Genomic DNA, 72,089 nt, shown 5'->3' on the forward strand with positions numbered 1-72,089 from the left:
GTTTTATATGGCCACATGTGTGTCTGCCACAAAAATCTAGGGCAGTAGCTGCTCAATAAAGTTTCACTTAATTTAACTGAAAAAAAAAAATAAGGCTATATGAGCCCATCATGCTGGCCAAGCAGGGGCAGGAGGAAGTCCTGAGGCAGTGTGCCTTCCTGGCCCCCAGCTCCCAGCATCTCTTCTCCCCAACCACCCCCCTGTACTGGTTCCCAGGGACCACCCATTTTTCACATTTTAAAAAATGCAAAAAGTTTTAGTAAAATATTTAACCAGGACACCATGTAAAGTAAAGATCAGGAGTGTGGGTTTTGTTATCGAACCAATTGGGTTTGACTACCATCTCCCCATCCTATCTGGTAAAGCTACTCAACCTCTGCATGCTGCAGTTTCCATATTTGCACTAGGGAGACATAGGACAAAGAAAGGACTTTTCTTTCCATCTTAGGTTCATGGCGGAGGCCCCTGTAACACAAGACAGATTAACACGAGAAAGGCATACAGATTTGTTTAATATAAGTTGTATGTGACCAGGAGCCTTCAGAAACGAAGACCCAAAGAAATAAGGAAACCGTACCTGTGTATGTTAAGGCTAAGTTTGATGAAGAAGCACATAGCCGTGGAGAAGTGTGATTGGTCAAAGAGGGCATGGGCTACAACTCATAAATCGGGGGAAACTTAGCAGGACCTGCGTGTTCAGATTCTTCTCTGTGTCCCCACTTCTTCAGACAGAGGAGGCACCTCTCACATGAGGGTTTTAGGACCTGCTTCGGAAGAAGGTGGGAAAGTTCTTTCTAGGTTTTATGGTCTGCTTCCAGGGAAAAGGGCATGGGGGTGGTAATTGAGAGTGACCTTCCTGCTTCTGCTGTTTTCTTAAGTGCCAAGGTGGCATATTTTGGGGTCGTGTGTCCTGAATCCCATCATGGACAATTACAGCACCACGTGGACAGGGATCTGTGAGGATAAAATGACATCATACATGTAAAGGAGTTAATGGCGCCCAGCGCACAGCAAGCTCTCAGCCAATGCCCCAGTGATCATTCACCTATGATGACAGTCACAATGGCCAGAGCTCACAGTGAGCAAAGGCTCTGCCTTACTCGACCCACGCAAAGACCGCATCTCCGTTTTGCCAGTGAAGAAACTGAGGCTCAGAGAAATTAGCCTGGGGTCACTAGAACAGGTGGGAGTCAAACTTTCATCATCTGGGTCTAGAAATCCTGTTCTTTCCATTACAGGTGCTGACTGCCAACCCTCACCATGTTACCTTTCCCAAGGGATTTGCAGGCCGGAGGTCCCATGTTCATGAATTATGGATGTCTAATTGCAGAATCTTAAAATGCCATCTATGAGGAAAGGTGGAAGTGGGCAGTGGCAGACAGTGAGCTGGAGAAGAGGGGAGAGTCTATATATATATGTATATATATATATATATATATGTATATATGTGTGTGTGTGTATATATATATTTTAAGAGATAGGGTCTCACTCTGTTGCCCAGGCTGGAGTGCAGTGGCCTGATCATAGCTCAATATAACCTTGAATTTCTGGACTCAAGAGATTATCCTGTCTCAGCCTCTATTCCGAGTAGCTAGAACTATAGGAGTATGCCATCAAGCCCGGCTAATTTAAAAAAAAAAAAATTTGTAGAGATACGGTCTCACTATGTTTCCTAGGCTGTTCTTAAACTCTTGGCCTTGAGTGATCCTCCTGCCTCGGGCTTCCAAAGTGCTGGGATTACAGGTGTGAGCCAACATGCCTTGTTTTTAAAATATATTTAATTTTACTTTTTTAAATTGACACACAATAATCATCCATGTTTATGGGGTATACAGTGATGTTTCAGTACACACAATGTATAGTGATCAGATCAGGGTAATTAGCATATCCATCATCTCAAACATTTATCATTTCTTTCTGTTAGGAACATTCAATCTCCTCCTTCCAGCTATTTGAAGCTATGCAGGATACTGTTGTTAACTATAGTCATCCTACAGGGGTATAGAACACTAGAACTTATTCGTCCTATCTGGCTGTAATTTTGTATTCATTAACAAATCTCTCCCTATGCCCCCCAGCCTCTAGTATCCTCTGTTCTACTTTTTACTTCTTCAACTTTTTTCAGTTTCTGTGCTAAAGAATAGCAAGGAGGGAAAGAGAAAAATTTTACTGCTTTTGAAATATGACACAGAGGTACAATCTCTTTTTGTTCTAACCTGGTTCAGAAGGTTGAAGTCTTAAGCAGGAAAAGGGGGTGCTGAGGAGCTGGGACGCAAGGCCTGCAGGGTTCTAGTTAAAGAACTGTTGCCCTTGGATCTTTGGGATTTGGAGAAGCTTCAGACGGTCCAGGGAGGAGCTTACGAGGTGACTCGAAGCTGGAAAGAGCATCTACAGAGAAGACTGAGGAGCTGCCAGAATGCTGAAACCTGAAGGCTGATGCAGGCAGAATCTTCAGCTGCAGAAAGCCCTGGCCAAACGCAAGAGGAAATGGGTTTAAATGATTGCAACAGGGAATCCAGTTAGACTTGGGCACCGAGACTTCCTGGGCTAGCATTGACTCTAGGCAAAGTTGGATTCGGGGGCTCAAAAGATGTTACCATGTCTCAGTCCATTTCCATCTCTGCTCTGCCTTCCAGAGCTTCATTTTCTGGTTCCCCAGCTGCTGTCCAGCAAGGCCAGGACAAAATCTTCCCTGCAGCTAGCAGTCCTGGTGACAGCAGAAGAGCACCCCTGAACGTATCCTCAAGGTTTGGTCATAAGACCAGAGCCGCGTTAGGTACACGCAGGAGGATAGCATCCAATGTGGGTAGTTAAACTGACGCAGTCCTTGGAAGGACTGGGGGAGCAAAGACCAGGAGGGTAGCTGCTAACCACCAGGAAATCTGGAATGTCAGAATCTCAAGGAAGCTGCCCCGAGTGGTGTCAGGTGCCTGTAATGCCCAAGTGAATGATCCACAGAAGGATGCCTGCAAGCCTGCACGTCTCCATGTAGCTGGAGAAAACACGGCTTGTCCTTCTCTTCCACCTTTCACGTCGTGTATAAGCACCTTTCCTTGGCGGACTCTTGCAGGGACCTGGCTGGCCAGGCAGTCTGGGAAAGATAATTTCCTGGGTTTCTGCCCTATGTACCAGGGAAGAGCTGAAAAGGGTGGAGACAACACTGAATATCAGCACATAGCCCCTCTCTCAACAGTTCTCTTGTGAAGTGTTGATTGTGGTCCATTGGCTCTGCCTGGATTAGGTGACTGTCCTTGAACAAAACACTGGGTCAGGACAGACATGCTCTAGAGGTTCACCTGAGTCACAAGACCCCCTGAAGCTGGGAGCTGAGTCAATTTCACCCAAAGCATGTGGACTGAGGATAGGGAAAGATGTCTCTAGAAAGAAAATTTGGGATACTGTTACTAAAAGAAGGAGGAACTGACACTCAGGAGTCAGAAAAACATTCATTACGATTTCTATCTTGGACAGACAACTCGAAAGTGGACTTCAGAGCCAAATGGATACTAGTTCAAATGCCCGTGTGATTTGGGCAAACATCTTAAACTTCTTGGAGCTTAATTTCCTCCTGAGACTAACAAGATGATGCTATCTAGTTAATAGAATTAGTGTAAGATTCGTAATAAATGCCTACATACTACCTGGTACATAATACATGCACAAACAGATTGGCATGTTTTCTTTCTCTCTTTCTCTTCTGTTTATTTATTGATAGATTCAATAAATATTAATTGGAAGCCTACTATGTCTGTCTGCACCGTGCTAGATGCTGGGATTCAAAGATGAATATGACACAGTTTCTGATCTGTACTAGCCCAGAGTCTGGGGCAACATAGTCATAAATAAATACAAAAAAAGAGCGTTAAGTGGAATAATGTGTTGTAACACAAAGTCTCTCTATCACATGTATAAATGCAATGAGACGCATGTTAAATGGCATGTCATTATATATTTAATACTTCCATTATATGCAAGTAGGGTTACCCTGAGGAAACCAGAATTTCCAGTTGTCATTGTTCTGCCTTCCTCCTCCTCCCTATCATGGACCAGAGCTGCCTCCAGGCAGCCATCTGGGTGGCTCAATTCACTGCTGCCCCTTCTTCTCCCTTCCCCACTGCCCACAGCTCATGCTCTGTACCACACATGAGAAATGCAGGGCTTGGGATTCCTGCAAATTGTACAACCATTCCCGAGATAAACCCAACTGGCTGTCCTGAACCGTCTGGTCACCCTTCTCTGCTTAGTTCCCTCTCCCTTGGTTTGGACTGTATGTGGCTCCTGGGGTCTGGTGGGGTATGGGGTCAGGGAGGTTGCTGGGCTTGATTCTTCCCTGCAAGAGACTTTTTAAAGCCTGTGAGGAGCGTATTCCAGGCTTTTATGCAACTTGGCCAATGAAGGGTTTAAACTCCCAAGGAAAAGGTTCCTGGAGGCCCTGGCTAGCCTGTGTCTTCACTTAACAATGGCAAAGCCTCTTCTCTGCAGTAACCTTTGCTCTAATTGCACCCTCGCCATCATTCAACTGGACTCAAAATTCTTTGCCTTGTAGGGAAATGACAAGAGACTGAAGGGCTGTGAAAGTTCAGCTCTTGGCTTTGTGGCTTTTTGCCGCAAATGCCACCCAGGCCCCTGCAGTAGGAGCAGGCAACCACGGCTCCAAAGTCTAAATGCCCCGATAGCAGACGTGCTGGGGGTCAGAGCTGTGGTACGGAGGAGAGGAAGGATGGAAGGGAGCTGGGGACCCCCGGAGGTTGTGGTTCCCGTGCCCAGCTGCTGCGAAGGTGGCATTGAGAAGGGCGTCAGAACTCAGTCAGTGTCCAGGCGGTGTCCAGGCGCTGGGCTACATCCCCCAAAGGTCTGCTGTGGGCAGGTCAGAGGGGGTCCTAAGGCAGGTCCGATAAGAGGAAGACAGTGGGGAGTGGGATGGAAGGTGCCGGCTGTCTCCTGAGTATTAGTCTGAAAGTGGCAAGGCAGGCGGGTGGTGGGGTCTCTGTCCCCTCATCCTGGGGAACAGGCCGAGCTGAGAGACATCACAGGGAGAACAGAATAGCCAGTCCCTACATGGACTTGGACTCCAAAGTGCGGCCTGCTCTGACCTTTGCTCAGGCCCTCAGGACCTCCTGCTGAGACAAGGGGACCCGTTCACAGACGGGGCTCCCGGCCTCCATTCTACCCTCGCTGCTGTCAGGGCAACCAAAGAATATAAGCAGAACCATTCACTTTCCCCCAAATCCTTCGACAACTCTCAAAGGCCCGCAGAGTAAGTTCAAGCTTTTGGGTATGGCTTTTTCAGGTCATCTAGGAAGGGACCTCAACCTACCTTTCAAGTCTCAGCTCTTGTGACATCCCTCCGCACACCTTGGGTTCAGTGGGTTCTGCCCACCTGCTGAACTCTCCCTTGCCCGAGGATGCAAGATGCCATCCGACAGGTCTGTCTGTGCTCTCCTGGCCTTCCCTGTATCTGATTATCTTCTCTTCTTTACCCACAGGCACTTTACCTACCCGTCAGGTGCCTCTGAGAAGCCATCCCTGACCTTGGGTGAGGATTTCTGGCTCCTCACACCTCCTGACTTGAACTCTAACTGGAGAAATACTCCCCACTATGAGATTGTAAGCTGTCTGAGGTCAAGAACTTTGGCCAGGCATGGTGGCTCACACTTGTAATCCTAGCACTCTTGGAGGCCGAGGTGGTAGGATTGCTTGAGGCCATGAGTTCAACACCAGCCTGAGCTAGAGCGAGACCCCTTTCTGCAAAAAGTAGAAAAAATTAGCTGGGTGCCTGTAGTCTCAGCTACTTGGGAGGCTGAGACAGGATGATTGCCTGAGCCCAGGACTTTGAGGTTGCAGTGAGCTATGATGACACCACTACACTCTAGCTGGGCAACAGAGCGAGTCACTGTTTCCAAGGCTTAGGACACCTTGGTGGGTTAGGAATGATAAGAATGTGAGGCTCAGAGTGCTTAAGTCTCTTGCCTGAGACCACACAGCTAGTAACTGGTAGAGCTAGGATCCGGACCCAGGTGTGCCTGATTCCAGAAGTCCACGTTCTCATCAGCTGCATCTTACAGTCTCAGAATGGGACAGGGCATCTGCAGCCCTGCCTGCTCCTTGGGAGGATAATTGTCACCCAGAGGTCAGTCCCAGGGCTCCAGATGGGCAGTTGGTTTGTGAGGGCTACTCTCTGCCTTTGGGGATCTGAGGGGGGAATGGTTGGGGGAGGGAGAGAGAGAGAGAGAGAGAGAGAGGAAGAGAGACAGAGAGGGAGAGAAGGGAGGATTTATTCTACTGATTATGCTGCCCATTCTGTTGGGGGCAGGCTGGGTGACAGAAACATGGCATGCCAATAAAGAGTGTCTTTATGGCCCGGCTGACTACAGGGGCTAGAGAGTCTCTAGCTGGAGATAAAGTCAGGAGAGATGGATTAGACCCTGTCAGGCTCTCGGGCAGCAGAGAAAGGATGCAGGCAGCAAGGGGCTCAGCTCAGCCCCCTGGTGCGTGAAGCTCAGGTGGGCCCCGAGGAGGTGGGGTGGGCAGTGGGGGGCTTGGGCTGCCATGGCTTCAGCTGCTCGCCCCACAGGAGGCGGCTGCTCCTCTGTGTGCCAATGCCTGCCGGGGTGTAAGCCTCTTGCTTGCCTCTTTCTAAGAATACTCTAATGTGGTACAAAGTGCATTCTAATCACCACATCTAATTACAAAAAAGAGAGTAAATCACCAAACAGAATTAGTTTTCAGGGTTTTAATTATCACCAGAAAGAGTAATTAATAGGCAAAACAGGAAATGACCAAGCCAAGCCAGTGCTATAGCCAGCAAAGCTGTACTTCTCAGTACGCTGAGCGAGAAGTGGGAGGGGCCATGCAGTGCCGAAGCTTGCAGAGCCCCCGTGGGCATTCAAAATTTCCTAGGGCTCCACACATTCTCAGAAGTTTGCATGCCTTTCAAACTTGGCTGGCAAAGTTTCTAGGTCATTCCTTCCAGGCCCCTTCCTTTCCCAGGCCTCGGGGCCAGAGTAAGGCAGCAGAATTAGAATAAATAGACAGACCGTCCTCCCCTTTCCTCTCCCCCAGTGTAACAGGCTCTGGGCCAGAAACTCTCAAACCAATTGATAATAACAAGCTCAAGTTTAATGCCATTGGCTGTCTGGTGAGACCTCCCTGGCTTTTCTTGTCTCTGCTCCTCGGCTTGTATTTCTTTATTTATTTATTCGTTTTAATAGTAGCATCGTATAAATAAAACACCATTACAAAAATGTCGCAGAAAGTTCAAAACTATTCATTATCCATTTCATACAGATTAAAATTGCCATCAAGGCTGTTTGGATTTGACTTGCGTTCCTTTCCTTCTAATGAGCCGGATAGAGAAGGCAAAAGATGCTAATTCATCCTCACATCTCTATCATATCTCGGCTTTTACTATATAAAGCATCAAGGTCGCATTCTGGGGAAATGTCTTTTTACCAAAGGTGCTATAATAATAATGAAGAAGCAATTTGTTTCAGCAAACTGCCTGCAGTAATGAGGCTTAATTATAACCATGTTATTAATACCGCTGCTTAAGGTAATTCACTTCTGAGCAGGGTGCAGAACAGTAAACTATAATTTAAACAAGAATCGAGACCTAATTTAAATCATCGGATCTACTGCAGAAAAAGGCAAACAGAACGACTATAATCTGCACGTGATTTAGAGCTTCCCCTCGGTGCCATTTCCGGGGCACCTAGGTGACTGTCAGAGGGGCTGGGACCCTGGATCTGGGTCTTGGTCCTCCCGCTCTTCCGGGAGGCTTTGTAGGTGATGCAGCTGCCGGCCCTGTGTCCAGGCACCTGCTACTTCTGACCCTCTTCCCCACGTAGGCAGGGAAGGTGGAGAGGCCGGGGGAAAGTTCTCCTTTCCTCAAGGATGCCTCTGATGTGCTTTTGAACCCATCTTACTTCTCTCCCCAAATTGCTACAAAAGCACGGGTTCTGTGACGGAAGGAAACTTGTTCTGCTCTCAGTGTCTACAGAAGACCACAATGCCAAGAACACACAACTGGCTGCCAGGTGTGAACTGGGTCCCCCATCCAGTGCTCTTGCAGCAATATCTGCATCATCTGGTGAGCTAAACCTCCCTAGGCTGCCCTAACATGGCACCTAGGACATCTAACCCAACAATCCCAAGACCTGGTTGTTCATCAGAGCTTCCTGGGATGCCTGGTGGAAAACATCATTTCTTGGGTCCTACCTCACCAGCTAGATGCTGACTTTGTTAGCTTGGCTTTGGGCCTGGGTATCTGTGTTTTTGTCAGGAACATGGCTATCCTGGTCTAAGGCACAAAGCCTGCAGTTCATTCACCTGTTCAGCAGCATTAGTACATTTAAAATATACAAAAAATTGTGTGTGTGTTTTCTTGACTACCTCTTCTGAGTTATGTTTACTCATTTGCCTATTCAACACCTGTAGGGCACCAGTTATGTGCAAACTAGTTTGTGCACATCGGCTCTCCCTATTCGACTATGCTTTAATCCCTACTGCTGCATTTTCAATGAATTTTCCTCTTCTTAATGCAGGACTGTATTCCATGTTGCTCTAAATAAAAAGAAACAGGAAAGTGAGAACAGACTTAAGTGTTTAGAAAATATCATAAAAGACCACGTCTAGCTCCATGTTTTATCTCAGTGCTCCACAGATGTTCGACACCACCGAGGTAAAGAGCTGTCCTTTCTAAGGGTCTTCATCAGTGTCGGATAACTGAGACTTAAGAATTCCTGGCAGTCAAGGCTAAGTTAATGAGGCAGTTATGAAGGCGCCATCACTGAGAATTTACAAAGGCAGGAGAGATTTCTGGAGTTAGAGCAATGAAGACACTGTTTCTAGCTCTGACTCCCCGATAAACCACAGGGACCTTTGCACCCCGTGAATGATCTTTGACTGGTTATCTAATTCCTGCCTGTCCATCCTCCATCCAGTCCCCACTCAGCCAGTCTCTTCCATTGTCCTAACTCATGCCAGGAAGCGAGGACGATACAGGGGTGGGGCTGGGGTAGACTCGAAGGTAGGGAGAGAATCCAGTAGCCTGAAACCCAGAGGTCACGAAGGAGAGGCTCACATCCCTTTAAAGACTGAGTTCTGCCTACAGAGTGTGGCGACTGTCATGTTCCCACCCTCACCTCCTTCAAGCCCCCCCCACACAGGCAGGTCCAAAGCAAAGCTAAAGGTGGAGCTGGTTGGATTCAACCCTGAATGTCCCCTCGGGGGGAATCCCTCTCCCCCAGCAGCCTTTCTGTTAAATTCTAGAGAACTTTTCCAAAAGATTCACTGTTTTGTGAAATACAAAGTGTGAAGGTGTGATTTAAAACGGCTCAAAGACAATAGAAATTCTCTTTTATTTTAAAGGAGATAAAGGCCTTACTTTGTCCTAAGGTCAGCCTCCTCCCCAAATCTCCCCCCCAACCCCCTGCTCTCGGCCTCCCCTGCCTAGGTGGGGAAGAAGGTCAGAAATAGCAGGTGCCTGGACACAGGGCCGGCAGCTGCATCACCTACAAAGCCTCCCAGAAGAGCGGGAGGACCAAGACCCAGATCCAGGCTCCCAGCCCCTCTGACAGTCACCTAGGTGCCCCGGAAATGGCACCGAGGGGAAGCTCTAAATCACATGCAGATTATAGTCGTTCTGTTTGCCTTTTTCTGCAGTAGATCCGATGATTTAAATTAGGTCTCGATTCTTGTTTAAATTATAGTTTACTGTTCTGCACCCTGCTCAGAAGTGAATTACCTTCATTTGGAGAGGAGGCCTGCCTCAGTTTACCTGCAGTATCACCCGCACACATTTCTCTGTCTCTGTCTCTCCTCAGAAAGCCTGCATTTCCATCCCTCCCTCGGCCTCCTCTGCTCTTTGTTTCTCTCTCACTTGTATTCTTTTCTAAGACATCTCTCCCCTCCTGGGTTTCCTCACTGGCGCAGGAGCTCTACAAAGCCAAATGACACCAAATGATGCCTCCAGCTGGTGGTAATGATTGGGCTCTGGCTGAACCGCAGTAACAAGGCACAGAGCCGCAAGGCAGAGCCCAGACAGAATTGCACTAGGAGGGATACTCGCTCGCTCTCTCTCTCACTCACACACACACACACACTGCACTCCACACATTTATATGCGTGTGCATGTGCATGCATATATAATGCACACGTACAAATTCACAAACACACAGACATGGGTGCTGGTTTGTGTGTGCAAAGACATACACCCGTGTAGATACAGACTCAGACATAGCTTCACGCAGCAACAACCCTCCCTTTCCTCTTAATTAACCCCTCCTTCCTTCTCAAAGTGCCAGGTTCACCCCACCAGTTATGGGGGCAGGTGTCGGGGGACGTAGTCCATTTCAATCCTGGAGACACCGTGAACCCGTCCAGATAAAAATGTCTGGAGAATAGCTGATGGCGATAGAGTGAGGGAGGAGGAGGAGGGCGTGGTGTCTGCAGCGTTCCCCTCGGGGTGGGGAGATTTCACATTCCCTTCCAGCACTCTTCCATTTCCTTGCAGCCTCCCGCAGACTGTTTCATCTCATATTGTGTGAGCTCCGAGGGGGTGTCCAATTTGAGGAACAATAGCTATAAAGTCATTTACGGTGCCCTGCTGTGGCACAGTGTCTGACCGACCTGGCTAAACACTACCCCAGCTCCATGGGCTTTGCATACAGCCACCCCCCAGTCCCCAGCCCCATGTCTCCGGAGTCCAGACTCTAACTAGTTCCTCAGAGCAGAGCTACCAGTCGTGACTCTGGGATTTCGGAGCAAGACCAGGGTGGGCTCAACCCGCACAAGGAACTGAGAGGACGAGGTGGCCCGTGGACGCCCTGAGGTGGATGTGAGAAGGTATCTAGAGAAACCCCTTGTCTTGGCTTGTGTGTGGAGGCTGACGGTCCTATAGAAATCTATGCCTGATTGCCAGGAACCCCAGGGCTGCATTTAAAAACCCTGGAAATTGGAATCCCTTTAAAAAAAAGTCATGCTGAACAGCATCACCTTCACAGATCAACTGGCCCATCACCTGGTCCTCGGATAAATTCTCCCCTCCTTCCTGGGAGGGTCTCTGCTCCTTGAAATTACCATTCAGCCTTCCTGGGTCACGACTGGGCTAAAAAAAAAAATCTCTTTCATCTTATACTTTTCAAAATACTTTCATATCCATTAGCCCATTAATTGATTCATTCATTGTACACATTTATTGAACACATGAGGCCCTTCAGATCTTTTTAGAGCAAGGCAGGATCTAGATAAATATATGCATACATATCGAACATCCACAAAGGGCAAGTGGCTCTGACGGGCACTGCGGGGTGTGAAGAGGGTTTCACAGAGACGAAGGAAGCACAGTCTGCCCAGAGAACCCCCCTCCTAACGCTGTGAAAGTCAGACGGCAAATCTATTGTGCCGATTTTGCAGCTGTGTAAACCGAGGGCCAGAGAGGTTAAATGACTCGCTTATGGTCACGAAATTAGTTAGTGCACCTCTTGATTCCAATCGGATATGTCCTCTCCATTTTTTTGAAATGTTGCTTTCCAGAAAGTTCTTCTTGTGGTCCGCTCTCCCCTTTTCTTTCTGTTTTCTTGGTCTCTCTGGAACAAGCTCTCTCAAAGGAGAAATAGTCACATCACAAATTTTTTTCTGGGTTCACATATATATTGCTTCAGGGACAAGAAGAAAAAAAAATTTTTTTTGTCTTCTCTGTTTCCATAAGAAGGTCAGCAAGACGGAGCAGTTGTTTGCATTTCATGTGCGGCCTCTCCAAGGACACCCAGGCTCTCCAGCAGCGGTGAGCGAGGAGGGCCAGCTGTGTGCACCGTCTATTGTACACGGCATTCAGCACAGCGCAGCGTCTTCCTCGAACACGGCCTTGCCTCACAGATGGAAAAGATGAAGGAGGGTCCCCCTCTCGGCCTTTCAGCCAGGAAGACTGGAGCTGGGAGAGGTTAAGGGACCTGCCTGAGGCCACGTCAGATGGCAGCAGAAGCTTGGCATTGTTGACCTCCCACAAGCTTTTAAGCTCTTACCTGGATTTGGGGCTTTGCCTGTCTCTGTTCTGAGGAGAGAGAGAGAGAGAGAGAGAATGAGGCAAGTTCAAGGTTGCAGGGGGAAGCACTGTAGCTGTTTTCTCTCTGTACATGTCATCTTGTCAAAAAATCTGAGACTCTTCAAGCCCCAGGCCCCTCACAAGTGAGGTCACAATGTCACTCTCCAGCAGCTGGATTAGGAATGATAATGGAGTTGTCTGGGCAGCTGAGTGGGGTGCTGGCCTCGGGTGCCCACGCCTGCCAGTCTGTGCCCAGGGTGGCAGGAGAGCTGCTCTGGGGCAGGCTGGGGACCTTGGGGCAGTCTGTCCCCTGCTTGCTCAGGTCCTAGGGATAGAATGGCCTGGTCTCCTGTTCTCTGGAGGGGCAAGTCCTTGGTTGCAGATAGGAAGAACTGGCTCAGGGTGGAGTAAACAAAAAGAAGAGATTTTTGGAGGGATGTCAGGGGCTGAGGAATACTCAGATACCAGGGTGGTCCAGGGAGCAGAAGTCGGGGAGACGAGCATTGCTTGGTAGCAGCAGCCTGGCCGGGGCATCACCCTACAGCTGCACAGGGCTGCCTCGGCTCTGCCAGCCACCCCCACGCCACCCCTACTGCACGCCTCTTCCCTGCACCCCACCTCCAGGGCCATGGGTCCTGGGGTGCCGCTCTCTGCCTTACCCACCCCAGAAGTAGAGGCCCGGGTGGGAGCGGGAGACTGGTTGGGCCCAGTCTGCATAGCAGGGGTGGGGGTGGCAGGGTTTGTTTCTGTCATTTTGTGGTAGGAGATTGGACAGGGAAAAGAAGACATATGTTCATCAGAGGGATGCTGAAGAATCTGGCACATCTTTTGTGGGGGAATTAATCAGAGTAACAAGACTGAGAGAGGCTTAATAATGCTTTTTAAATAACTGAGGTTTTTTTTCCTTTCAGAGTATGATGGACAGATGGCAAATAGAGACTGAAATGGGCTTAAATTACTGCAGGAGGGTGGAGATTAGATGTGCCAAGGGGCTTCCTGACAGTGTGTGTTGGGGGGGTTCTGGGTCCTGGGGGAGATGGCTTTGTAGGGTGATGGGCCTTCCCTGTGGGGACTAAAAGGGGTCTCACAAGCAACTGCTTTTCCTATTGCCTCTCTTTGGAGGCTTGGGAGGCTCCTAAATTCTAGGAGGGTCTGGGCAGAGTCCTTTCCTGGAGATATAGGGAGGGCAGGTGTTAGGTCCAGAGCCAAGAGAGAGACACACAAAGCCTCATGTGTAGCAAAAGGCTGTTTATTTTGAGCATCTGGGTGCAGATGAGGCTTCGTGTGTCTCTCTCGTGGCTCTGGACCTAACAGCGGGGTGATGGGTGGCAGGTGGGCAGAGGCTGAAGGCTGGGATTCTTTATGTCTGGGAGAATGAGAGAAGACACCACTGGGGGCTTCACTTTCGGCCCCAAGAAATGAGAATGGGAGGAAGCTCCCAATCTGGAAAGGTAGCACAGGTAGCATTTGCTAAGTCAGAAAAGGGAAGCACGGTCCAGTCTGGGGGATCCCATGGGAACCCCAGAGGGCTCCAAGCCATCTAGGAAAGAGGTGGCAGGCCTGAAAGCCCCACCCTGCCCAGAATAAGCCGACGCAGTGTCCTGTCCCTTTAAAGCACTTCCCACCTGGCACCACAGCCCTCGTGGGATGGGGCAGCCCAAGGGCTCTCCAAGGAGCCCAAGCCATAGACGATGCGCATCTCCCCTGAGCTCATCTCTTGTGCCCCGTGTTTAAAGCGAATTGAAACGGATATCTGATAAATGAATAAACCTGTAAATGGAATCAAAAACCTTATGAACCTGGAGGAGAAATAGGAGTCCCAGGTCTGTTAAGTCTAAATTGAATAAATCTGATCAACTCCCTGACAATTTCTGTCAAAGGCTCTTGAAGAGGAAGGAGAAGAGGGGAGCAGAGAGTGAGCAGGGGAGAGGGAACAGAGAGGGGAGGCGGGAACTGGCTCCGTGACTAAGTGACCACCAGCAGCCACCCCAGGAGAAGGCCCAGGCGGCCCCCAGCTTCACTCAGTTGGACTAATAAATAGGCGACAGTAGGTGGCCCTTGCAAGCCCAGCTGCTCCTCGGTGTCTGCCCAGAGGACACCTCCAGAGAACAATTAGAGATTTGCACACAATGGGGCCAAAGTCTCATTTTGGACCTTTCTGAAAGAGGAACCGAGGAAGAGCTATGGCAGCCTGAACCCAGCTCTTGGACCTAGATGAGCTTAGTTGCTGGGGAGGCGAGTCCATTAGGTTGGAGGCAGGTAGGGGAGGTAGAAAACTCACATCTGAATAAGCTCAAGGGCTGTCCGTTTGACCTCTACCACTTTCTGTTATGTTGGGCAAGTTACTTTCTGCAGTGATTTTCAAACATAGTCACATAACTTTTTAACACTCATTCCAATGAGGCACCGGAGGTGGTGGTGGTAGATCTATGTCCTCTCCTCTTGAATCTAGGTGGGTTTGTGACTCTTTTGACTGATACAGAATGGTGGCATTGATGCCGTGTGACTTTCAAGGCTAGGTCAGAAAAAAGTCATGCAATTTTTGCCTCATTTTCTTGGGCTGTTCTCTTTGGGGGAAACCATTTTCTTATGTAGGAAATCCAATCACCTCCGAGACCGCCATGCTGGAGATGTGATCCTGTTCCAGGCCACAGCCTCACTGGGCTCCCAGGTGGAGGAGTGAGCCCCATGGGCCGTCCAGCCCCGCCCAGCCTTCAGATGATAGCAACTCCAGCCTACCTGTGACTGAGACAGCCAAGCGACAGCCAAGCGACAGCTGCCCCACTGGGCCCCTCTCAAGTTTCCAACCTGCAAAATTACAAATACTATAAAACCGTTGTTTCATGCTGCTAAATTTTGGAATACTTTTTTAATCAAGACCACAGCACATCCCTTCTTGGGTCTCAATTTTCTTTTCGAAAATAAATGGTTAGACTAGGCAATTTTTAAAACTGTATTTCGAAAATGGTAAGTGGTAGATGAACTTGTTTTCAATTATTTTTATTATGGTAAAGTATACACAAAATATACATAACATAAAATTTATAATCTTAACAATTTTTAAGTGCACAGTTCAGTGGTATGAAATATACTCACAATGTTATGCAACACGTCACAATATCCACGTCTTAACTCTTCATCTTATAAAACTGAATCTCTGTAGCCATGAAACAATAACTCCCCTTCCCCCTGCTCCCAGCCCCGGCAACCACCACTCTGCTTTCTGTCTCTATAATTTTGACTTCTCTAGGTACCTCATATAAGTGGAATCACACAATATGTGTCTTTTTTCTCTTAGCATAATGTTCTTAAGGTTCCTTCGTGTTGTAGCGTGTGTCAGAATTTCCATTCTTTTTAAGGTTGGATAATATTTCATTGTATGTATATGTCACATTTTGCTTATCCATTCCTTTGTTGATGGACACTTGCTTTCCTCCCACCTTTTAACTGTTGTGAATGATGGTGCTGTGAACATGGGTATGCAAGCTGTAAGACCCTGCTTTCTTTCAATTCTTTTGGATATATACCCAGAATTGTATGGTAATTTTATCTTTAATTTTTGAGAAAGCAGCATACTGTTTTGCACAATGCTGTACCATTCTGCACACCTACCAACAGTGCACAAGCGTTCCAATTTCTCCACTTCCTCATCAACACTTGTTATACATATATATATATATATATATATTTTTTTTTTTTTTGGATAGTAGCCATGCTAGTGGGTAGGAGGTGGTAACTCACTGAAGTTTTGATTTACATTTCTCTAATGTTTTGAACATCTTTTCAAAATATGGTTTTTTAAGAGAGTGCAAATAGCCCAAAAGGATAAAAACAGAAATAAAACAATTTCCTTCCCTACTGTTGAGTTCTTCTCACCACTGAGAGGCAACTACCTTCAACAAATAATTGATCCTTCCAGAAATGCTTTATATGATCACAACATATATAATTATATCTTTATAAAATTACACATAGAATTATATTTAACTTTTTATAATTTTATTTTTCACTTACTGATACAGATTGGAAATGTTTCCATACCAACATACATAAGTTCACCTTGTTTTTTAATGGCTGCTGCATAGTATTCCACGGCATGGCTGTATCAACATGGATTTCCCCAGTCACCATAGACAAATGTTTAAGTTGTTCCTAGGTTGATTGGTTGGTTGCTTTTTTGTTATCGTAATACCTCATTGACCATTTTTGTACATTTATTTATGCCTTCTTGTACAAGTGTATTTGTAGGCCAAATTCCTAGAATTAGAATACCTGGATCAAAGGATATATGCATTTAAAATTTTGATAGTTACTGCCACAGTTGTCTTTTAAAGAGGTGGCACACATTTGTACCCCCACAATGAGAGGGCTAGTGTCCTTCTACCTTCAGGATCTTTTAAGTTTTATAAATCTGCTAGAAAAAAAATGGTGTCCTGTTTTTAAGTTTTCATTTCTTTGTGTGGTTGAGCATTTTTTTATACATGCATTGATGATTTTTAATTCCTTTTTCTTCTTTGAATAGTTAATTGATATCCTTTGCCAATTCTATAGGGTTGTTCATTTTTTATTTTTTAAAATTGGTTTAAGAGCTTTTTTTATTTTAAGTAATGCACTTTTTACTATATGTTATATGTTACAAATATGTTTCCTGTTAAACTTGTTATCTTTTGACATTCTTAAAGATCTCTTTATGTATAGACAATTTTACATCTTATGACATTAAATTTATCAATCTTTTAAGAAGATAGCTTTGTAGTTTTGTCATGCTTTCAAAGATCTTCTGTACTCCAGGGTTATAAAATAAAGTCATGAAATAAATTATCATATTTTCTTCCAGGGTATCATATTTTACGTTAAAATAATTGATCTATTTGGATTTTATTTTTGGTATAAGGGGTGAGATAAGGATCCAATTTTACCTTTTACAAATGGTGAGACAAGTGCTATCCAAAAGAAATATAATGTGAGCCACATATGTAATTTAAAATTTTCTACTAGCCACATTAAAAAAGTAGAAAGAAACAGAAGTAATTATAATATATTGTTTAATCTGCCATATCCAAAATATCATTCCGATATGTAACCTGTACACAAATTATTGAGTTTTTTTTTTTTACCTTTTTTCATGCCAAGTCTTTAAAATCCAGCGTATATTTTGGACTGCATTTCAAGTGCACAATAGTCACACACGGCTAGTGGTTACCACACTGGACAGCACAGAGTTAAACAATTACCCCAATATCATTTATTAGGTCAGACTTTCCTCCCATTGATTTAAAATGCCTCCTCTGTCACAGGCTAAATTATGTTTTGCATTTAGGCCCATTTCTGGTTTCTATTATTTTCCGTTGGACTGTCTCTCCCTTCCCTCACCAGTAATGGGCTGTTTTAATTATGACAGTTTTAAACTAGTTTTAATACTTTGTAGAGTAGGTTCTCCCTCTTGTCCTTTTTGTTTAGAGTTTCTGTGGCTCTTCTAGTTTAGTTCTTTCTCTAGGTAGACATTAATATCTAATATTAGATATTATCTAATACTATAATATAGACACTACTCCACACTGCAGTATGGTACGTGATACTATAATATGGATACTAATATTTAGTATTAGGCATTAATATCTAATATTATATTATTTCAAATAGCAAACAACCTGTATTATTGGTATTGATAGGGATTGCAATGGATTGAGGACCCAGGTGATACCTAAGGGCCCTTCTACTCCAAATCTCAGTGGCTCCGCTTTGTTGCCCACAGGAAGAGAATGGTGCTGGTGACAGTCCCATCCTGTGTGACCAGTGTGGTGGGCTGGCCCATTTATGCTGTGCATGGGCCATGTGTCCCCACCAATTGTGTGACCTCCTGGCGGGTAGTGGATCCCACATGGATGGTGTAAGATGTGTCAATACGAGTGGATTAATAAAATGTGGTATATGTAGACCACCGAGTACTACTCAACCACAAGAAACAATGGTGATGAAGCACCTCTTATATTATCCTGGATAGAGCTAGAGCCCATCCTTCAAAGTGAGGTATCACAAGGATGAAAAAACAAGCACCACATGTAATCGCCATCAAACTGGTAGTAACGGATCAACACTAAGGTGCTCTTATGGAAGTAATATTCATCGGGTGCCGGATGGGTGGGAGGGGGTGGGGGGTGGGTAAACTCACAACTATTGGGTGCGGAGCGCACTGTATGGGGGAAGGGCACACTTGTAGCTCTGGCTTGGGTGAGGAATGGGCATTATATGTAACCAAAATGTTTGTACCCCCATAATATTCTGAAATTTAAATAAATAAAAGTATAAAAATGAAAAAAAAAAAAAGAGATGTGTGTTTAGGGAATACCTAGCAGCAATAGTTCAGAAAGTCCAACACTAGAATCATGTAGGAGGCTGGCTGGGAGGAGGGACTCAGCTTGCTCCCTGGGAATTGTTGTGTTGGAAGATGGAAAAGAGGAGATCTGGGGAAGAAAGGAGGCGTGAGGAGTGGAGATGAAAGGAGAAGGAGTGGGAGGACAAGAAAAAGCAGAGAGAAGGGAAGGAAAGGGGAGAGAGGAAGAAAGAAAAGGAGAGAGAAGGAAAGGGGTGGGAACAGAGGTATAGGGTGCGGGGGAGGGTTTCCAACAGGGCAGTGGCTGGAAGAGACCAGGGCAGGGAAGACCCCGGGAAAGAGGAGAGAGAGCCCTGATGGAGAGGGGGAGGGAAGGCTCAGGAGAGCCTGGCCTGGGTGGCCTGGAGCACCCGGAGTGCTCAGCGCCAGGGCCTCTTGTCAAGGCAGCCTAGGGGCCATGGTGGGTGAGAGTCTCTCAACAAGGGAGGCAGGCAGGGCTCTGATCCCCAGGAGGCTGGGGTGCTGGGGGCAGTGCAGGTACAGGCCCGATTGTCAGAGCCATTGTGCCTGGGGACTTGGGCTGGGAGCCCAGAGCAAAGGCTGACAACACCCAACTTCCAGCAGTGCCTGTGGTTGGGGTACAGAGAGTCTTCTTTACCCATGAGACCCGACTGTCCTGGGTCAGGGAGAGGTAGGAGAGGGATGGGGAGGTCGTGCTCACGCTGAGAAATAAAAGGGGAGGAGACGTGGAAGGTGCTGGGCTCTGGAGGCATTCAAGGCCACTGTCTTGTAGGTTCAGGCATCCTTCAGGAGGAGGGGAAAGTCATCCCCCTCAAAGAACCCTCTAGACTTTCAGGGTCACCCTCCTACTATGATCCTCACAGTAAACTGGGAAGTAAGGAAGGCCAGAGGCCCAGAGGCATAATCCCACTTGTCCAGGGCCACCCACCGGGCCAGAGGTGGGGCCAGGACCTGAAACCCGGCCTCTCACAGCCTGGCTGAGTGCCCTTGCCAAGTATGTTCTTGCTCCCGCTCTGTCTGGAGAAGCTGAAAAAGCAATGTCAAGCATTGACTCTGGGCCACTGGATTTTCAAGGAGTCACAGGGTCACACTGAGCCGGAAACAAAAGGGAAAAAAAACCCACCTTCACAGCTTCCAGGAGATGTGCAGCCTGTCTCCCCAGACTGCTTGCTCCTCATCACAGCCGCGACAAAATGCTATTTTCCTTTCAGTGGTGTGCACAGGTGCCAATCCAAATGAATATTATTCACACACTTCTGTCCAAACACTGTGAAGTCTTCAAAGGTTGATTAAACCTCTGACATTGTTGCTTTATTTCTCCTGCACTCCCCACCAGGTGAAGACCTCCCTCCTGCGACCGCACCCCTCCTACTTCCCTGTCCTTCTGCACAGCCCCTCCACTGCTCCCCACCGGGAACCAGGTATCCTGGGAGAGGATGATGTCTAGTCTACTTGGGAGGGGAAGGGGGAACGGCAGGGAGCCTGGCTTGGACTTGGGTTCACTGAGGACCCAAGGAACAGGGCACAGTGAGGTCACCTGTGTGCGATGGGGGCTGGCGGTGGTGGGGGTCTTATGGGTGGGAGAAGTGAGGGATTTGACTTTGATTACCCAGCAAAAATCCATTTCCTGCCAGTAATGACTGGCTGGTGCATATTGGAAATCACAGCCTCCCTGCTCAACTCTCCCGCATCATTAGTCCCCAGTGGAGCGATGTCTCATTGGAAATCACACCTGGTGAAATGAAGCATGATGTGAAACTCTGCAGATCTGCTTTCCCTGGGTAGCCTGGCAGTAGCAGCTCACGGGTGCCCAGCACTGGCCAGGGTTCCCTTGATAACCCAAGCAATCAGTGATGCTGGATCATTCTTCAGGTTTCCTTAATGTTATCTGTCACCAGAGGTGGAGTGTGCACAAAATCCAAAAGCAGCTCTATACCACCTGCAGAGCCTTGTGCAGTCCCTGGTGCCCAAGCATGCACCACGATTAAGTTAGTGCAGGAGAATGACAACTCGGTAGACCCAGAGCCCCTTTGGTGGTCATAGGGTCTCTCTAAGTAGTTTTTGTCTTGCTCATCTCAGCATCCCTTTCCATTTCTTTTGGTAACGGCATCTCAAGTTTGCCTTGAAGGGCCACAGCTTTCTTCCCCCGGTCCAGAGGTTTGGGTGGGGATTCTCTCTGAGCCATCCACCCGGCGTTCAGGGGCGGGCCTCTGACCTAACACTGGCCAATCAGCATGTGATCCCAGGGATTGATCCCAGGATTAGCACGGAAAGCCAAGTGCAGTGCTGGGACGACTGATGGGAAAGTGGCGTGCTCCTAACCTGTGGCTGCTAAGTTGCTTAGTTGTAAGCCTGGGGCCACAGGTGGACAACCTTGCCACCACGCAAAGTGGCTAAGAAAGGGGAAAGAATAGTGGAGTACCACCACCCAATTTACAACAAATGCTTCACTGCAGTTCGGGAGGGGAAATGATGTACTTTTTAATAGACGGTACTGGGTTAATTGGATATTCATGTGGAAAAAAAAAATGAACCCTAACCTCCGCCTCACACCATTCACAAAAATTAATGCATGAAGGATCATAGATCTAAACATAAAGCTAAAACAATGAAGTTTCTAGAAGAAAACAAAGGAGAATATATTCATGGCTTTGGGGTGGCCTGAGTTTTCTTCATCAGGCTCTGCATGCATGTACACACATGCACAGACACAGGACTAAAGACATGACAGGTGTGAAATCAGGCTTTATTAAATTAAGAACTTCTACTCAGAAAAAGACTCCATGAAGAGAGAGAAGCAGCAAGGTACAGATTAGGACAAGATATTTTCAACTCATATCAGAAAAAGGACTGTAATATTCAGAATATACAAAGAACGTCTACAAATCAGGAACCAAAGGACACATAATGCAACTGACAAATGCGAGTGAGGGTGTCAACCGGGATAACTGCTTCAGAAAACCCTTTGGAAGTACCGCTCAGGCCAAACGTACACTCTATTTCTCAGCAGCTCTACTCTTGGATCTACCAAAAGACATGCACACTGCAGCTTTGTCCACAATAGCCGAAATTGGAAGCCACCTACGTGCCCATCAACAGTAGCTTGTGGTACATTCATAGAATAGAATACTACACAGAAATGAAAAGAACGGACTCTGTTACACACAAGGAGAATGCATTTCACAGTCACGGTCCCCATGGAGCACAGGCAGCCCACGAGGGTACCTGCCACCTTAGGATTCCACTTGTACGAAACCAGGGTAGGAAAGACCAAATAAGGGTAACGGAAGTCAGCATAGTGGCTAACCTGAAGGGCTTGCTGTCTACAGTGAGGCCAAGGGAAACCTTACGGGGTGCAGGGAATTCCACAGCTTGATCCGGGTGGTGATTTTGTGTGTAGAAATTCACTGAACTGTGCTCTTAAGATCTGTGCATTTTACTGAATGTAAATTAAACCCCGATTTAAAAAAAGATAGTGAATAGAGGGGAGGGACCGATTCTTGAGGATATTGTCTAAGCACCGCCATCCAGCCAAACCTGAAGATAGACACTCCTGGACCCCTTAAGAGCCAATTAATCTCAGTCCCCGTTTTTTGTGTGAGTCAGTTTGTGCTGGGTTTTCTCTCACTTGCTGGTGAAATCGTCCTCACCACTATCAGCTCCCTGCTTCTAGGCCAGAGTTTTCCTCCTTCAGCTCAAGCAGATGGTGGAAGTCCTACACTCCTTGGGACTCAAAGGAAGTGAGTTCCTCAGTCTTTTTCTGGTTCTATTAGCAGCAGGCCATCAGGCAGGAATCCAACATCTTTGTGCCTCAGTTTCTCCATTTGTAAAATGGAGCTGATAATAGCATCTTCCTCACACAATTGGTCGGATCCCCTCTTGTGGACACTCAGATACCTTCTATTCTGGTCTCTGATCCCCATTTGATTAATATTTTTAACTATGACTGCCATGGGGACGGACATTGTGTCTGCTTTGCTCATTCTGATAGCCCTAGTGTCAAGGCCACCTGTAGGATGTGTAGAGTCCTGGGCACTCTTTTTGGTAGAGCCTCTGTCTATATAAATAATTTCAGTCACCCAAATTCAGCATGTCAGCTCCCATCCTGGTGGCCATATTTCATGGGACCCCACCCCCCATGGAAGAAACACTGCCATGGCTAGAGGAAGCAGTCTGCTCACCAGTCCACACTCTTGTAAGAAATTCCATAGGCATCTGGTCAACTTTCTCTGTGTGTGTGTGTGTGTGTGTGTGTGTGTGTGTGCGTGCGCGCGCCTGGGGAGAAGCAGGCACAGGGCTTTTGTGGGGCTCAGGGTTCCCTCCTTGGTCACCACTGCCAGCTCCACACGACCAGGCACCAGAGAGGGGCTTAGAAAATTCCCAGGAAGGTGCTCCAAAGCACGAAGCCTTGGGTTGAGTGTCCCTTTCACCCAAGTCTAAGGTCAAGACTGCCTGCCCTGTATAGCATCTGGCACATCACAAGTATGCAATTCATGTTTGTTTGAAGAAATAGTGAATGAAAGGTTTCATGAGGATTATGTAGCACGTGGTAAGTGGTCACTAACGTGGGGTGGTTTTGTTATTATTCCTGGGAGGCAGGAATTCTCCTTGCTCCCATGCCCCCCAGTGCAAAGGAGTTGGGCACCAGGGTCTTGTGACCGTGGCTTGAGTGGGTCAGCTTCTCACAGGGTCAGGTTTGGGAACAGTCCCTATTGTGGGCCTGTCACAGAGGACAGATTCCCAAGGAGGAACAAAGGGGCCTGAAAATCTGGCCAGGGAGAAAAAGACCATTTTGGGGTTATTTAGCGCTTGTTAATTGGTCACCTCGTTAGCAGCCCATCTGCAGCCTGATTCCAGCAAGTGAGCGGGTAAAAGGGAGGGGGCTGCCCTGGCCAAGACCGGCTTCACGGATTCAATAACAAGGACAGAGCAATTACCGGAACTTCTAGAGCCAATTCCCGTTAGGAGCGCGCCAGGCTGGGCTTTGTCCTACGGAGAAGAGGAAAAGGTCAGCGTGCTCTGTAGGAGGAGGAAAAAAGAGCCCTTCACAGGGAAAGCGCCTGCCCGAGGGAGGGAGACAAAGAAAAGGAGGGCTCTGCGGAGGTGAAAAACTAAAGAAAGAATGACATTTGGAAGTTCCTCCGTATGAGGGGAGGAGAATAATGAAATAAAAATTACAAGGGAGAGGGAGTCAGCGAACAAACCAGGAGGAACCACAGGGAATAGCGCTGGAGGGTCCACACGAGGCTGGAAAGCCGCTGATGGGGGTGCCTGCAGGGGGCTTGGCCTCAGTTTCTCCTCCTGTAAATTGAGGGGGCTGTTGAGATCTGATTCTGTGCTGTGCAGAGGAGTGAAGGGTAGGCAGGGGAGGCTCAAAGGCATTGCTAGGAATGCAAATCCCTGCTAGCCCCTCTGAGGCATAAACGGTGCTGCTCTCCCAAGTTCCTCCACGTGTCCCAGCCCCCTTGTGCTGAGGTGGAGCCATGGGACTAGTCAGGTCCGTGAATTGTGAGCAGCCCATGTGTCATTGCTGGGCCGAAGCATAGAAGAGCCCACGAATGGCCCTCCAGCTGTCTCCTCTCTGCCACGACGAATTTTGGAGCCTAGGTCCCTGAGTGAGCAAGTGGAGCAGAGGCCTCTGCTGACCCATATGGGGTGTGCATCATGAGTGGAACTAAGCCTTTGTTTTTTGTAAGACACAGAGATTTGGGCTTATCCTGAAGAGAAGCACAGATGGAGGTCGTGAGCCATCCTATTTGCAGAGGACCAGAGCTGAGGGATAGACTTGACAAGCAGAGGTCAAAGGCTGGGCCACGTGTCTGAAACAAGCATGGTCTCCATGCAGCCCTGCTGTTTATGCAGTTGCCAGGAGTCCCTGCCTCCCTGACATCTGCCTATACTTGTTCGACAAACTTCCATTCACTGAAATGAAAGGATGTCTTACTCCTTGAATGCATGGAACCCAGCGAACTGAAAGAAACAGCCATCTTGTGAGATCTGCTCATGGAACAGCCATCCGGGCCTGAGCCCCGCAGGATGGGTTTGGGGGTGTCTTTCCTAAGCCAGGGGTAGGTATCTGTCTGCCATAGTGTGTAGTCTGCTTGACCAGGACTAGACCTGCAGAGACAAATAGAAACCATGAAGCCAGCATTCTCCCTTCCTAAATGCCTTAGAACATGGTGAGCTGGGGCTCCCTGATTGGGAGGAATGACTTCCTCTGCATATCTTGCCCAGCCCAGGAAGCCCAGGCTCAAAATCAGCTTCCATGTGCTCACCTCCCTCTTTCCTGGGAAGCAGCAAGACATCAGCAACTATAAACACAGGGTCTACGCAGACAGACACTGGCTTTAGAGTCTTTGGGGGGAGGGTGACACTTTTCTCTTGATCTTTCCTCAGCCTCTGTTTCATAAATCATTTGTCTTTGTTTCCCAAGAAATGGAAAATGGTTGTTTTGCAAACAATTTGTCATCCTTTCTCCAGGGACTATGAATGGGTTTGAGTGGATGTGGGGAAAGGAAGGCATTTCCAGGAAGACAGGAGCGCCGGGGTCCCAGTGAGCGAGGCCTGGACACTCAGCACACATGCTTTTCTTCACCCTGGCCTTCCGGCCTGCATCCCAGAGTCTGTTCCTTGGCTCTGAGCACTGCTCCAGGATCCTTTGCTTCTGTTTTGCCTTGTTCCTCTCCACCCTTATCACCCGCAGCAGTGGGTATTCATTATTTAAACAACCCATGCCTCTGAAGTCTTATTTATCCAACATCTTTCTACAGCATATGTCAAAATTTACAGTAAGTGCATTCATCCCATAATAAACATTTGGCTTTGCTGGTCTACCGGCGGCAGGGCTAATTAGGGAGGGCGATTCCCTTGTTATCTGAAGGGAGGTCAGATATAGCAATTAGCATCCTTGCGTAGCTTTCATAATTGTGTCTCGGAGGCTAGGCCCTTTGGTGCCAGGTGGGGTAGAGAAGTTGGCAGGCAGGAAAGGGGTGCCTTCCCCAGCAAGTTCTGGAAAACCAAAGCTGTGCTATGAAAAGCAGCCCGACTAGTTGGTTTCCAGGACTCTCGAGTCTGCCTGCAGTCCGAGCTCCCTGCTCGCCTCTCACCTCCCAAGCGGGCCCAGTCCCGAGAATGTTCTCCCATCCACATCTGTCTACCCAGTCCCCTTGGTGGGTACTCAAGAGGACATTTCCACTTGAAAATCCTGTCATTGCCTCAAACTCAAAGAGTCCAAACTAAATGGACGCATCTAAGAATCAGCATTGTAGGGTTCGAGAGTAGCTTTAAGATGATTTAGAGATGATGTCTCTGTGTCATCTCTACCAAGCAGTTGTTTGGCTTTGGTGGGCCACTCTCTGACCCCCTTTCCCTGGGGAGGGAAGAGCTGAGTGCTCTGGCTGGGCTGGGGTTCTCCAGGAGCAAGGGCTGGCCATGGGCATGGCTGGGCTGACGGATGTTGCGTGTGTCATCCCTGGGCAATGCAGACTTGGAGGCCAAGAGGCCCAAGGGGCAGGTGCCAGGGAACTCGCAGAGAGCCAGGGCCCAGATTGGAAGCAGGAGGTGATAAGACAGAGCAGGCAGGAGCAAGGAGGATCCAGAAGACTGCTGTTCAGGTGTCTCCGAGACCACTCTCAGGTCTAGCAATTTACTAGAAGCACTCACAGAATTCAGCAAAACTGTTATACTCACAGGTACAGTTTATTACAGCAAAAGGATACAGGTGAAAATCAGCGATGGGAAACGTACACAGGCAGAGTCCAGGGGAGTCCCAGTGTGGGCTTCCAGCTGTCCTCTCCCAGTGGAGTCAGTAACGATGTGGCAACACGCACAAATTACTGTCAGCCAGGGATGCTCACCTGAGCCTCGGCATCTAGTTTTCCCTGGGAGTTGGTCACGTGGGCACAGAACACCTGCATGACTGACCTCAGTCTCTAGCCCCTCCAGAGGTCAAGCTGATACTGAGTGGCCCGAGAACTGCAGGTAAAAATAAAGACATTCTTATCAGGTGGACATTCCAAGGGCTTAAACCTTACCTCCCCAGAGCTGGGCAAGGGCCCGACTTTTCTTTGGGCTTAATCCTTGCTGGCCCTGGAAAGCCACCCAAAGGAGGAGGGTAAGCAGTGTTAGAAGAGCAGGCTGCAGAGGGCACGGAGGTCTAAGCCTGCCTGCAAAGAAACCTTCTGCTGCTCCACCCCCATTTCCTCAGGGATGGGTCAGAGAGACACCAGCATCCAGTCCAGAAAAGTGCTTCCCCGCCTGGGAGGGGCTGGTCTCCGAAGAGGGAGTCTAAAGTAGGAGGCTGTTTATGGAGCGAGAGCAACACAGCACCAGGACGAGGAGCGAGGGCTAGTGACGTGGAGCCCACAAATATGCACCCCAGGGACTTACATTGGCTCTTTGAGGGCTGTGGATGCCGTGAGGTCCTGCAATCAGGCCAGCCTGGGTTTTAAAGGCTGTCTCTAGTGCTCACCGGCTTTGTTGCTTGGACAAGTTATGGAGCTTCTTTCGGACTCCGTTTTTTCACCTAAAAAATGAGGCTGATAATTGTTCCCATGTCACCAGGCTGTGGTGAGGGTTGCATGAGATGGATGTGAGATAAATGGAATAAGCTATCTTCATAGTCACTGTCAACACCTGGAAAAGCAGAGTTCATCTTTAGACACTCTTGGCCTCTATACAATTCTTTCTCATATTGGGATGAAACCTGCTTTTATACAACTTTCTACTACCCTGTTCTAGCTCTCCTTCCTGATCTTCCATCTCTGTCTGTCATATCACCATTTTTTTCAGGACCATCAATTATTCATTGTTCCCTTATTCCTTCCTTCATTCATTCAATACATATTTATTATCTGTTGATACTGACATTGTGCTAAATGCTGGGGAGAGAAGGGAAATAAGACACTCCCAGCTCTCAAAGGACTTAGGGTTAAATGAGATAGCAAATGAATACATAAAATAAACAGTTACAACATTTTAGTTGGCAAATGTACCAAGTACTTGGGGCATAAAAGATGCAGTGGTCTGTTTTATCTACTCCTTCACCTCCCAAAGGCACCTTCACACTTGCCTTTATCCCCCCTGTGAGATTACTTCCAAATTCTCCCTTTCCCTTCTGCTCTTGTTGCTATGGGTTCGAGAATTGCGAAGAAGTTGGATTTCAGGTTGGAATTCACAATGACTGCCAGTGATACCTGAGAGGCTGCGTTCAGAGGATTCTGAGGCTGCATTTTAGGCAATGAGGCCAGATAAAACCGTCTATCAGAGAGGAATTAGAAAGCTGTTCCTGAAGAAGAATAAGTTCTAGTGTTCTATACCACTGAGGATGGCTATAGTTACCAATAATATATTATATGGTTTCAGATAGCTAGAAGGAGGACATTGAATGTTCCCAACACAAAGAAACGGTGTGTCTGAGATGATGGATATACTAATTACCCTGATATGGTCACTATACATTATATGTATTGAAGCATCTCTATGTACCCCATGAATATGTACAATTATTATCTGTCAATTAAAAATAAAATAATAAAAGAAAGCAGTGATTATAGTGTAAGTCAACCTTCTGTCACCAGCGCTCCCCCAAGGCTCGGTCAGGCAGATGTCCTGGCTGCGTGAAAGCCCCTTCCATGCTACCCCCATGCCTGCCTCCACTCCCTGTCAGGACACCCCAGCTCGAGCACACTCCATGAGTCAGAGTTCATTATTCCTTCCTGAAATAACACTCACTGCATTACTCACTGCCTCAGGTCTGCTGTGATGTCTTCACTTTGGAGAGTGCAGTCTTTGGGTAGGACCCCTTTTTATATCTTTGGTGCCCCCCTCCTCCATCCCCACCCCCAGTCTAGTAAGGTCTGGTGTCCTGATAGGTGCTGACCGGCTGATAGACAGGCATTCCAGGTAATTATGAAGAGCAATCAGCTCCACAAAACCTTCTGTGTTAGAGCTGCCCTTGCCACTTTGTGTCTAGATAAGGCACTTGCTCTCAGACTCTGAAGAGGCCATGTGATGTTAACATGCCCGCTCTCCACCCTTTGCTGCACCAGCATTTCTCTGCTTCTTCCCCCGACGCAACCCATGACAAAATGTCTAAGCGGATCTGGAAGGAATGGGGAGGGAAGTCTGGGGGCTCCTGGCAGGGAGAGGGAGCTCCATGGAAAAGCCAATGACTGAGAATTTAAAAGCCATCATCATACTACAAATCTGACCTTCTGCAATCCAAGCAAAGGAGGACCGGAAGGTGTCCTGGGACAGGGAAGTGCAGCCCATGGGGGGCTGGCCCTGGTGAGACGGGCTGCAGCTATCTACTCCCTAGGAAAGCCAGCAGGGACGAAGATGCATGGGAGGCCCTAGCTATTAAAATCTGAAACCAGGGTGCTCAGAACAGTAATAAAGTGAATCCATAATTTTTGGAAGCTACCCTTCAGGAAATGTTCACTAAGCAGGATTTGGAAATGATCTATGTACCCGTCCATCATTCATTTCTTCAATAACATGTTCTCAACAGCTACCATGTGCCAAGAATGGCGTCAGGCACCAGGGACACAAAGAGAAACAAGACACAATCCTTGCTACGAAGGCTGCAGGTTCCATCCAGGATTCCAAAGCAGAGGAGACAAGGCAGGGAGAGGAAGAAATGAATTTGGAGGGGTGGGTTGGAGGTAGGCAATGAAGTACTATGAATGGCACGCTGGAGAGCGTGGTCTACTCAGCAGGGCCTGGGGAGGCCCCGAAGGCATTTAAGCAAGGGAAGGGCACGTATGTTTGGAAAGGCTGTGGTGTAACAGCACAAAGATGGCTTGTAAGGGAGCAAGCTGAAATCAGGAAAGCCAGTGAGAAGGGAGGAGGAATTCCAAGAATACCTGGAGTAAGGGTTGATTTGAGGAATATACAGAAAGTCATCCTTCACAAGAAGCCATGGGCACTGAAGGGAACCACTCAGTTTTGGCATATTGTGGAAGCAAGACAAACCAGCAAAGAAGAATTGTGAACCAAAACACTAGACAAAGGAGAAAATTTACTCATCTGCTGTGAAAATTCACTTATATTAAGAGGCAGGAGAGAAAAATGGTACCAATGCTGGCCCTGGGGTCAGACAGACAAATAATTTGACATTTAGTAGTTGCACAAATTTAACACATCACCTGACTTCTCTGAGACTCAGTTTCTTCATCTTTAAAATGGGCTTAAATTGCATTTGCCTGATACGATGGTTTTGAGGATGAAATGAAGGCATGTGTGTGTAGCACTTAGCATAATGCCTAGAATGAAGCAAGTTCTCAATAAATGTTAGCCATTGTATTTATTATTAGGGATTAGTTGACAATAACAACATTTATTGTCATGCAGTGTCCTTCTTCTTGGAAGGCTGGGGAAGGAAAGGGGGAATAGAGGACGCTAGGAGCAGCCTGGCTAACTGTGAGTCGGCCCGCCAAGCAGTTAGAAGACACTATTGAAATTCAGGAGCTGAGCACGGTGGAATGTGGAGGCAGCTCCTGCAGGATTAAGACACAACTGTGGAGTCCGACCTACGTGGCTTTGCCTCATGTTGCAGACTTTTCTCCCCGACTTCTCTGAAAGAAGACTGCGGTGTCTCCTGGCACTCTGAGAGAAAACTGCAGAACAGAAGGGAAACTTCAATCCTAGAACCAGGCTGCCACTGCAGCAGTAGCTTTGCACCTCGGTGACAACTCACAGCACTTTAGTGGGAGGTCCCAAGGTAATCGGGCCCATGTCTCAGCCCGCTTCTCTCGCTCTCTCACATGGTGGCAATCTTTATTGAGGGGTGAAGGGAAATTCTCTTCAGGCAGTGGTCCCCAAACTTTTTGGCACCAGGGAGTGGTTTCATGGAAGACAATTATTCCACTGGTGGGGCTGGAGGGAGGGGAGAGGTGGAGCTCAGGCAGTGATGCCAGGGATAGGGAGCAGCTATAAATACAGATGAAGCTTCAAGCTTCTCTTGCTGTCCCACCGCTCACCTCCTGCTGTGTAGTGCTCCCCCGCCCCCACAAGTTTCATGGAAGACAATTCTTCTACAGATTGGAAGGAGGGCGGTGGAGCTCTGTGGCCCAGTCCCTAACAGGCCATGGACTGGTACCAGTCTGTGGTCTGGGGGTTGGGGACTGCAGGCTCATGGATGCCTGGGGTTCCCTAGATCCTTTATGGCTGTGGTCCCCTCCTCCTGGGCCATGGAATGGTACTGGTCCGTGGCCTGTTATGAACCTGGCCACAGAGCTCTGCCTCCACCCCCGTACCCCCACCTCCAGCCATGGAAAAATTGTCTTCCATGAAACTTAGGAAGGAGGCTACATAGCAGGAGATGAGCATCGGGTGAGTGCGCGAAGCTTCATCTGTATCTACAGCTGCTCCCCATAGCTCACATCACCACCTGAGCTCCACCTCAGTCGTGGAAAATTGTCTTCCATGAAACGGGTCCTTGGTGCCTAAAAGGTTGGGGACTGCTACTTTATGGGGGTCTGTGAAATCAAAACCGTTTTCATGATGTTATTTACTTTTACGAGTTGACATTGGCACTGATGGTGCAAAATCAGTGGTGGGCAAAACTGTGGGCTCCTTAGTCCAAATCAAGGCCATGCACCAAACTGTACCATTAAACATCGTATTCTTCACCAGGATGCACTTGCAGAATAAAAAAGCCACTTTTATTGAAGAATGTAGTGATGAGGCAGTAAAAATTATTAATTTTATTAAATCTTTTCCTTGAGTACATACATATCTATTTAGTATTCTATTTAGTAATAAAATGAGAATCATGCAAAAATAATGCTAAATATGTTTGTCTTGAGGCAAACACGTATGTGTTTGAGTTGCAAGCTGAACTAGCCCTTTCCTCATAAAACACCTGTTTGTTTGAAAAAATGATTGACAAATTATGTCTATCCAGACTTGAGTATTTGGAAAATATTGCTTTGCAGATGAACAAAGTGAGACTGTCATTTAAAGGAAAATGACTGACAGCATTTGTTGCCATTGATAAGATTCAAATTAAGCATATTAGAATTTGGGAAAATTTGTATTCATACTGTATCAGTCATGGTCTACTCAGCAGAGAGAAGCCACCTTGCATTTGAATAGGGAAGGTTTCATATAAAGAATGAACTATTTATAAGAGCGAAAGAGAACTGTCAAGAGTGCCCTAAGGCTAAAGGAGAGTGCCAAGGAAGGAAGAAGCTTGGGAGGGACGCCCTCCTTAAGGCTGGGATTCACACGTCCTTGGAGGTGACATCACTGCCGCCCACCAGATGATGGAGAAGTTGCCCTGGGCCGGATCCCTTCCACCGTCAGTGGGCCATGGCTGGCAGGCAGGATACTACTTGTGACTGTCAATGGAACTTGCCGGAAGCTGTCATGGGGGCTGTTGAACACTCTTGGAAGCCAGCTGTGGCCCAGGCAGGGCTCACCAAAAGCTCCTCTCTCTGGTTCTGGGGGCTGCCCCCAGGGAGGGGCTGTACCGAAGGGTGAATAGAAGCCACTCTCTGCAGTGCCAAGGGAAGCTGCTGATGGGGAGATACCAGCACCAGTGAGGACGACATGACTCAGTGTCCCACATGCTGCTGGCTACCCTGCACCAGAGGAGCAAGCCGAGAAGATCACTGGAGCTGGGAAGAAGAGACTTTTCCTCCTCCAGTGTCTTTGCAGTGCTGTCTACTGACAAAACTTCCCCCCAGAAAGGAGGAAGCATTCCTGTGTCACAGACAGGAATGAAGGCAGACGTGGCGCTGAGCAGCAGTCATGTGATAATGGGCACAGTCCACCCCGTTGTTGACTCAGCTTCCGCACACACTTGAACGTCTGTGCAACACAGAGACCTGATGAGAGACAGCCACCCTTCCAACACGTGACGTTCTCATCCTTTCCCCAAACAAGGAGATGCCCAGTCTCAACGGTTATTGTACCCATTGCTGGCTATATTAATGTTTCCTGAAATTCAGCCATGGTGCCACTAAATAATACCAAAATTATAAAGTTAATCTACAACAATTTGGTAAAATGATCTGGTAAAATGATAATGGGGGCTTCTACCCAGCAGCCTGGTACCTCCCCATAGCTGGCTTCTCTAGGCACCCCAGAGGAAGGCTTTCCAGTGAGTTCTCCTGCTTGGGAGATACTTCTTTATAGGCAGCTTCCCAGAAAGCAGTTTCCTGGTGAGTTCCACAGGTTCCCCAGCTGGTTTGCCAGTGTGTTCAGCAATGCCCTGCAGCTTCCCTGCAGGTTTCATCAGCACCAGAGCAGAAAGTTTCTGTTTTCCAGCTCCCTGCTCACCAGCCTCAGCCCACTGACTATGGTCCAGCTGTGGTCCAGGGCAACCCGGAGAACTTCTCTGCCATCCATTGGGTTGCAATCACACCTTCTCCAATGAGAACCAAATCCCAGTGGTGCTTGCACTGTGAACTTACAAACATTTAAAGGCTTTGCTTATGAGATCAGAGGTGATGTTCACAAATGTGATTTTCCAATGTTGTGTCATGAAATGTATCAACATTTAGAAGATCTGCATACCTCAGTGAACCAGTATTTCCAAATGACCAATCCATGATGTAAAAATTCCATTTGAAGTGTAATGAAATGATAGATCAATGAATTTTAATGTAACAGTGTATGCAAAGGTGTCTGATTCCAAGCTGCAACTAACCTTTAAGAAACTACCAATTTTTGAGTGTTGATGTAATTTCCATGAATATACACAATTATTGGAAAAAGCTATCAAGATACTTCTCCCTTTTCCAAATAGTTTTCTGTGTGAGGCCATATTTTTTTCAAATACTTCAACAAAATAGCATATCACAACAGGACATATCCACAAGGAGATATGCAATTCCAGCTGTTTTCTATTAAGGCGGACATTAAAGAGATTTGTGAAAATGTAAAACAAGGCCACCGTTCTTACTAATTTTGTTTTGTTTTGGAAAATTTAAAAAAATCATATTGTTTATACTCACATATAATGGATCTGTTATTATTACATTTAAATGGATTAAATATTTTAAAATTTTCTCAGTTTTAATTTCACATACAGTTAGTATCAATAGATATAACCTACAGAAACATGAGCTCTTTGGGGCCTCAATAATTTTAAAATTGTGAACAGGTTCTAAGACCAAAAATCTTGGGAGCTGCTGTTCTAGACTAGAGTAACTTTCTTTCCAAATGTGAGGCCCATGAGCTTGAAAGTGAATAGCAGGTGAAGTCTTGTGGCACACCAGCCGTGGGGACACCTCTGCGTCAGGGACTTTAAAAGTCGTAGCTACTTGCACCCACATGCCTGGAGACACTTCAGGAAGATGCAGAAAAACTCCTGCTTCATTCCCACAGCAACACACTTGCCTTCCTGGCATTCTGCCTCCGTTAATGTTGTTCCGTGCCTGAGTCATCACTGAACCTGAGTGCTAGGGATGAAGAATCTCCTGTTGCTTTGAAGAAGGCTGGCTGGAAAGAGCGGTGGAAGACCCCGTAAGAAGGGGCTTCAGCTGAACTGGAGGAGACGTTTTAATGCCCCTGTGTGATATCATGGCTGGCGGCCGCTCTGTTGAATGTTTCTGCCCCTTGTCCCCATTTGCTGGAAAGAGCCAGCTGCTACCCATCCACACTTCCTTCTCTCCTACACTTGCTGTCTTCACTCTCCCCCAGTTGAATGGAGTATCTATGTACCTTGTCTGATTCCTTCACACTAGACTTCGGAGAGGATGCGAGAGACACCCTTGGCACAAGAGAAATGAGAAGAGCCTGGTCGCTCCGCACTTTCCGGCATGTGACCACCCCGAGATGCCAGAAGCACCTAAGAAGAGTGGATAGGTGTGAGAAGGAACTCTCTGATTTGGAATTAAAGTACAGTGGCAGGCTGTCTCATCTTTGCTATTTATATTCCAGGGGAAGGAGTTGCCCTTTGGAGGGTTCTTTGTGACTTGGGTGAAACTGCTTGGAACATGCCTCGTTGAGCATTTGCAGATGCCCACAGTCTTGCTCCCATGATTGGGCAGGCATCATGGAATCACTAAAATCTACTACAATTCTGCAGACCACATAGATCAGCCTTTTCCCCACCTCATCTAAGGTTCACTAAGGGCCAGAGATGTACAGAAGAGGGTGTAGGGAAGAGTGGCTGAGAATCTGCAAGAGGGTGTCCTACCCAAACTCTGAGGAGGGAGCAGTTCCCTGCACCCGTTCATTACCCGAACAACCGGTCCCCACTGAAAGCGGTCCCAGCCTGCACCTTCTGCCTGGGGACCCGAGTTGCCTGTGAACTCTGCCTCTGTGCCCCAGGGGAGCCTGTGAGCTGACCAGCTCAGCAGAGAGGCAAACACAAGGGGGAAGCCTCCTCAGTCACCTTTGAGATAAAAAGAAAAAAAAAAAAAAATGAAAGAGAGAGAGAAAAGGAAAAAAAAAATCAAAGACTAATCCTAAAAATTCTCCTTTAATCTTAGAGCTTCCAGACCTAGTTTCTCTTTCATCTAGGACTTCGAAGTTATCTAGTTATTTTATGGGTAGTGAAACCACAAGGCGAAGAGAGGGTGGTGTTGGGGAGATTAAATTAATGAGCAGGTAAGCAGGTTTATTATTTCGTCTGATCCTTCCTCCCTTCCTGCTAATTTCCCTGAGCCAATTTGGGAGGCAGAGCCTATCATGTTAACTCAGAGACAGACTATTGTATCCATGTTCTTTCTGAAGCCATTTATCTGAAGGATATTAAAGATCCAATTTACATAGACATTATGGCATTGTGAGGAGGGTGCATGTGCTCGTGCTCAAAGAGAGACAGAGAGATAGAGAGAGAATGAAGGAGTGAAAAGCAATCTAGGATACCCATCCAAGTGGGCCTGTTTGTGTGCACGCTCCACCTGCAGTGTCATCTCTCATGAAGCTCTCAGAGAAGTTCGCAATCACTCAACAAGTTAGTTCAAGAAGTCATTGGGCCTTGACAGAAATCAGGCTCCAGGCAACGGCGGAAATGTTTATTAAATCTGTGCTTCAACCTCAGGCTCCTGCATTTCCCTTTCATTACTACCAGGTTCATAGCGGAGGAAATGTGGCCCTCTTGATCTTGATATCTGTTTAATTGGACGCCTGATCGTGTTGCCCCAGCCCACGTGTGTGCCTGTGTAATGCGGCACAGGGTGGGATCGATGCAGAGAAGAGGAGGTCAGATTCCCGGGCTAACCCTCAGCTCCCAGGTTACCCCTACACAGAGCCCTCGGTTCCACACAAAGGAATTGAGTGACCTGGGATAGGCCACATGGGGAGGGGGGTGGGCATTTTAGTTACTCATGAAACATAGATAAAAACACCTATCCTGCCTGTCACTCTGGTTTGTTATGAGCATGTAATGAAGAGATATGTATAATGGCACTCTAGACAGAATTTAGCAGAACTGAAAGGATGCATATCCAGCTATAGTGGTTTGTTATGAAGATTCTTTTAGCAACAGCCAATTTCTCTTTGCTGATGTTGGGCTCATCAAAGAGCCTTCCGATGGCTAATTTGGCCACTCAAGCAGACTTGTTCACCAGCCCACGCCAACGGCCAGTGCCAGTGGTCCTGCCGGGGATGTTGCTGTTGTCAATGAGTGTGCTGACATTCACCTCCCATTCTTCGGTTCATTCGTTGGTTCTGTCATTATTCAGCTGCCAGTTACTGACAACCTGATGCAGTGGGTCATAGCCTTGACTTTGCTTTAGATCACCTGGGGAGTTATAAAAAACGCTCATGCCTGGGTCTGTCCCCAGACCAATTAATTCAGAAGCTCTGGGAGTAGCTCCCAGCTGCTGGTATTTTTATAAAGCATCCTAAGTCGTTCTAATGAGCAGCTGGGGCTGAGACTGACCCGCTACATGCCACACATTGTGCTTGTCTCCAGAAGATGCAAAGATGAATAAGATGCTCTTAGCTCAACGGGAACCATCCGCCTAGCACTGATCAGCCCTGGGAGAGTTGGGTGATTATAGTCCTGATTTTGCAAGGTTGAGGATCAGGATAAGACCCAAACTTCCTGATGACTCCTCTAAATGATCTTTCCCTCAACCCCTCACTCATGAGCCCAGCCTGCCAGTCCCAGGTACCACTAAGATCATCTTGGCCTCCCAGTATGGCTTTTCTCCCAGTCCCACATCTCCTAGGTCACTCTGCCTGCAGCACAGTTGGTGACATTGGTTTGGTGATGTTCAGCCTTTCTCCACACAGGTTCTGGGCCAGGTCCTCCTGGAAGCCACGAGGAGACTATAATCTCAAGAGCCATCTGCCTCGTGGATCTTTCCTCTTTTCTTCTGTCATGAAGCCTGGACTCTTATTGGACTTGTAGTGAAGTTGATGGCTTATTTCTGAAACAATGAAGCTCATTTGAAAAGGTGAAAATATGGCTATGCCCTTATGGATGAATCTAGATCAGGCATGAGCTAAACCCTCTTTAGGTTTTTATGATTTGATCAGGTGACATTTCCTCCAGGTACTAATCATTCAAAGAAGGTCATTTCCCCCCACCATGTCTTTGTCCCGAAGTCCTCCACACCCGGGTTAGGTATGTTTCTCTGCCCACTGTCCTCAGCAGCCTGTACCTGAATTCTTAATGCTGTTCCCATCACAAGTCGAGAAAGTGGTACCAGCTTAGGTCAGGGATCTGGGATAGAAGTCGGGCTTCCCAATCAATTGTTTCTTCCTTTATTCCCTCCTCAGAGCTCGCTGCTACAGTCAGATGAGGTTGTGATGTTTTATCATTCAAGTCTGTTAAGAATCTGTTTCTTTCTGCAATCAAAACTTTGTTCCTGTTTTCTCAGGGACTTAAAATACTGTCCTTGAACTGAGAAGGGGCCGTTGCGCATTAAACACACTCGCAACTTCAAAGCGGTGCATGTGTTGCCACAGAAGGTCCCGGGGGAGCGTCAGCGAGAGACGTGTGTTTGCTGTAGTACAAAGAGAAGCCTCGCTTCCTGATGGGGTTGATCTGAGGGGTGGGGTGCTGGAGGGGTTTGTTGTTTGTCTCCAAAGGAGTAGAGGATTAGGGGAGGAGAGGTCTAAACTCCAGGAGGAGTTGCCGGCTCCAGAAGCCTTCTTCCCAAGGAGGATCATGGTCTCCTACGGGAGCGAGGGCGAGGGTGATGCCAAGACCCCTGAGACTCTACCGTGCTAGCTGTTTCTGCACTTGGAATAATCACAAAGACATCACCATTTGTGGATACTTTTCCATGCACTACCTCGCTCAATGCTCACACGCTGTGACCAGGTAGTGCTGTTACTGCAATTGTCAAGGGAGGAAATGGAGACTCCAGAGGTCAGAGAGCATGCCTGTGTTTGCCCAGCTAACAGTAGACCTATCTTCTTTCTTCTGTGAAAAAGGTGGCAAGTAGATTTCAGCACCTGATTGATTGATAGTTGTTTCTTAGAAAGAAAGCTGTATACAGAAGGGTTTTAAGAGCGCATCTGGGCTCAGTGGGAAAGGAGGCTGCAGTTGATTTATAAGGTAAACTTATATTTTATCATTCAAACTGGGCTGCTTTTGAGAGCGAAATGAACTGGATTAATAATTATGCCTGAATAACAAGTGTAAACTTGAACTGTCCTGGACAAACCAGGATGTTTGTCCAGGATGTTTAAGTAACCACATGTGGTCAGGGTGTCAGGGTGGGGACTGCAATGAACATGTCAGCTTTGACTTATTTCTATGGCTTCTATGGGGACTTCTCTTCTTATCCTTCTCCCAAGGAGCCAAGATCAGCCTTTTATGTCCTGAAAGAAATCGAGGGGGGAGGTCACAGAACAGAGGTCATCCGACATGACCACAATCCAGACCATAATATGCCTCACCCATTTGTGTTCCTGAATCTCCAATTTCCTCATCTCCTGGAGGGAGAACATGAAGTAATGAAGGCAAGAGAAGGGAATGTGCACAATTTTAATAGTTCTCGTTTTGATTGCATCATCGATACTATCACCATCTCTAACACCACGCCACCACCTCCCCCCCGCCCCCCGGCTTGCAGAGAGCTCAAAATCTCCTGTAACCCACTGTCGTGCTTACATGACATCGTGCTTACGTGACAAGCTTTGGCTCACTGCTGGAATTCATGGCCAGACCCACATCTGCTCTTGCTTTGACTAGTTCAACTGCCTGCGAACTCCTAACTGCCCCTCCTCTGGCCTCCTCCATGTCACGATCCCCTCTGCTAACAGACTGATACTTCCTAAGACGCAAATCTAACTATACCAGTTCCCCAAAATCTTCCTAAAACTCTTCACTAGTTTTTCACATCTAAAACTGTTAGGTTCACCTTTACAAACTTCCAGGATCGTCTCCCGTCACTTCCCCACACGGCGGATAATCTGATGTTACCAGATTATTCACCATTTTCTGAATACATACGTGGCACAATTTTCATGCCTCTACACATTTGTACATGCTGTTCCTGCTGCAGTCTCTTCTTTTGCCTCTTTCTCTGCCTGGTGAATGTCTACTTAACCCTTAACAGCTCACAACTCCCCCACTCCCCAACCCCAGGCAGAACTAATTTCGGCATTCCCACGGCGTGTTTTCACTTACAGTCTGGATGCTGGCTCACAGTGCCGTCCCTCCTACTGGATGTGAGCTCAAAGCGTAGGGATAAATGTATAATGTTCATTTCTACTGAATAGCATGATGCCTGGAACACCAGCTGCCTAAATAATGTTTGAGAAATGAATAAATGAATAAATGAATGATGCCAGACCATTGGACAGAGCTTCTTTCTTGTAAAACGTTCAGGCCATCAGGGAAATGCCCTCGTGGCTCGGCTTCTAGAAACTGCCCTCACTGCAAAGGCCAGGGAGGAGGAGGAGGACTGTGGAATTAGCCACAGAGGCTGAATAGATCCTCTGGGGGCCCAGAAGGTAGAGACCAGAGGGCAGCGGCGGAGAGCAGGGGAGCAGGGTGGTGGGGAGCATGCCACATTGCATGGCCCACCCCACTTGCTAAGAAAGCCCTGCTCGTAGTGGAAAGTGGGGACCAGAGAGTGGAGAACGAGCCGGGAAAACAAGCTCCTCTCTTTACCTTCACGTACCCTGTTCTCTGCCTTATGCTTTCTCTTCTGCCCAAAGCTGTGAGTGACCTTCTTTGCCTGCCCCTAGTAGCATGTGCTCCTGCCCCTCCCCTTCTTCCGTGACCCTGGCCTTGCCCTCTGGATGGCACCGACGAGCCTGCTCTGCCTGACCTCCCCTTCCCAGCCTCCTTCTTGGAACCCCAAGCTTAGTAATCAGCCTTTCCTGTCCCCCACCAGTGATTTCCCCCACGGTGATATTGCAGAGGGCCTGAGTGCCACCTGGACCTGAGCCTGAAATAGGAAGTTCAAGGGCTATCAGCCCCTGGGAGCTGCCTGGCCTCATTCTGCACCCCACTTCATCTCCAGCCCCTGCGGGGTGGAGGGGCTCAGATGTACCTTGCCCCGGCCCTACCGCTGACCCCTTGCTCCGAAAACTGGTTATCTGCCTTTCTCCTCTTTCCCCAGGCACATTTTGGCAGCCCAATTAGTGCCTTGCAGATAGTTTCTGGAGTCTGAGCAATCCTCCTCCCCAACCTTTCCCCTGCCGCCTTCCCTTTCCTGCCCTTGTAGGGAGATGTTTGACAAGCTCCTTTCCATTTCATCTGCAAGCAGGCTGACATGCTCAGAAGCTCGGCTGCTGTCTTCCAGATGAAAAGCAGGTTAATGAAGGCGTATTTCCAGCTTGTTTTTAAAAGGGAAAACAAAAGAGAGAGAACAGGTATCCTAGTTAATGGTTCCTAATTGTTTCTTTTCCGAAAAATCTTTGGTGTGAAACAGCCTAATTGAGTGCTTCCTAACCTGGCACTGAGGAAGGGAGAGGGGCTGTGCCTTGTACCTCCCCCTCATCCCTCAGACCCAGCTCGTCTGTCAGCTCCTCTCGGAGCCTTCTCAAGCCTAGCCCGCCTTGGGCTAGGTCGGGTGATTATAGTGGACGCTGCGCTGTGCAGCTCAGAACCTTCTGAAGGACCGAAGCACTTACTCTGCCACTTGCTGTAGGGTTGTCAGCAGACAGCCCTTACCTGTCAGTCCTCCTTGGGAGTCACCCTCACTGAACAGGGTCATCTTGCTCAAGGTCCTGCCCTTTCCTGGGACAGCTTGCATCCTGTGATTGGCCCATGCAAAGGTGGGAAGGCCTGGACCCCTCATTTCAGCTCGACACAACTCTGAAATGCCATTCCAGCATCAGGGACCTCTGGTGTCGTGGGCTGAGGCTATTAATGAACCTGCATCTCAGCCCAGCTTCTCCCCCTGCCCAGCCTTGCTTCTTTCCAGCATGCTAATCTCCATCTCAGGGTCTGCTTCCTGAGGAACCCACCTGTAACAGTGGTCCTCCTCAATGTTACTGCAACGTCCTTTCTAGCCCTCATCACTGGGGTGCAGTAGTATGTTGGGTGCCCAAAGAGGCATTTTAGGAGGGGCCTAATGCAATGAGGCCATTTGTGTTTTTCCGTTTAGTAGAGAGATTGATTTGATCTTTGCAGACTTCTCATGCTCTATTAATTCCTACAAAAACACTATCTACCTATCTACCTACCTGTTTATCAACTACTTATCTACCTATCATCTGTCTATCTTTCTACCTACCATCTCTATCTATCTATCTACCTACCCATCATCTATATCTATCTTTCCATCCGTCCATCCATCTGCAGTAGAAATTGTTAGTGCCCCACGCGGGGCCCCTTTACTGGCTGGTGCACTCATCTCTCAGCTGCTGTAACCATTGGATCTTAACAATTCACAACTGCACCCTTTTCTGGAGCACTGCCCTCGGCAAAATGGGAGCTGCTTCTCCCTGGAGACCATGCACCCACCTCCCCTTCCCCGTAGCAGACCACAGCCAGTGACTGACTGCATGGGGCAGCTCTCTTGACCCAAGGTGTGATGAACTCTATGGGATTTGCAGTGCAGAGCTACCTGCCCATGAGATCAGACTAAAGCTGGTTTTCAGCCAAGAGCACATTCCTGAGTAGCGTTATCACTATCCCTGTTTTGCTTCCCTCAATCCCCCTCTTCCGAAGATACTACTCTAATTCAAAGCTTGAATGACAGTCCTCATCTCAAGCTCTGCTTTTTGGGGAGCTTGACCTGAGACATTTGGTATTCAAAGTGGTCCTAAAAAGCAAGGAAAAACACAAAAAACAAAAAAAACAAAAACAAAGGCAGACATCAGTATGAGATTGTAGAATTGGATTGCAGCGAAGACCCCATTGCCAGGGTAGGTGGAGTACTGAGAGTCCCTGGCAGGCTGTGGCAGTGTGACTGCTAGACCTTCACCTGGTGAACTGGAAAGGGATGTATTTTCTGGCTCAATGTCTTGGGAATTTGGGGGTCATATTAGTCTGCTAGGGCAGCCATAATGAAATACTATATCCTGGGTGGCTTAAACAATAGCAGTTTATTTTCCCACAGTTCTGCATGCAGGAAGTCCAAGAACAAGGTGTCAGCAGGTTTGGTTTCCCCTGAGGCCTCTCTCCTTGCAGATGGCCACCTTCTGGCTGTGTCTCCACATGGCCTTTCCTCTGTGCACGCATTTCCGGTGTCTCTTCCTCTTCTTATAAGCACACCGGTCATACTGGATGAGGGCCCAACCCTTATGACGTCATTTACACTTAATTACCTCTCTAAAGGCCTTATGTCCAGATAAGGTCACATTGGGGGTTAGGGTTTCAACATATGAATTAGGGTAGGGGGCCACGATTTAGTCCATAACAGGAGCTTTGGAAAAAATACATATAAAGATGGTGGAATTGGGTGGGGTTTGCTAAGCACCACTGATTCGTGGAAGGGAGAAAATGGCAGGCTCAAATCTACTAATTAACAATTTAAAGCAAAGTGGCAGCATTTAAAGAGACCTTCCATTCCTACAGCCAGAAGCAGCCAGCGCTAACCACCAGGCACAGAACTTAATTGTAGGAGTGGCATGCCTGCAAAGACTGACTTCTCAGCCCCCGTGGGTCACCTGTGCTGATAGAAGGGCTCTGACAGGGAAGGTGTGGGATGCTGACATTTGGGATGGGAATATCTGGGTAGGTGTGTCGAGAGCTGAATCTCCAGAGTTTCCTGAACTGTTCGGGCCCGCACAAATGGCCCGCTGCCCCTGCCAACACACAGAGGCCTCTGCTTACTTGAAGATAGTGCAGAAGCCTCCAATGAGGCCTTTTAACAGGCCAGTGCTTGTCCCCCTCAGGATCTGTCCTCACCTCCCACCTGGCCACCAGATCGTAAATTGGGGTCAAATCTCAGCATAGCCAGACTGGGGAAGCGCTAGGCCTGCCGAGGGATTAGAGGATTCTGTCCAAAGCGGCAGGATCTGGCTGGCATACAGTGGAACCGGAACCGAGAGTGGATCCAAAGGGCCCAGACTGGAGAGGGGCCGGCATGTAAAGCTGGATGGGGGCGGATTCAATACAGGGCGTTCTCCCACGACCCCGGCAGGGGCCACATTGCAGTTCTAATACACTGCCGGGATGGCTCTGGGAAGCTTGGATAAAGCAATGCCCCACATTAAACAAAACCCAGTTGCTGGAATTGCTGTGGCAAACTGGGCAGGAAGAGACCAAATGTGAAGTGGGCACACGTGAGTGGGTCTGTATATAAACTGAAAATCCACCAATGTCCTGTGTTCCTCCGGAGGGCCTCGAGAACACTGCTGCCTAGGGTGGGAAGGAATGTGCTAGTGAGGGTACTAGTGTCACCGGAGAGTCCCGTAGTAGGGCCGACAGAAATCCTGTATCAGAACTGGGCTCCTTGGTAGAAATGGGGACGGTATGATCCCAGAATGGCAGAGGCCAGGAGGTAGCAGCTAATGGCCAGCAGCAGGTGGCCATTGATGCCGTAATGGGCAGCGAGGTCACAACGGCAGCCAGGAGAGCCTGGCCTGCAGGGCTCTCTGGAAATGGCACATAGATCATGGTGTTCCTAGAGGCAAAATAGATGGGCAGCCAGCAAGACAAACAAATATAGATACGTATGTATATACCCACAAGAGATCAGGAAGGAATGCACGTAAGGACAACTGCAGCCTTTCCAGCAGAAAGTCAAGATGCCCTGCCTAGTTTCCAGAGCTGAGCCAGTTCTAAAACCCAGAATCCATTGACTAAAAGGGAGGCCAGGTTCACATGAAGAGGGATCCTGCAACACTGGGGTAAGTGTGTACAGGAATGACCCCCCGACCCTAGTTCTTCTCCAAAGCACCTATAGTTATTTACTTGCATAACCAGGAAAAAGGGAATACCCAAAGGCTTTTGAGGTCTGTTGGAGACAAGATCTGAGTTGACACTGATACCTGGGGATACAAAGCACAGTTATGACACCCCTGTTAGAGAGGTCAGAGGGTGTCTGGTAATAGAGGAAGTTCTGGCCCTGGCATGCCCTGGAATGGTCCACCTGGTGATCATTTCCCTGGTTCTTGAAATATAATTGGATTGGACATGTTTAGCAGAAGATATAACCATTACATTAGTTCTTTGTCCTATAAAATAAGAACTATTGAATATGAAAGGCCAGTGGAATGCCCTGAAATTTCCCTCTCTCCACCAGGATAGTAAATCAAGAACAATATTATATTCCAGGGAGGATGGCAAAGATTAGTACCAGCCTAATTGGTTTAAAAGACACTGAGGTGGTGGTTCCTCTCCACATAATTCGCCAGTCTGGCTCTGCTAAGCCCAGGTACACCATGGCTGATGGCAGTGGACAGCTACAAAGTTGACCAGATAGCAGTCCCAAGTGTAGTTGCTATGCTGGTCATCATGTAGCTATTAGAGCGGGTTAGCATAGCCTTGGGTAAATGGTGTGTGGCTATTGCCCTGGTGAATGCATTCTTTTTTTTTTTAATCCATCATCAACAAAGATTAAACACAGTTAGCATTCATACGGAACAAGCAGCAATATACAAGGGCTGTCTGGAAAGTATCCAGCCATGTAACTGTTCTCAGTACATTAACAATGGCTGGATACTTTCCGGACAGCCCTTGCATATTCTCCATCCTGTCTCAGTGAGACTGCTGATGCTCTATTCATAATCCAGTCCAAATTGTCTTAGACTCTCGGGATATCCTACAAAATATCAGAATGGTCCACTGCATTAATGCGGTGGTGTTAATTGGACCAATGACAAGAAATGACAAATACCCTGGACAGGGTTTCTAGAGAGTTAGTGATAAACCCTAGAGACTTAGGACAACAATAGCCTAGGAATAGCCCCTCCCCAGGATGAGTTATTGCTCCTTGTACCTCCTCACCAAGAAAGAACCAAACACTTATTTGGTTTCTTTGGGTTTTGGAGGCAGCATATTCGGTACTTGGAAATTCTGTTATAATCCATCAATCAGGTGGCACTGGAAGGCTCCTAACTTGGATGGCACAAGCTACGTCAACCCACCGGGCAAGTAAGTCCCTCAGACCAGCAGAAGGGCTAGCTAAATACGAGGGCACTCTAGCATAGGTGATGGAGGGAGAAGATAATGAGTAACAGTCCTGGGCTTGGGAACATGCAGCAGGGCTGTGGCTCATCCTACTAACCCTCCTTTTGTCTGTCCCCAGGAAACTGTGACTTGTCAGAGTCCTGGCACTGCTGGGTCTGGGTGGAATAAACTTAGTGGGAGAAGAAGTGGATCGGAGCTGTGCAAAGTGCGTGCTGTTGGTGCCCGACACAGCTGCCCTTCACCCCCTCTGAGTACTGGCCACCTGACCTGGGAGACTACAGCCCCTGGCCACGTGGGAGCTGACCTCAGCCAGTGACTGACTGTCATGTGGGGGACAAAGGTCCTCAGGCTGGGACGATCTCTGTGGCGGATTCAGTGTTCTTGATTAGTGCTTGCCCACGGGATGCATCTGAAGCTACTTCTAGCTGAGACCACATTTTCACTTAACTTACACCGCACTCGCCCCTTCCCTGCTAAGACCACATCCTCCAGTGAGCCACTTGAGCACGGATCCCTACTCAGGCTCTGCTTCTAGACAATACACACATTAGCGTGCATAAGTGTCTGTATGTATTTATTTATTTTCCCACTTATTTTTTCTAACCCAATATCTCTTCTTCCAATGCCCTCATCCTGGGTATTCCTCACAAACCCAGTTTCACATTTGCCCTCCCTGAATCATGTTCAAGGACTACGTGACCCTCAGATGTCTAAGCCCCAATTCACCTAGGGCTTCTCATGCCTCAGTTCACTAATTCCAACCTACAGGTTTCGAAGGATGGAGAATTTTGCACCAGGAAAATCTTACCAGTTCAATCTGAGTTAGTAGATGGAGTTACATCACATAAATGAACTTTAATTTCCTAAATTTCATCATAGAAAGTCAAAGAGAGAGAGAGAGAGAGAGAGAGGCTTCTATTTACCTTTTGTCCTTTCCTCCACAGCTCAAAATCTAAGAGGAAATAAAAGGAATTAATTTTTGGCTCTTGAGTTTCTGAGAGCTCAGCTCTTGGAGATTTTAAGGATTTTCAAGGAGAATTTTGACAATACTTATTTTTACCTTGCATGTTTGATTTTAAGGCAGGCTCTCCTGCTTAAGATAAAACTCAACAGTGATAAACTATTGAATTATTCTGTAACCTAGACTCTTCATTTCAAATCAGGTTTCCCTACTTTGGTCTGAATTAGTGAAGTTTGACTAAATGTGGACAGCAAATGAATTGCAAATTATATGTAAATGTGTATAAATTAGCACCAGTTATTAGAATAATTTGCATCGACAGCTCTGTAATTAGGCAGCAACCTGGGAGAGAAGGGCAGTGGGCAGGGGACCCAGGAAGCTGGAAGGCAGCCCCAGAAGTCCCGGGGTCCCCACCTCTATGTTAATGAGGCTCAGTTCTCCCTTACCTGGGCCCCTTAGCACAAGACCTTGGGAATCTCAAATCCAGACTCTGGCTTTATGGATTTTTGCCTCTTCTTAAGATTCCTTGTTGGTTCTGCTCGGGGATTTGGTTTTTCCTGTTCAGTGCAGCACAGCCAGAAGTCATGGGGCTGGGAGTGTAGAAGTCTCGGGTCTATCGCTTTCAGGACACCTTTGGCCAAATCACTCTCTGATCCTCAGTTTGCTCATGTAAAAAATGGGACTTATAACACACACTTGCCCCCATACTGTCACCTGGTACTCGGGGTTCACAGGAGATTACGTACGTGAACTTTGCAGCCTTCTACATGCATTTGATACTATTATGATGTCTGAGCTCATCCAGCTGACATGTGGTGACCCAGGATTTAAACTCACATTTGTCTGGCTTCACAGCCCCTTTGCATCACTGCCTCCTGTGGCCCCTTCCCACATTAGCCACTCTCCTGGCCCTGCTCGGCCTCCTTCCTGACATGGGTGCAGGTCTCTTGGGGCCGGGGAGAGTGCCCTCGTGCCTAGTGCATCCTGTCCCCAGTATGCTTGCCAGAAGAGCATGCTTCGGTGAGTGCCCAGTTCCTGGGGCGCCGTGTCTGTCCGTGGGCTCCTCTAAGGTGTCTCTCTCTCTCTTTCTCTTTAGTCTGAGGCAACAAGGCAAATGGCACAAAGTCCTCACCCCCTCCTCTGTAGCCACCCTTGGCTAACCCACCCTTGAGGTGCATGAAGGTGGCTGGCAGGGCACAGGGTGCTGGAGTGTGTGATGAAACAATGACCACCCACTTGCCTTTGGAACGACTCAGGTGGATTTGTCATCTTTATTTGCCATGAAGACACATGTCCGATCATCGGAGGAGGATCGGTGGCTAAAGGAAGGCACCAAGGGTTGTGAGTCATCCCCGGACAGACACCAGAGGTGGCAGTGCCACCACAAAAAGATTTAGGGTTTCGTTTCAGAATCAGGTGCGGATTCCTGCTCTGGGGACTTGTAAGGCTTCTGAGCCTCCTTGTGCCCTTCATAGAGTGGCTGTGAGGATGCAATGGGATTTTAGATATAAAAGGAATTTGCTGTTATTTCTTTATTACCAAGAACACCCAGCATGGACCAGTCAGGTCTTCAGTTCCTGCCCATCTCTCCATCCCTCAACACACACAAGCCACGCGCCAGTTGTGGAGAACTGTTGGTCATTCCAACTGTCGTTGCTCATACTGCCATCTCTTCCCCGAATGGCTTTTCCTGCCTCACTACTTGGCTAACATCCACTGATTAGTTCATCCATCGAACACATGGACATTTTATTGAGCATCTACTATGTGCCCACTGCTGTGATGGGCGCAGGGGACACGATGGTGAACTACACATAATGGTCCCTTTCCTCAAGGAGCTTATATTTTCTGACCCATTTCACATTCAGCTTAATATGACAGGCTTCCTTAACATCATCCTCCCTTAATAGGTTGAAGTGCCCCCTCCTTTGTACCCCACCGGTGCCTAGAGGTCTTCTACCCTGAGCCTTAACAATGCAGTAATTTCTGAACACTCTGCCCCCCCGCCCCTCCCTCTCCTCCTTGCTTGTCTTTCTTTCTTCTTTTCTTCTCTCTCCCTCCTTCCCTCCTCCTACTGGTAGCCATCTTCTTTGTCCTTCCTGGGAATTTATGAGGCCAATCCTTGAAATGAGAAGGCGACTACTTTCAAACAGATAAAAGAAAGCCCTTCTTTTCCCAGCAGATAATTAATTTGTGTCACTTGTTGGTCGTGGAACATAATTGAGGCCAAGGGCTTAAGAAGGCCCCGAGAAGGAATTAGACACGTGGTTGCACCAGGGGGAATGTATCACTCGCTCCGCTCCCCGGTCCCTGGGCGGCCAGGTCAGAGAGCCCTGCCCCGAGCGGGGTAGCAGCCTATTAGGAGGCCCCGGCCAGGTACGGTGCTCATTTACCACACGGTGAGCGGAGATGTAGCTTCCTGCCACCAGAGCTGTGTCGTCAAAGGGTGGATGCAGAATACGTCTAAAGCCTTGGATTCAAGTCCCAGGTCTGCCATTTTACTAGCTGAATGATTCAGACAAATTCCTTAACCTCTCAAAGCCCCCAGTCCCTTGAGATCCAAAACACCCGTGTGTTTCTCCTCCCTGGGCTGCTGAGAGGCTCGGGCATGACAGTCAGTGAAGCAGCCTGGCAAGCTGTGGAATGTAAGGGGTTGAGTGCTTCGTGGATGCTCGCTGTCCCTTACCTTTGGGCACAGCGGAAGGCTGAGCACGGGAGAAGAGAGGACGTCGCCCTCACGGCTGAAAGTCTAAAGCTACTGACATTGATCTTGGCTAGAAGGAGCATCTTGCTGGCATAGGGTGATCTCAGGTGGGGTCCTGGGAGCAGAAGTGACCTGAGCATCCCTGAGACCCAGGCCCACATCCAGCACTAACCAGCTGTGAGGTCTGGGTAAGTTCTTTTCCTCTCTTGACTCTAAGTTTCTTCATCTGTAAATTGGACACTGGAGGTTGGAGCACAGAGAATTGTACCAGATCATGATTTCTCCAAGTCTATTTGTTAGAATGGGAGTGAAAATTTTCAAGAAAAAAATGAATTCCAGGAAAAAAAGAATTCACAAAAATGTTTGAGAAACACTGTATGATCTATAGGGATAAGCAGAGTAAAGATTAGTATTTGCATCTCCTAAAAACCCTATAATAGGGAGAACTATTTTTGTTTAACCTGGCTTGGCCCAAATTTTGCAGAGCCCATTATTAATGTCCCCTGGATGTTGATGCCCCCAGAAACACGCCTCAAGGAGCAGGGCATAAAGCAATCTCATGGGCTGTTGCCCACCAAACATTTAGTGCCTCCGTGAAACTCACACAGCAACTCCACACTGCCTGGGGAGTGGAGGGGAAGTCCAACCTCATACCAAAAATGGTCCAGTGCTCAGTGCTGGGTTGTTCTAGAATGTTCTATCCAAGCTATCTATAATCTCCATCTTCCAGATTATACTTGACTATGTTAGGTGACATTCAGTCAGCTTTCCCTGAGCTGCCAGGCAACACCTGGCAGAGGGAAGGGTGGGTCGAAGGGGACCCGGCAGACAGGAAGCCTGGAGCGGGTAATTTGGAGTGCACTGCAGGTGCCGGCATGGTGCACATATTGCAAACTAGCCCCCCCCAGGGCACTACGTGAGCTGAGTCTCAGGGAACTGGTAGCAGGTATGTTAACCTGATATTCTGCCTGTAGAATACAAGCAAGGAGAGCAAAACCGTGCAACACTACTCAGCATTTTCACACCCACACACATGCATTGAGTACTTAAATTGTGCCAGGCACTGCATTGATTGCTGGAGACACAGAGGTGACTCACACACAATCCCTGCCCATGAGGTACCCTCAGGCTGGGGGAGGGAGGGAAGAGGAAGCATCACAAAAACAAGTAACAGCACCTATTCTCAAGCATTGGTGTGCAGTATGATCCGGGAAGTTTGTAAAACTTTGGGTGCCTGGCCTCTGTCCCAGATCTCGAGGATCAGGAGCCCAGGCACCTGTACATTACGATATGTGACAGGGTTGGGGAATTGCTGAATTACCTTGACATTGTTAATGGGCAAAACATGCACTTTGGAGCCAGAATGTCGGCTGGGTGGCCCTGAACAAATCCCTCCACCTCTCTGAGCCTGAGTTTCTTTATTGATGATGCTCATGCTTGTGGGGGAGGAGTGGCACTGGGACACCTTGTGTGATGCACCTAGCACAGCCTGGCATCCCACAATTGCTCAGGGAATAGTGGCCATTCTTGGTGTATTCGTTGAAGTGCTGTAGAAGCATAGAAGACAGAAAATCACCCACTCAAGTCCACTTCCACAGACCTCATCCCAAAGGGCAAGGAGAGCCAGGCTGGGTTCCAGAAGCGCCTGGGACCAGCTGGAGCAGGGGATGCTGAGTACTGCACATTGCTATAAAGAGACACCATTTAATTGCAGAGGTTAACATTGGGCCTGACACTTCAGCGCTTTTTATATGGGAGGATTTGGGGGGCTTCTGAGGTTCTGCAGAGTTGCATGGCTCTATTTAGCTGAGATCCAAATTTCCCTATTATAGCAGCTCCTTTGGTCTGATTCACACATTTAGTACCCAAAGCATTCACTTTCTCACAGTATTATTAATTTCCTGTGGGCATGCCTTATTGCCTTTGCTGGCTCCTTAAGGCCACAGTCTGAACATTTGACACCTCTTCTATCCCTAACCTAGTGCCATGCAAACAATAGATACTCAGTAAAAACCTGTGGCTAATTGACAATTGATCTGTTGCAGTGGGGAGGGCAGATGTCAGCTGTGGCTGTTTTGTCCTCAATTTGGGTTCATTTCCACCTTTAAAGAGCTCGTGCATTATTATATTATCATATTATGCAAACCAAATATCCTAAAAAGACAGATAGTTAACAAACAGACTAGTAGATTAGGGATTGCCTGTGGGATTCGTCCTAATCAACCAGCCTACTTATCTGCCTGTGATCAGGGCCTGGATCTTTACCATTCAGCTGCAGGAAGCAACATACCAGGTTCCCAGAGGAGTAGAACGGGATTTCAATTACATATCCATTTTTTTTTATCACTTCACTGAAATAACACGAGCTCCCTGGCTCTAAATTGCTAAAAACCAGTTTAAGTTAAGGAGACAAATAGACACTAATTACAGAGCAAAGTGGAGTCCAAAGCATCGGGCACTTGGCTGAGAGATGCCTTCCATCACTTCCTCCAGCGTGAAGCGGGAAGAAGTTGAAGTCTCCTCCCAGCCTGCTTTTCCACGCTGAGGAACCCCTCCCCTCAAGGGGTAGGAGTTTGGGGGGTGGGGTACAAAAAAGCCATCTGTGGAGAGAAGTTTGGATGTTCCTCATTTAGCCCTGGCAAGCTATTAACTTGAAGACCATGGCATCTGTTTCTTTTGTATAATAATCTGTGCCGTTGTCTACACACTTATCTATTTAGAGGCACCCTCTACATCCTAATCAGTACTGCAGCTTCCCAGGGAGGAGAGGAACGATGAAGAGGCATCAGGTGACCCGACACGTGCCAGTTCCAAGACCGACTGGTTATGTGACCTTGGACGAGTCACCTCACCCTTGTGCTTCAGTCTCCTCCTTTGTACCATGAGATCCAGTGGTGTGCTGGGAAATAGTCAACCAGCTCTCCAGAAGGGAAAAGTCCTTATATGTCGCTTTTGGCAATTCCCATGGTGTAAATACTTGTATTTACGATTTCAAGCTGCCAGCCTGACACTACTGAACCCAGAGCCAGGAAAAAAGGTACACAGTCAGCTCTTGGGACCAGCACACCACTGGCTGAGACCTCTTCCAATCCTTACATCCAGCGACAACGTGCTAACCGTACAGAGCTCATTTGATCTCTCTCCCTGTCTAGGTAGATACATATCTTCAGTTCTTAAAGCTAAAATTAGCTGGTGGGGAGCAAGAAAATCACCTACCATCTGCCCTTCTCAGAGGTGGGATATAAGATTAAAGAAAATAGTGTTTTCAGCATGAGATTAAAATAAAATATAGCATTTTATTCGTTATTTATATCGTATTTAATGAATATGTAATAACATTTATTAACAAAATATAATAATCATGTTCAAATTTCATTGGATGGAAAAAACTCTTCTCTACTTTTGTGCCTTTGTGAAGGAGAAGGTGGAAAATGTATCCATGTCAAGGGAGTTTGACAAGCTACCTTCTCCCCGTCTGTCACCCAAGTCCACATGTCAACAAATACTGGGTAGCTGTGCATTGAGGAGACCTCCTGGCCATGAGAGTTTTCCTCTTTTACAAATGACAGAGATCTGGTAATCAGGCACTGAGTACTGACTGGACCATTCGAGGTTCTCCCACCACACCTCGTGTTGCCTGTACGTCCATGCATTTGCCCATTTCAAATGCCCCTTCCTCCAGCTACTGCAGCCCTTCCCTACCTTACCTATTACAGCATCTCTTTCTTTGACCCACTGTGCCACTTTGACCTCTCTTATGGCACATGCTTTATCCTACCTTGACTACAGTCATTAATGCACTTGTCTTATCCCCAACCAGATTGTGAGCATCTTGAAGGAAGAGGTTAGGTCTTATTAATCATTTCTTTAATTTCCTGCAGTGTGCTTAATGAACGCTTTTTGAATTTTAATTGAATTTGTAGGACTAGACGGTGATATCGTTCCTAAATCTAAAGAGTTGGTTAAAAAATGAGTTCTGAGGTTACATTCTATTGAAGAATATGTAGAGTAACATTAGCCAGGGATGCTGGTGTGCAGAGGAATAGTAGACAACAAAATTCTCAGTATGCTTTGTAGGATGCCAAAAAATACCCGCCATGCTGCACATGGTGGTTTGTTTGACATTCTGATGTTATGTTCTTCCTTCAAATAAAGTATCTACCCATATGCACATTTGTTCACTTTATAATTGAAATTTATTGAACATGAATATATTCAACTTCTTCTAAGCATATAGAACAAGCATCTGGGTGCCACAGGAGATACAGAGGGCTGCCACATAGTCTCTGCCCTCAGGGAGCTTGGAGCTGGGGAGGTGGGCAAGATCAATGTCCTTGACATAAAAGTAAGTGGTCTGGGGGTAGTTAGAGAATATTGAACTGAGCCTTGAAAAGTGATGTAGAATTTGGGTAAGAAGAGAGGAGAGAAAAGAATATGGACATAGAGAAGCCTAGGAGGAGAGATAGAGGGAGAAAAATAAAGAGAGATAAAAAGAGATAATTCTAATAAGCAAAGGGGAGATGTGGAGGCAGTGGGGGTAGAGCGTGATGGGGATGGGTCTTGACTGGCTGGTGTGAGGCTTTCATGTTGGGAGATAATATCACAGGTTTGCCTGAGAATGAAAGGACGTAAGGTCTTGAACCTCAGTTGAGTTTGGACTTTAACAAGCACTGAGAAGTCATCACGAGCTTTTGGATGAAGAAGTATCATAAGGACAGATGCTGGGGGGCAAGCCTTATAGCTAGCGGGTATGAGTGAGCTGGGTTTAAAAGCCCCCAGTGGGACTAGCCAGGAGAACTGGGGGTTCAGGTTTCAAGGCCACATGGTGGCAACGAGGATAGAACAGAAGGGAAGGTGGGGGTGGGGTCTGGCAAGAAGGAAGAAACAGGATAACTTGGGGACTCATCAAGCTGTTGTTGACAATGAGTCACAGCGTAAAGTAGAAGGTGATGGGTGGGTAGCTATTGAAAAGATGCACATCATGGAAATTAGAACTGAACCTAGAAGTCATTGAGAACATGCACCAGCTCTTCTTTCTATCTCTGTCTCTTTCTGCCTTGGGCCACAAGGTTGCTCGCTCTCTCTCTCTCTCTCTCTCTCTTTCTCTCTGGCTCCCAGAATCAATCCTTCTCTCTACACAGCTATTCCACTCTCTTCTTTCTTCCATTTCCTTTCTATGGTAACTTACCTTTTTTTCCCCCTCAGTAACTTCAGCTCCTCCAGCCCACCCACTGCTAAGTGACTCAGCTGCTCAGTATCTGCCCCCTCACACCTAAGAGAGGGAATCTGATTGATTCTGTTTTCTCACCTGTTACGTTACAGTAACAGTCAGCTTGTCTTGGCTGGTCTTGGCTCAGGTGCCCTCTCCTGGGCCAGTTTGCTGTGATCTGGTGGTTGTGGGGTAGGGTGAGAATGTGGACTACGTGATGAAAAAGCAGAGCCCAGGTACTATAGGCAAGGCCTTAGAAAAGGCGGTGGTGAGCAGCATCATGACTGTTATGTCTACATAGTCTTCAGATTTAGGGGATAAAGGAGATGATGGGGTAAAAAATGGCTAACAGTATATGAAATGGGCTAACCAGAAGAATAGGAGTGGCAGTGACAGAAAAATAAGGAAATATAGCAGGGAAGTTGGGTGGAGATGAGCAAATGATAAGTTCATTTAGAGGAAGATGAATTTCACTTATTCATTTATCAAATATTTATTGACTGTCTACCATGTTCCAAGGACTATGCTAGGTGGGTATTAAAAAACTCATGAACCTAAACAGTAAAGATGACAACTGAATAACCAATAAAATAATAGTGATACCTCCCATCTATGAAGCTCCTACTATATACATTGTGCTTTTGAGAGACTTATCTCATTTATCACTCACAACTATTTTAAGAAGATAGTTAATTTCATTCTACAGTTAAGGAAACCAAGGCTAGTGAGATTTGAACTTGAGTCTGTCTGATGACAAAGCCCAAGCGACGTACATTGAAGGACAGTGGGTCAGTGGGTCTTGAGCTACAAAAAGAGATTGGGGCTATGGATAGATATCCATCTTCATAAAGGTGTTAGCCACAGCCAGGAGAAAGAATTCATTCCTTAAAAGAAGAAACACAGATTTTCCTTTGGGAGAAATATATTTTTAAGGGGCAGAAAGAGGAGGAGAAACCCCAAATCAATGCTTGAGAGCAGTAAAGAACTTAATGGGAAAATGAGGTTAGTACAGACTCACCAGGGAGAGGAATTCTGAGAAGTAAAGAACAGTTGTTGGTGCTAATGTCATCAAGAGATCCAGGAGATTGAAGACAGAGGGGAAGGGCTCTAGATTGGGTTGTTGTGAGGATTCAGGTGACTTCACCGGTTGGATGAGACACAGAGGACACATCTAGGCTGGCTGATGGCTACTGTTTTGCACCCTTGGGTTAACGAGATATCAGTGAATATCATTACAGATATGGTAGAAGGAACAGTCTCACAGTGGTTCCCAAAATGTGATCCCTGGGCCAGCAGAATCAACATCACCTAGAAACCTGTTAAAATGTGAACTCTGCAGTGGAGCCCAACAATCTATGGTTTAAGAAGCCCTTCAGGTGATTCTGATGCACTCTCAAGATAGAGATGCACTGGTGTGGGGAAGACAGTCTTGTCAGACCATGCATGGAATGCCACATCATTCCAGGCATGTACTTTGGGTGGCACATAGACCCACTATAGAATGTTCAGAAGGTGAGAAGGAAGGTGAATTAAAAGAAATCCTGCTGATTATTGGGCATTCTTTTTGATGTTTAGAGCACCTTTGAGCATTTGTGGTAGGACTGGTCTAGTGGTGACAATTTTCCTTAGTATTTGCTTGTCTGGGAAAGACTTTATTTCTTTTTCATTTAGGAAACTTAGTTTTGTAGGATACAAAATTCTTAGTTGACAGTTATTCTGCTTAAGAAGACTAAAGATAGGAATCCAATCCCTTCTGGCTTGTAAGATCTCTGCTGAGAAGTCTGCCATTAGTGTGATGGGTTTTCCTTTGTAAATTACTTGATGTTTTCACCTCATGGCTCATAGGAGTTCCTCCTTCACATTGACTTTGGCTAGTTTAATGACTATGTGCCTTAGTTATGTCCTTAATCTAATGACTCCCCCAGGGGTGCGTTTAGCTTCTTGTATCTGGATGTCTAAGTCTGTAGTAAGACCAGGGAAGTTTTCCTTAATTATTCCCTCAAACAGTTTTTCTAAGATTTTTGCTTTTTCTTCTTCTCCCTTGGGGATGCCTATGATTCTTATGTTTGGGCATTTTACATAATCCCATATTTCTCAGAGACTTTATTCATTTCTTTTGATCTTTTTCCTTTATTTTTAACTGACTGACTGGGTTAATTTGAAAGACTTGTCAATGGTCAATACTCACCAATATAAGAACATTCAAAAGTAAAACTCAAAGCTCTTATAAAATAGTAACACAAGGGAGAATACAAAGCAACTGGGTAACAATCAACATGATGATTGAAACAAAGTCTCAGATATCAATATTAACATTGAATTTAAGCAGTCTAAATGCCCCACTGAAAAGATATAGATTGATAGAATAGATTAAAAACACAACTCAAACATCTGCTGTCTCCAAAAAGCATATCTAACTTGCAAGGATTCTCATAGACTGAAGATAAAGGAGTGGAAAAAAATATTTCACAGAAATGAAAACCAGAAGCATGCAGGAGTAGCTCTTCTTATATCAGATAAAACACGCTTTAAATCAACAACAGTAAAGAAAGACAAAGATGGTCATTATATAATGATAAAGGAACTGATTTAACAAGAAGATATAATAATCCTAAATCTTTATGCATTTAACACAGCAGGAGCTCCCGGATTCATAAAACAAATACTAGTAGATCTAAGAAAAGTAATAAACAGCAACATAATAATAGTGGGGGACTTTACAACTCCACCAATAAAACTAGAGAGGTCATCAAGGCAGAAAATCAACAAAGAAACATAGGACTGTAATGGGACTCTAGAAAAAATGGACCTAGCAGAAATTTACAGAACATTCTATCCCAAAACTGCAGAATCTACATTCTTCTAATTAGCACATGAAACATTTTCCAAGATAGACCACGTTAGGCCACAAAACAAGTCTCAGAAAATTTTAAAAAGTCAAAATCATATCATACATATTCTCAGACCACAATGGAATAAGACTAGCAGTCAACTCCAGGAGGAATGCTCAAAACTATTCAAATGCGTGGTTGCTGAATGATCTTTGGGTCAATGATGAAATCAAGATGGAAGTCAAAATTTTTTTTAATTGAATGACAATGGTGACACAAGTTACCAAAATCTATGGGATACAGCAAAGGCAGTGCTAAGAGGGAAGTTTACGCACTAAACATCTATATCAAAAAAACAGAAAGATCACAAATTGACAAACTAATGTCACATCTCAAGGAAACAGAAAAACAAGAACAAACCAAACCCAATGCTAGTAGAAGACAAGAAAAAGCCAAGATCTGAGAAGAACTAAACAAAATTGAAACAAACAAACAAACAAACAAATACAAAGAATCAATGAAAAAAAGTTGGTTCTTTGAAAACATAAACAAAATTGATAGACCACTAACTAGATTAACCAAGGAAAGAAGAGAAGATTCCAATAAGCTCAATCAGAAATGAAAGAGGAGAAATTACAACTGATACCACAGAAATACAAAAGATCATCTGAGACTACTGTGAACTCCTCTATGCACACAAACTAGAAAATCTAGAGGAAATGGATACATTTTTGGAAACACACAAACTCTCAAGCTTGAAATAGGAAGAAATAGAAACCCTGATCAGACCAACATCAAGTAATGATATTGAATCAGTAATAAAAAACCTCCCAACAATAAAATGCCAGGACCAGTTGGATTCATAGCCAAATTCTACCAGATCTACACAAAAGGACTGGCACATATACTATTGAAACTGTTCCAAAAGATTGAGAAGGAGGGAATGCTCCCTCACTCATTCTATGAAGCCAGTATCACCCTGATACCAAAGCCAGGAAAAGACACAACAAAAAAAGAAAACTACAGACCAATATCTCTGATGAGCACAGATGCAAAAATCCTCAACAAAATACTAGCAAATCTAAAAACATATCGAAAAGATAATTCACCATGATCAGATGGGTTTCATCCCAGGGATGCAAGGATGGTTCAACATACACAAATCAATAAATGTGATTCACCACATAAATAGAATTAAAAACAAAAAACCATATGATCATTTCAGTAGATACAGAAAAAGCATTCAATAAAATCCAACACTGTTTCATGATAAAAACCCTCAACAAACTAGGCACAGAAACAGAATACCTAAAGATAATAAAAGTCATATATGACAAACCCACAGCCAATATCATACTGAATGAAGAAAAGTTGAAAGCATTCCCTCTAAGAACTGAGGCAAGGCAAGGATGCATACTTTCACTACTTCTATTCCACATAGTACTAGAAGTCCTAACCAGAGCAATCAGGCAAGAGAAAGAAATAAATGGCATCCAAATGGGAAAAGAGGAGTTCAAACTATACGTGTTTTCTGATGATCTGATCTCATATCTAGAAAACCCTAAAGACTCCTCCAACTGATAAATGAACTCAGTAAAGTTTCAGATTACAAAGTTAATGTACACAAATCAGTAGCATATCTATATGTTAATAACAGCTAAGCTGAGAATCAAATCAAGAACTCAATACCATTTATAGTAGCTGCAAAACAAAAACAAACAAACAAACAAACAAACAAAACCTAGAAATACACTTAACCAAGAAGGTGAACAGTCTCTACAAGGAGAACTGCGAAACACTGATGAAAGATGTAATAGATGACACAGACAAATGGAAAAACATCCTATGCTCATGGATTGGAAGAATCAGTACTGTTAAAAATGTCTATAACTGTCCAAAGTAATTTACAGATTCAATGCAATTCCCCTCAAAATACCAATGTCATTTTTCACAGAATTGGAAAAAAAAAAACAATCTTAAATTTAATATGGAAGCAAAAAAGAGCCTGAATAGCCAAAGCAATCCTAAGCAAAAAGAACAAATATGAAGGCATCATATTACTCAACTTCAAACTGTATTACAAGGCCATGGTAACCAAAACAGCATGATACTAATATAAAAGTAGACACACAGATCAACGGAACAGAATAGCAAAATCAGAAAAAAATCATATACCTACCAACTGATCTTCTACAAAGCAAAGACATACACTATGGAAATGCTGCCTGATTCAATAAATGGTGCTGGGAAAACTATATAGCCACATGTGGAAGAATGATATTGGATCCTTGTCTCTCATCATATATAAAAATTAACTCAAGACAAATTAAAGACTTAACTGTAAGACCAGGAACTGTAAACATTCTTGAAGAAAACCTAGAGAAAACTCTTCTGGACCTAGGCAAAGAATTTATGACTAAGACCCCAAAAGCAAATATGACAAAAACAAAAATAAATAAATGGGACTTGATAAAACTAAAAAGTTTCTGCACAGCAAAAAATAATCAACAAAGTAAATAGACAACCTACAGAGTGGGAGAAAATATTCACAAACTATACATCTGATAAAGGACTAATATCCAGAATCTACAAAGATCTCATACAAATCAGCAAGAAAAAACCAAATAACCCCATTTAAAAGTAGACCAAAGACATGAACAGACAGTTTCCAAAAGAAGATATATAGATAGCCAACAAACATATTAAAATGTTCAACATTACTAATAATCAGAGAAATGAAAATTAAAACCACAATGGCCTTACCTCTGTCAGAATGGCCATTATAAAAAAATAAAAAAACAATAGATGCTGGTGCAGATGCAGTGAGAAGGGAATGCTTATACACTATTGGTGAGAATATAAATCAGTACAACCTCTGTAGAAAACAGTGTGAAGATTCCTCAAAGAACTAAAGAAAACCTACCATTCAATGCAGCAAGCAAGATACTGGGTATCTACCCAAAAGAAAAGAAGTCTATCAAAAAGGCACCTGCATTTGCATGTTTATTGCAGCAAAATTCACAATTCACAATTGCAAAGATGTGGAATGAACCTAAGTGCCCATCAAATGCTGAGTGGGTAAAGAAAATGTGGCATACATATATATACCATGGGATACTACTCAGCCATAAATAAAGAATGAAATAATGTCTTTTGCAGCAATTCGGATGGAACTAGAGGCCATTATCCTAAGTGAAGTATCTCAGGAATGAAAAAACAAATACCATTTGTTCTCACGTATAAGTGGGAGCTAAGGAATGGGGATGCATCATTCCTACAGGGTGGTACAATGGACACTGGACATTCTGAAGTGGGGAACGGATGGGGTGAGGGATGACAAATTATCTATCGGGTACAACGTACACTATTCAGGTGATGGGTACACAAAAAGCCCTGACTTCACCACTCTACAGTTCACCCATGTAACAAAAAAAATTTGTACCCCCTAAATCTATTGAAATAAATAAATAAAATAATGAAAAAAAGGAATGGCTGAAGAAAGTAGGAGTGTTGACCGTGAGCTAAAACACTAGTGGAGGAGTGATAGCTACTTCAAATATGTATTGACTTCAAATATGAGCCAGGCACTGTGCTTGGCACAGGGGACAGCAGTGAACAAGACAAAGTCCCTGCCTTTATGGAGCTTACGTTGTAGTCAGGGGAGACATATAAATATAAAAGAAACCCTCAGCTAGTCATAGTGCTGTAATAAAAATCAAACATCGTGATGTAGCAGGGAGGGCTGGAGGTCTACTCTACAGTCAGGGAAGGACCCACAGAGTAAGTGACATTTGAGTGAAATCTGAAGGCCAACAAAGACAAGCCACAGGAAGTAGCAGCAGAGAGAATAGTGGTCCAGGTAGAAGGAGGTAAAAGGAGATGCAAGTGCAAAGGCCCCTAGGCAGGGACAGGCTTGACTTGTTCAAGAAATGGACAGAAATCCAGAGTGGCTGCAAGCTGCTCAGAGAGGAAAGAATGGTGAAAGTGAGACGAGCCCTGTCTAGGCAGCATCATGTAAGGCAGGGTCTTGCAGTCCAGGGTAAGCGTTTCATTTTATATTTTTATTTTTTTGGTGGGGGGACAAGAGTTTTAGATTTCATTCGTTCCAGACAGGAAGTCTATGGAGAATGTTAAGTAGGAGAGGGACATAATTATTTCTTTTTTCAAAAAATTATTAGTACTTGGGGACTCAGCCAGAAACTTACATACCAATGCTCATAGCAGCATCATTCACAATACTGGGTGGAGACAACCCAAATGTCCTTCAGTGGATGAATGAATAGACCGGATGTGGTACGTCCATACGATGGAATATTATCCAGCCATAAAGAGGAGTAGAACCCTGATATAGGCCACACCATGGGTGAATCTTGAAAACAGGATCCTCGGTGGAACAGGCCAGACACAAAAGACAAACGCTGTGTGCTTCTACTTATGTGAGGTACCTAGGCTGTTCAAATTCATACAGATGAAAAAAATAGTTTGAAGGTTACAGGGACTGGGAGGAAGGGAATGGGGAGTTACTGTTTCATGGTTATAAAGGTTTTGTTGGGGGTAATGGAAAAGTTCTGGAAACGGGCAGGGGTAATGGTTGTACAACATTGGGAATTTGCTTAATGCCACTGAATTGTACACTTTAAAGTGGTTCAAAATGGTGAATTTTCTGTTATGTCTATCATAGCACAATAAAAACATACCACGCACACAAAGTTACTCTGGCCGCTGTGTGGAGAATAGATTGTGGGGTGGCCTGGGGGCAAGCAGGAAAACCAGTGGCCTGTCAGGGTGCCTGGGCAGAGGAGTGCCCGCCGAGACGGAGAGAGGCCGTGGATTGGAGTGGAGAGCTGATCGCACGCATTGTATGTAAAGGAGGTGAGGAGAGGAGGGTCTCATGTGACCCCCAGGGTCTTGTCTCGAGGCACAAGGTGCATGGTGGTGTCCTGATATTTTTAGGGGGGAATAGCTGATGTGCTGACAGGGGGAAGAGATGTCATGCCTGCTTAGTGGCACCCAAGGGGGCAGGTGGAATTGTAAGGAGACAGATTTGGGCTCAATGTAAAAAAATAAACAAGAATCTTTCTAATGGGGCAATTCTGAGTGTGGATGAGGGCGTGGGGGAGCAGGGGCTGAGAACCCCCCAGTGAGGCTGCCGTTGCGAAGATACACGTGGGACTAAGTGGTCTTCGCGATCCTCAGCAACCCTCGGATGCCTTCATCCTAAGTCTTTGGAGGCCTCTGGCAATGGGGTTTCCGGTGTAGAATGAGACAGAAGTCAGATTACAGAAGAGGGTAGCGAGGAAATGAGTCTGTGGTTGGACCTCTAATCTGAGAAAATTGCCAGGAATATCATAGCCAGGGAGGTCTATAGGGTTTAAAGAGAGTTTTTCTGCTTTCCTTTTCCCTCTCCCTTTCTCCCTTCCCTCCTTCCTATCTTCCTCCCCCACTTCCCTCTTCTGAGATGGAGAAAAATTACCTCACACCTCCTATTCTCTAAGAGGTCCCTCAGAGCTAGGTGACGTGAGGCTGGCTGGTCATTTTAGGTTGGAATTGGGACCCATGGAACAGTTCCCTCCCTCCAAGCAGGGGCCTAGCTCTGTGTTCTTGCAGCCAGCACAGCGATTTCCTGACATATCATCACAGACAACCTTCTTGGCTCAAATCGCTTCCTGCTGTGCACCCATAATGCACAGATTGGAGGTAACTTTACTCTAGAGAACCAATTAGCACAGACCCAGGCTGGGTAATTACAGTTTGATAAGATCCTTGCAGCCGATATGCAGGGCAGATAAGGCACTAGGAGGCCATTTCTCAGCAGGATCTGGGGAAGTATAATACACCTCGCCTTCCCCCGCCCCTTCTTTGCCCTTGGACCCCACCCCTGCCTCTCTCAAACATTAAACTGGCTCCAGAGAGGAAGGGGATGGAGGAGATTAGAGAGAAAAGCCACTCAGAGGCCCCGGAGTGGGCAGCTGCTGTTCCCCCAGCGCCAGGGCCCCTGCCCGCACCTGCCTTCCTCACAGCCCTAAGAGGTCATTATTATTCGAAGCTGGGGAGATGGGACCAACTAACTAACTAGCAGACAGCTGAAGGGGTCTAACATGAGTGGCCAGATAAGGAAGGGCTCTAACCTGAGTGGCCATATGTCCCATCTTGATAGACCGGCAGATGCCACGGGCTCTGCTCAGAGTGGCCCAGAGCCACCACCCACAGTCCCTTAGACCCTCTAGGGTCTTCAACCTCCTTCCCTCCCATTGCCTTTGGACCTCTGCAGGCGGTCGCTGTGTGTGAAACCACCTTTTCATCTACTTGGACCTCCCAACCTCCCCTCACTGGCCTCCCCAAAGCTACGTGGGGCTTTCTTTAATCTACTTTATATACTTCAGCCAGAGGATTGTTTCAAAATGCAAATCTGGTTTCGTGGCTCTCTTACTTAAAACCCTTCCATGGCACCCTGCTGCCACCGGGTGATGTGCAGACACGGCGGTGGCGTGGCTGGTTTTTCCCTGCAGACTTTAAGGAACAAAGCGTTGCAGATACCGTCGAAATCCACTGTATACCATTCTCCACCCACAGTTTTCTTTTTTGAGGTCTTTATTGGTGAACTTTTCCGTCGTGACTTTAAATTTTATTTTTTAAATTAGCAAACAGTAAAGTTGACTTTATTTTTACTGTGTAGCTCTGTGAGTCTTAACACTTGTGAGTCTTAGCACATGTATATTCCGCCATCACAATCAGGATGCAAAACGATTCTATCACTCTCCCAAACTCCCTGTGCTGCCCCTTTGTAGTCACACTGTCCCCCCAACCCATCTGTTCTCTGCCACCACAGCTTTATTTTAAAGATATGATATAAATGACCAACAAACATATGAAAAAATGCCCATCATCACTAATCACCAGGGAGATGCAAATTAAAACCACGACGAGATACCACCCTATCCCTGTCAGAATGGCTCTTATTAAAAAGTCCAAAAACAGTAGATGGTGGCGTGGATGCAGAGAAAAAGGAACACTTATACACTGTTGGTGGGACTTCGAATTAGTACACCTTTATGGAAAGTAGTACGGAGATTCCTCAAAGTAGTAAAAGTTGATCTACCATATGATTCAGCAATCCCACTACTGGGTATCTACCCAAAGGAAGAAAAGTCATTTTATGAAAATAACATCTACACCTGAATGTTTATAGCAGCACGATTCACAATTGCAAAGATGTGGAATCAACCCAAGTGCCCATCAATTCATGAATAGATTAACAAAATGTGGCATATGTATACCATGGAGTCCTACTCAGGCATAAAAAGGAGTGAATGGAAAAACAAACACCACATGTACTTCCTAATGTTTTGGAACTAATTGGTGGGCACACACGGGCACAGAAAGAAGTAAAAATTGTTGGAAATCAAGAAGAGGGGATAGGAAGAGGAAGGGAGGGGTAAAAGCCTACCTAACAGGCACAAGGCATAATATTCAGGTGATGGGCACACTTATAGCCCTGACTAAAGCATTATAAAGCTATCCATGTAAAAAAAAAAATTTGTACCCCTTCAATATTTTGAAACAAAAAATTTAAAAAAAGATATAATATAAATGCAATCATGCAGTATGTAATCTTTGAGAACCATCCACGGTTTTGCATGTGTCAGTAGTTTCTCCTTTTTATGGCTATGTAGTATTCCATTGCATGGATGGACTGTACAATGAAATACTTTGTTTCTTTAACCACTCTCTTGAAGACATGGCCCCTTCATCTGCTGACATTTGTCCATGTTGTACCTTCTTCTGTGGTCATTCTTCCCTCCCTCCTCCTCTTTGCCAAATATCAGTTTAAGACTGATATTGCTTAGATAGTAGTTTGAGCGCCTCTTCAGTAGGGGCACCCCTTCAGACTCTAGGACAGATTAAGGCCCCCATACTAGGTGCCTTATGCTTCTTCTGTGAGCCCAATCTGTGAACCCACTTTAAGGTAGTTTTTAGTTAAATCACCTGCCTTTCCACCATTCTGTGAGCACCATAAGGGCCAGTGTGCTGTTCCTGCTGTTTCTATCACTCAACAAGTCCCCATAAATATTTGTTGAACTAATGAATGCTATTTGCTATTTTGCTTTTTGCACAGTTACCAAAAAAATTGAGACAGTTTGTAATAATGACACACTGCAATAAGATAAAATTATAGATAAATGATTGGTATGAAGTGAAATAGAGGAGGAATAAGAGTAGGAGACCTAAGGCAAAGCTGGAACACAAAAATTCATGGCATAACGTCTGAGCTTCCTAGCAACCAAAGACAAAGGGGAGGCCAGCGGTAACAAATTTTGCATTGTTCATTAGTGAAAATTATACCAGTTTCTCTGGAGAAGCTGAAGCTAAGGGAAATGTCTCATGTGGAACTTCTAAAAGGGACACGGAGATCCAACAGGCAATTTTTTAAGTGCTGTTTTTATATTAAATCTAATAGCTAGATTCATGAAGCTTTTTCTCGAAGCATTTCTTCAGCGCAAACTGGAAACAGTATGCCTAAACACCAGTCAGGAAATCTGCTTCCACACGGAGTGAAAGCCATTTGGTCCAGATATGCAGCGCTGATCATCTGGCTTGATCCAGGGATAAAATCTAGTGTACCTATAGGAGTAGATGGGCTATATGTCCTTCAGATAATCCTCTGTGAATACTATTTCTTGCACCTGGGCTTTTCATGACAGCCAGCAGCAGACAATTCGAGTTTATGTTTCCCAGTGAGGGTGCAGTGTTAGCATTCTGTGCTGCCAATGCAGGGCAGGCCCACGTCCTTCATAGATCAACCAAGCGGCGGCAGGATTGGCTTCCTCTCCCGAGATCAAGCCTCCTAACCAAGGCTCTTGCCTCATCAGGCTGCCATTTCCTCACCATGCTCAGGGCGGTCCCCAACACAGTAAAGGTCATGGAAGAGAAACTGAGGTCACCTCTCCCCATTCCCATGTTCCAGGTATGTGCAATGCCAGGAAGATCCCTTTGGAGAATTTGGTTCAGTTTCAGGAGGATTTGGACAAGAGAACCCCAGATCCTGAGATTAACCATGCCAGAGAGAATGCATTCCCATTCACACGCTCTTTCCACTGGTGTTCACAACGGCAGGGCAGGAGGTGGCCTGGGCAAGGCTTATTATCATCACTTCCATTTTACAGATGACAAAGAGATATTCAGGAAGTTAAATAAGTTGTCTGAATTTGCCCAGCATAATGTGTCAGAGCCAAAACGCTAGTTTTCCTGGACTCGGATCCTGTTTTTTGCACTTCCCGTTTAAAATATTAACATACTAGAATACTACATGTTAATGTAGTATAATGATTTCCTAGAATAATAACAGAGAGAGAGGCAACTTTTATCTTTAGATCAAGAAGGAGTTTCCAACTATAATAAAAGGGGTTTGGATTAGACATTAGGTAGATATTTCTGCCAGGAAGAGATATGAGTCATAAGAGCGGGGCACGGAGGGAGACTCTGGAATTTTCTTACTTGTAACCTTTAAAAGTGTGAGTGCTGATCTTGATCGGAGAATAATTTGGGAGCTGTCCTATTTAGAGACACCCATGTCTCCTTTGCACTTTCTTTCGCCTTCCGCCCTACCCTTCTGTGGCCAAGTCAAGCACGTGGGGGGAGTGGGCGGCAGCCGGGGGCACCTGCCATTCACCTATTCATTCATTCAGCAATACTTCTAGTGCCGGACGGACGTGGCTGTATTGGAGCCTCAGCAGGGGATGTTTCTCACCGCAGATAATGCAGATGAAGAGGCTCTAATGAAGGGACTAGCTACAGAGGTGTGGGCAGGCCAAGGGAACCAGCGAGGCATGGGGAAGCCTCGGAAACCAGGACTATCAGGACAGCCAGAAGAAATGGAGCTACTGGAGCTCACAAGTACTGGACCCATGGAAGAAAGGCTGTCTGGCAAGGGCTGTAGCCATGGAGGGACCCTCCCACCAGATCCTTGGTGTGGAAGCAGGGAGGGCGTAGGGAAGAAACCCCCTTTCCACCCACCTGCCTTCCTATCTCCCTCTGATGCCCACACCGGCCACACCCAACAAAGAGCCTGACATCAAGAGAGCCTGCGGGGTGCAGCCCCCACAGGTCAGCCTCCTGAGGCCAGAGCAGGGCAGAGAGAGCAGAGAATGGACCGGAGTGGGCAGGGGCAAGTGGACAGTCATCAGCATGGTAGGAACAAAGTCAACACAGCCCTGGCCCTCCTCTGCCTTTCATCCGCATGGGGAAGGTGGACAACAGACAGACAAACAGAAAGGACATGGCACAGTAGCAGCAGCGACGGGTGCAGTGGGGAGACACAGAGCAGGTGGAGCTGTTATAGATACAGTGGTCAGGGCGGCCTCGGAGGAGGTGACCTCCTGCAGAGCCCTGAGTGATGTGAGAGACGGGCCCAGTGTCCCTGTTTCAGGGCCTGGCAGCCTGATTCCAGGGAGGGGAGAGAGAACCTCAGTGGGAAAGAGTGAGGGGGACAAAGTGAAGGCTGCTTCCCCAGAGGTCCCCACCCCCATAGTCTGTGCCCCGTGGTCGGCACAGACACTCTAGGAAAGGACAAAGGGAGAAACGCCACAGTGGGTGTGGCCGAGATCCCCAATGCCAAGCGCCAGCCCGGAGCCTCCATCTCAGCTCTGCTCGTCGGCCGGGCTCACACGCGCACGCTCGGCCCCCCGCACGGCCCCCCGCACCGCCATAGCAACGGATTCCTCCTGAATGAGGCGGAAGCGTGGCCGCGCCGTGCGGGGGTTTGGAGCTTACTCAGCGAGAGACAAGTGTGGGGAAGGAAGGCCGCTGTTACCAATTGGTAGGCAGTGACCCAGAAAATGCCTCAGACTCCTGTGGCTTCTCCCCCAGAGTTGGAAGAGAGTGGCAGCTGGTGGACAGGTGGTGCGGCACCCACTCCCAGCCGTGGTTGCTTCCCACGGCGGTCTCGGGGCTCTGCGGTTGTCTATAAATGGGACTGTGAGGTACTCACACCCACCTCCCCCTAACTCACACACAGACACGGCCCCCACCATCTCTCTCTCACACACACACCCTTTGAAGTGCAGGATTCTGTAAGAGCATGTAGCAGGCACACAAAACTAATATCCGGTGGCTCCAGGAAGGCTTCCTGGAGGAAGTGACATTTAAGCTGAGACCAGACAGTAGAATAGGCATTAGCCAAGCAAAGAGAACGTGGGGAAACATTCCAGCAGAGGGGGCAATGTGAAGGAGAGAGAGAGATAGAGAGAGAGGGAGACAGGGTGCGCACGCTTGCCCAGAGGAGCTCAGAATGGATAGGACAGAAGGGGAGTGACCCTGGGACAGACACGCGCAGCCGTGAAGAGGCTGGAGTCATTCCCCTTCTCCTTCCGGACTCTCCTGTGAGCCCTCAACTGGAAAGGTGACAGTCACTCTGATCTCTGGAGCACTTTACAGTTTGCAACGTGCTTCCTGGTCTGTTTTTCATCAGTTTCCGTGTCAGAGTCATGACGGGCAGCAGGGCTGGGACTGTGAATGTCAGTGAGGACAGAGCTTGTTCCAGGGCACACGGCTAAGAGTCAGGACCGACACGCTGCACTCCGGACTCCCGCTCTGAGATTCGTCTCCCTGTGACCGCCGTCCCCTGGCCTCTGGTACACACAGCTGGCTGAGTGATCCCCGCAACCTGCTCTGCCCAGCCGCCAGCCTGCAGGCTGGACCCCCTCAGAGTGCAGAACTGACCCCCTGCCTGCTGGCCTCAGGCACACGCCCCGGCACACGCATGTGTGAGTGTGAGTGTGAGGCACTCAGCCTCCAGGAAGCCCTGCCTGGCACTAGGCTCTGTGGCTGAAGCTTTGGTTGCCAAGTCCCATCCTGCTCCACTGCTTGGGCCAAGGGGTCTCTGGTCTGGACCCCAGCCCTGTTCCCAAGGTGCTTTCTCGCCTCCTAAGGTAACAAGAGGTTGCAAGTTCTCAAGTTCTAACACCTTGTTGTGAAGTGGCTTTTCTGTCTTGGATTTTCCACCTCGCCCTACACCTTTCACGCTAGGAGTCCGATGCTTTGTTTCACGTTAGCATCTTCTCTCTCATGTTCCTCCCTCCCTTGTTCGGGGTTCTGTGGCTGTCCTGAGCTCCCCGTCCGTGCACAGACTTTCTCCCCCTTCCCTCCCCTCTGTGCTGGGCTGCCCGGCCCCTGTTCTCTGACTCCTTCCCCTCAGTCTCCATCCCCTCCTGGCCACTGTCTTGCATGTCGGTCTCCATTTTTCTCACAGCAGTGTCCCCCTAGAGAGAGGAAGCCCCAGACCCCAAGAAAGCTGGCCTTGGGGGGACTGGACCTGCTTCCCAGACCTGTGCTTCAGGGAGTCAAGTGCAAGAGACGGGCATCACGACTCAACTGCCTCAAACGGGAGGGGGAGGAGACTCTGAAGGAAAGAGCAGCTATTAGTCACCAGGGAGAGAAAAAGAAAAGGAATTGGTCAAACAGCAGGTGGTCCAAGCAAGCTCACACAGCCCAATTCAGCCCTGAATTTAATAAGGGGACAGGAATTAGAGGCAGGCAGGGAATGGAATTGCTGCGGGCCCCACTTGCCTCCCTCCTCCAGCTCAAGGGGAAGGAGAAAGGTAGTCTGCAGGTAGTAGGGTCTTCCTATTGCCACCCTCATCACTTTGAGCTTCTGTAATCCTTTCCTGGATCTGCTCTTTATCTATTGAAGTCTTTGCATATTAACTATTTACCAAATCTTCCTTGGTGCCAGGTAGGGTAACCAGCCAGCCCCATTTGCCTGGTGTCTTTGGAAGCTCAGGGGAAGAATGACAGGGGTGGAGAGGACAGATGTAGGCAGGATAGAAAGGGACAAACTGCTGCTAGCATTACTTCTGTGCGTTCGGGGGCTCCAAACATCCCTTATGCATCTGGGCGAACAGCCGAGAACGCAGGCTCCTTTGCAGCTGAGTGTTTGTCCTCCCTCCACCTCTTTCCCTTTAACATTGTTTGGTCACGGGAACAAATAGTATTTAAATAAACTCAAGAACAGTTAATGGCACATCTAGGTATCAGGCTCTGGGCAGGTGCCAGGATCAGAGATGAATAATGCATGATCTGTGCCCTCAAGATGTTCACAGTCTAGAGAGAGACAGAGACAGGTACACAGATGAATCAATCAATCGAGCTGGCGTGCAAAGTCCCATGGTGACCCAGCTCTGCCTAGAGGGCTAGGAGAGCCCCAGCTCTGCCTAGAGGGCTAGGAGAGCTTCTCAGAGCACAGCCACTAAGCAGAGACTCAGAAAATTAGGAAGAGTTAGCCAGACAGATAGAGCGAGGATAATCCCAGCAGATGGAAGGACAGTGCTCAAAGCCTTGGAGTCATTCGTGGGTATGGTGTGTTGGCAGAAGGTCAGAGGGTATAGGAGCAAGAAAGAACCAGCCAGGGAAGACTAGTAGCCAGTGTCCCCTCTAGGACTCTGGGGGACATGTGTCAGCAGGATGGGAGGCTCAAGAGGCTCCCAGAATCCTGGGATAAAGTAATCGCCACCCATCTCTCTACACTGGTTGATGTGACTAAACCACACTTCTCAGGAGAAGGTTCCAGAGAAGGATGAGGGGGCCAAGAGGCCTTTGTTTAGGAAGCCTTAGAAGAGGCTGGGTTTTTTGCTAGCCTGGCTTTTAGGGGAGGTGCCCAGGGCTGTAGATCCCAGTCTAATGATACCCTCATCTTTGCTGTTGCTTCTAGTCATGAAGGTCTTCATAACTCCTCCCCAACCCACTCCTCGGATAATGTTCATTTCCACCCAACAATAACGGCCCCAGGCCAGTTTATTTGTTCCTTCCCACCCACCCCACCCTCATTCTATGGCAGAAATGGGAATAGAGCCCTGAGGAAGCCCAAGGAAAAATAGTACAAAAAACCTTCAGAAGGGGTTTTCTTATAAATGAGTACAATTTAGAAAGCAAATTGGAAAAGTATATCAAGAGTGTGCTTCAAATCCCGAATGGCTCCCCACTCCCTTCAAGACAGAATGCAATGCCTGGCACAGTCCACGGGCCGCCCACCTGCCTGCCCCGGCTCCTTGCCCATCACCAGCCTCTCCAGATCCTCTCTGCACACACGTCTATACCCTGACATTGTCAAGCCACCGGCAATTCCTGGAAAGCACAATTCGTTGTGCTTTCTTCTGCCGTCAGAACATGGATCTTGCTCTCTTCTCTGTCTGGAGTTTCCCTCTCTGCCTTGACCACCAGGCTGACATTTCCTGCATTTTCAAGGCAAGGAGATCCTCTTCTGAAATAGCCTGCTTGGCAATGTCCCTCTTGCTTGGATCAGTTGGAATCACTTCCCTCAGGACCCCATAACATGGTCTCTACCCCAGTTAGAGCATTTTTAAACAGCATCATTTATACGTCTGTGTCTCCGGTAGACTGTGAAGCTCCTGATGAGAGAAACTCGCATATCCTCAGTGCCTGGCACAGTCTCTGGCATGTAGTAGGTGTTCAACAAATATTTGGTGACAGCATGGGTGAGTCATAAAAATTATTTGATCCCTTGACCTAGTAATCTCAATTCTAGGAATTTATCCTAAGAAAATATTACAGAAGAAGGAAAAAGGAGTGCACATGCAGATATTCATTACAAGATTACCTTTATTAGCAGAAAACTAGAAGCCATGTAAATGCCAACGGTAGGGGAATTGGTAAGTGAGTTACTAACTATTGTACTGCCATTAAAAAAGAATACAGACTGACACTGTAACAATGTGGAAAATGTTTGCCACACAATCTGTGGTTTAAAAAAAAGGTATGTAAGTTGTATGTTCACTCTGATTATAATTATGTCAAAATAAAAGCAAGGACTAAAAGATCATTTACAAAAGAAAATTAGTTGTTGGGCTGGGTTTAGTCAACTAGAGTCATTTATTTTCCTTCTCTAAAATTTCCTTTAATGCTGTTATGATAATATTCATATGGAAAAAGGCAACAGCAATTCAGCTCATGAGCCGTGCAATCCAAGGCCTGTCTCTAAGAGGGATTTTGAAGAATATATTGTCCTTTTGTACAACAGCCTTAAGAAACTATAGATCACCCCCAAACGCTCTTGCCTCTCCCATTACAACCCTGTGAACCATAACATATTCAAACATTCTTAACACTTCTTGTGCTTTCGGCTCACGACAGTACAGATTTAGGTTATATCTACTTTTAGCTTATTCCTAGCCAGGCCAGTAAAGCCTTATGGTTAGTGAGTCTGCAGAGTGTGCTTCCCACGGACACCGGCATCACTGTGATCCTCTGTCATCCTTTCCCGGATCTGCTGCTCATCTATTGCAGTATTTGCATATTATAATAACTATTTACCAAATGCTTCCCTGGTGCCAGGCAGGGTGACCAACCAGCCCCATTTGCCTGATATTACCTAGTTGCAGAACTGCAAGTCTGGTGTCCTGCAAAACCAGTCAGCCCCAGGCAAATCAGGATGATTGACATGGTTGATGTACCAGGCTCCACATTGCATGCTGGAGTTAACATTATAAACCAGATGAACGAGCTCCTGCCCTCAAGGGGCTT

Source organism: Eulemur rufifrons, chromosome 6 (genome assembly GCF_041146395.1).
Source record: "Eulemur rufifrons isolate Redbay chromosome 6, OSU_ERuf_1, whole genome shotgun sequence".
NCBI lineage: Eukaryota > Metazoa > Chordata > Mammalia > Primates > Lemuridae > Eulemur > Eulemur rufifrons.